Raw genomic sequence first — 70278 nt, forward strand, 5'->3', positions numbered from 1 at the left:
TTGAAGTGTAATAAGTATCAATGCAAGAAAATGACGGGCCTTTATACACTTGTTGGTTGGTGTTAGGCCTTGGATATAATTTAGCCTTAAGGGTTTTTTTTTTTTTTTTTAAATATTATAAATTAGCGTAGTTTATATTGTTTTAATTTTTATGTCAACTGGATGAGTAGAATTTTAAACTTTTTGTAATAACCCTAAACCCTATCATATCATTGTTTAATGTCAACATTCCCTATTGCACCAGAGATGTTTTTCTTGTCGAGTTAGCTTAATGTGAATGCCTCTAATTTACATATGGACATGATATAATTGTCAAGTATTTAAAAGTCAAGCATTTGGTTGGAACATATTTCATTTAATATTTTTTAGGATTATAAGGGAGTGGGAATAGATGAAATATCGGATAGAGTTCAATAATGGGTAGCTTTTTTACCATCGATTTCGACTGCGAAGGCAAAATGTAAATTTATATTCATTTAGAAACGTAAAGGTGTAAATTGAACAAAATAACAATCAAATTTATATGCTAACATGATTAGGTACGTTTTCACATTGAATTAGGTTTCAACATTAGAAGTTCTTTTCTCAAGTCTCAACATTCAGCAAAATGAAGAAAACAAAAGGCCAAAAGCAAAAAGCCACCTCTTCCACTGTAATCACCCTTCCTTTTCTTCAAGGCTCACTGCCAACATAAAAGCTATGGCAATAATACAGTTTCCCCCCTTCCTTTTTGTTCGTGCCTCGACAAATGGGTCTGCAACCAATGAGTGTGTAAAAGCATAAAAGGTTTTGTTGGTAACATGAATTGTATGTGTTTTCAAAAACTCGGATTTACGAAATTTGAAAGAGAACAAAATGTTAAAACATAAATTAGTAAAAGAAAAACATATATGAAAGAAAACAGGTAATCATGGAGTTGGGGATTCTATTGTGTAAATCATGAACACATTGTACGCAGTGAGGCAGTGAAAAAGGACTACCTTGGTTCTTAGATGTTTAAGCTAAAAATAAATTTGTAAGCTTATAAGCAAGCAAGACATCGATATTTCAAAATCCCATGACTTTCGGCAAGTACTACTAAATCTTAAGTCCATATAACAACTCAAAACATTTTGTATTGCACTAAAGAGAAAAAGCTAGCAATCATACCTCAGCTAACCGAGCAACAATGACTTCAATTGACACAAAGGTCCGAATCTAATCAATGTTAACAAAAAATTACACTTGCCAAAATCAATCCAATACCTGTTGCACAATCACAAAATGTGTTAAAACCCGAAAATGGGCGAAAAAGCAAAGAAGAAGCATTGAAGAGATTAAGGCATTTAAATAATTGGATGAAGTGGACAAAGATCAGTAAAAAGTTGGGGAGAGAAGTTATAATCTCTACAGTGGTTGCTTGGTAATAAATAATGACACTACAAATTGACATAGTAAAATTATAAAACCATCAGAAAATTGGAATTAAGCCAATAAGTTTTTATTTTTTTATTTTTATAATCTTAGATGGTAAAATGAAAATGCACCAAACCAATATATACCTTTCTGATCCCCTCGGTCACTGAAACCATCTTATCACTTCTTCATTTGCCAATACAGTACCAAAAGCGGGCACCAATTAACTGGCACTTCAGCCTGAATGTAACAAAGTAGAGTATCAGATCTGTGCACTGGCGGAAATGATAGAAACTACCACCGCCAATATCTTATGCATACCTGATACGCCAATCCCCTCTTTAATCGCTGAAGGAAGATCCATTGGGTCCATCTATAATATTCATGATCCCAATCGTATGAGAATCGTAATGACTTAAGCAAGCAAAATACAAAATGTCAATATATAAGGAACAAAGAATACAATTTAAAAACTGAAAATGGACAAAAAAGCAAAGAAGAAGCATTCAAGAGATTAAGGCATTTAAATAAGTAGGACGAAGTGGACATAGATCAGTAAAAAGTTGGGGAGGGAAGTGATAATCTCTGCAATAAGGCAGTAAAAAATGAGTCCAACTAATTCAATCTATTCCCTTTTGTCTACTGGCTATTGTGCCACACAATCCCATTGTTGAAATTTTCCAATTTCATATTTCCAGTAAATGTGTAAATCCCATTTAAATAATTACACTTGAAAGACAATTCAATGAGAAAAAAAAAATAGGAAAGTAACTCTTCAATGGAAAAGGAGAAGGTGCAGAGAATTACCGTTTCGTTCCGTTTACGGTTTCAAAGAGTAAGGGAGGTCTTCTTCGCAACAACTTTATTTACATCACTATAAATCGCATAAACCCTACAAACTTCCATTACATGTCAAAAAAAAATTCCGTGAAAATTGAAAGGAAAACTGATGATTCAAATGGAAGAAAGACAAAAGCCCAATCACATACTCAAAAGGAACACGACATATAGCTGTAAACGTACCCTTGTCAACCTTCTCTTTGAGCTTTAGGAACTGGAATTGCATTTACTATAAAGCCGAACTGAAATGAAAACCAAATGAGGGGAATCACTTAAACTCACAAATAGATTACAACAACCTTAATTCACTCGACTTACACATTCAAACTATCGAAACTAATTCCCGGAAACGGAACTAAGTACATTATCGATTTCTGGCATTTCTACTACAAAATTACCAAAACATAAACAAATTGAGCTTTATATAATAACTTATCATAAAGGGTGAACATACTGCAACCTGATCAAACAGAATGATCGGTACAACTCGGGATTGAAGAATCTTTGATTACTTTGAAAACTTGGTGAAGTTACTCCTCCAGAACCCCATGAAGAAAAATGACAGGCTGCAGGATAAGATTCAAAACGTATTAAATAAAAAACCAATAAAGATGTCCTCTACCCAACTTTTCTGAATGAGATTCCTAAAACATGCAGAATATTTAAATTCCTTTATTTTACGTAGGCGATCTATATTTATAATTAAACTCAATTTGGCTCAAAGCTCCTCAATTTCTTTCTTTTGACGCTTGAGAATAGCAAAATCTGTTAGAATCTGCCAGGAATGACATACTTTGAAATAATAACAGTTAAAACATATGATAGAAATAAGAGAACAATTTCTTTGTCCAACATATACAAACTTGGGAGAATATGAAGAATTAATCCAAAAAAGATTGCAAACGAAGCCAAGAGAGAAATTTAAAGTACATCAGAGAAAGCAAATAAGCTTGCTTGCAATCAATTAAAATTGCATGGCATGTATAATTTGACATATGTTCAATGTCAGATCAAGACAAACAAACCTGTTCAAAGAACAGGGGCGAATTATTAAGGTACCTTAATGGGTCAGCAACCAATCAGTCTGTACAACCATAGAAAGCCATGAAATTTTTTGTTAGTAACATGAATTGATGTTTTAAAAACTGTAATCGGATTTACGAAAAATGGAAGACAACAAAAAAAAGAACATGTGAATGACTAAAAACAGTAATCAAAATTATTCATTACTTGAGCAAAATTAATCAGAATTTCAAAACACCAATTTTGTTTTATATCTTCTTGTTGCTTCTGGTGACATGGGAACGAAAGGAGGATGGTGGTATGTTGTTGCCGCAGTGAATCAGGGAGTCAAAGCTCTTTGCCCGGAATTTTCTTCATCCTCTGCCCCTCCCCTCCATCAAGGTTAGTAGGTCAGAAGTGGATTTGAAATGTGGAATCAATCCAAGAACCTAAACTGCAGCTGAAATCATATCCTTTAAAAACAAAGAGATTGAACATTTCCTAAAAACCCAATTGGATGAACAAATAACTTTTATCGAATTTACAAAAGTTGAAGAGAACGAAAACTGAAAACATGAATCACTAACCCGATGAAAGTTTTCAATTTTTGCACATATAATTGTTCCGAAAGCTCAAATCTTTTACTAATTTCTATCACTGAGTTTGTCGATCCTTTTTCGTTTGGAATAAACTGAAACCACACAGCGAACTCCTGAAAACTAAAATTAGCCTCCTTCCGATTACTCATCTCTAAATACTAGTGGTATGCAGGTGGTTAGTGTTGAACCTTCCTACCAAACTCAGATCGTGGAAATCTTTGGGGGAGAAAACTGGCCACTACTGCTTAGCAGTTTGAGAGGCTCCGAGACTACATGCTTGTTTTTCTTCTTTTTTTCAATTTTCTGTTTTCTTTTCCAATACTTTTTAGATTTTGTTTTCTGCCCAATTATGGTGTTTTTACGAATTTGTCCTCATTTTCAAAACTTTTGTGGTTTTTAAGTGAAGAAAGCAAAGGGTAATATTGGATTTATTGAATGTTTCACCAAACTGGGGCTCTCACTTTTTATATATATATATATATATATATATATAAGATTTACTGCTTTTTCTAGTTTGCCGTATATAATTTAGAAATAGTATAATTAGTTGAATTATGCCCACACTAGTTTTGATAAAATATAATTACTTTACAATAATTCTACAAAGACCATGTCACTGATATATATTATATTGAAGTGGGCATTTTTAATGAACCATTGAATAGATAAAAGTTAAGGAAAACTAATGAAAATAATTTGAAAACTTTAAATTTTAACAATAAGAACAAAATAAACAGTAAAGTGAATAGTACTAGAATTGACTTTTTAATGTAAAAATATGATTTTTCATTAAAGTAAACAGTACCGAAATTTTTTTGTTAAAGTTCCCTGCACGTTAATCTATTTAAAAGTACCGCACTCAGAGCACGCTTCAGTCAGTGGGATGTTATGGTGCTTACAGCAGAATCATACTTTTCAAACCATGAGGGTTAAGTTTGGGAACTGGAGCCGCAAGGGAAAGAAACATGGCAGCAGATGGCTTACCGTATTAAGTTGATGTCATAGCAGATGACTGGTCCGACGTCAAGATATCAGTACCGTACCTCCAGCGAAGATACTTCCTTTCTGGAATAAAATTGTTGACATAAATTTCAATTGGTCAATTCATTACATTTACATCCATTCTAATATTACAACGTCTGCTGATCCCTTTTGAAGAATCAAGGTGAATAACCCATTCTAATGAAAACATTACATCCATTCCAATTGATCAAATCATCAATGAAATCCCCCCTTGTTCTATATAATGGCGTTGGATTAAAAATTTCTGCTAGCAATCACATTCTATGCTAACGGTAGGATTACAGAACTGTTTCTTTTCTGCCTTTAGCTCAAAATGACTCCTGTTATTCGTCAGTCTGAACTGTTTCTTTGCTTCCATTAGCTCGAAATGACTCCTTTGTTATTCCATAGTAGACTGGTTCTTCGCCTACAAAGGTAATGAAATTCCAGCCAAAAGCAGACCCACCGACAATACATGTCCCTTGAGTCTGACCATCTTCAGCCTGCTGCTTCTCGCTGGATACACCAGTTGGAAACTTATTTTCTGATGGTTTTACAAAAGCCTTTGTATCTTGGGGCTTTTCACCTGGCACATTCTTACTTCTTGCTGCCGAAACTGTTTCTGCCGTCATCTGTTTGCATAGTTCCATCAGAAGTTTAACGTCTGAAATTTGCAACATACACACGACCATTAGCACATCTCATGATCAATCCATTAAAAGCAACATCTCATGCGATTGGCTCCATCACAAAAACGCCTTGAACTCTAAAGTTTCTAAAGGAATCTAAAAACTGGAGCAAAGGCATATATGATGCTCAAGAAACTCAGGACAAAACCACGCGTCAACATTAGAAGATGAGTGAAACATATAAAAGGCCAACTGAATGCTACTAACAATATTCTAGGATTGGGTGGCCAACAATAAAACTATCACAAACTGAGTTTCAACGGTGAAACTCAATATAATCAAATCATTCACACGAAAGATTACTAAGCCAAGTTAGCACATGTATGAAAGTCAGACGTCATAACCACCGCAATAACAAACCACTTATGTTAAGATTACCAAATCAGGTCAGCTTTATCATACAAATCAAGGGATAACTGTATGTCACTGTGTGAAAAAAAAATGAAAACAAATCTTGATGAGCTTACATTCTTGAATTTCTTCGGATGACTTGCAAGTTCGAAAGTCAGGGGTTCGGAGAACCTACAAGATGACAAAAAAGCAAAACGTTATGCCCTCCACACTTCATATAATGTAGCGCACAAAAGAAGCCAGCGGCAGAGTAACTAAGAGACGAGGGTAGTCAGGGGCCCATCCTGCAAATTTTTTTCCTTTCAAGTATAGGGATATAGCAGCTACTTAGCGAAGTATTAGTTCAAGCAGAACATAGAACGCAAGAAAATATTGGTAAGCCTCAATGAATCTCAGAAACGTGTGAATTGTATCTAATACATGTATTAGTTACATCAGGGGAGTCCTAAGCTATGTAGTATGTACTGTCTATCATCTTCTATTTCTTGATTACTTCAAGTTCATCTTTGGGTGAAGGAGAATTAATCTGGGTGAATTTTTAGATTTGTTTTACCAATAATTCAACTTGAAACTCTTTTTTGTTTCCATGTATTTATTCTTTTGCTTTCTTGGTTTGAACGTCTAGTCCACCATTTTCCCCATTTCTTCCCTAATTTTTCTTGGTTTGAACTTCTAGTCCCCAATTGTAATCTACTTCTATCTTAGACTATTTATCAATCTATGATGTATAATTTCTCTCCATCTATGAGTTGGAGAGAGAAAAAATGTAAATATCATCAATTTATGCAGTACTTTGCTGTAATTTAGATGTCAAAATGTAAAGTTTCATATTTGTGAAAGACCACCCCCCATCCGCATCCATGTTAGACTAACAACCTAATGCACTTTAAAGCAGTCATAATCTTCTAAATTCTAGGCATCGAATACAGATTACATAACAATATAACATGCTTAACACATTACACTTTGCCTGCAGCCTAAGAGAATCGAGCAATATCGGTAATGTTAGCAAATAAACACTAACTTTGACAGTTTCACTTGATACAAATTAGAAACACCTCAATTCACTTAGAACCATATATCACTTGCCTTCATTTTCACTATATCCTAACAATGGTTACTAATAGTTCGAGTATTAAAAGTTCTGCAACGAAAAATATGAAACACCACAATCATTGCTAATTCATTATTTAAACAACCTTTTTCACTACGGAGCCACTAAGGGCACCTAAAATGTAAGTACAAGGCAGAAGAATACAAAGATTGCACATTTATTTAATCTTTTTAGAGAAAAATGAAATCTTTAGAAATGTTAAAGACGTGCAAATTGTGAATCCAAGCAAACCCGAATACACAATTCAACAAAAAGAAAACCCAGATCACAAAAACATTAAAAAATTACAAGAAATTCAAATCAAGATGAAAAATTTGGGAGATGGGTTTTTAACTGTACCTCGAGAAAATGAGGACGGACCTCTTTGAGGACGGCGCGAACCTTGTAGAGGGTAGATGAATTTGAGAAATGGGCATCATTTTCGAGAGGTCTCTTCTTCGTCTTGGAAGGAAGAGAAGACGGCGGAGGTTGTTGAGGGAGGAATTCGGCGGAGCTCGGAAGGGTTGGGAGGATTTCGGTGGCTGTGGACTCGGCTGGCTTTGGTTCTTCCATTGGTTCTTGGTGGTGTTTGTCTGGGAAGTTGAGCGGACTGTTTTTTTTTATTGCAGGAAGTGAGGTGCTTGAGGTGTGTTTGGCTGACAGTGTAAGCTTAAATGCTTAAAACAGAACTACATAGAAAAAGTTAGCCATTATATCCAAAACGATCACTCTGATTCACATAATTTTTTATTTTTGTTTCTTAAATTTAACATTAATAGAATTTTTTCTTCAGATTTTTCAAGGTCAATCATTTTGATCATTCTGTGAGAATTTTCCGTTTGATTGAGGGTATTTTTATCAAATCAACCATTCCTCTTGAACTGGTGGTTTCTTCAATTTAACAGATGTTTTTCACAAAATGACCAAAATAATTGACGATAGACAATCTCAGAAACCGCTTTCATTGAATTTAAGTTTCAGGGACAAAAGTGGAGAGTCATGTCAATCTTAAAGATCATTTTAGCTAAAAATCTAAAAAAAAAACTTACCTGGCACAAATATATCACTGTTGTGAAGCTGCTAGACCTGCGTGGCTTCAGTGAAAGTTAAAGTGTTTATAATACAAAAATATGTAATTTTTTGTCTACATAAGGTTTTGTACTAAGACTAACTCCAATGGCTACGTTAAAACTCAATGTTCAAGTTTTAACTTTGCCCAAAGCTTCTCTAATCATTGGGCTAAAACACATTTTGGGTTAAAACTTATTTTTGGGCCAAACTTAATCCAGAAAATGAGCCAAGGTAGTGGTTGGGATCGAGTTATTGACGTTTACTTGATAAAGACCAATGACCATTTTTTTACTAAAGAGCCCACGTGATTGGACCATTGGTTAAATTCAATTTTGTTTTAAATAAATCAAATTTATAAATCAAATTTATAAATACATTAAATTCAATGGTTGAGATCTAATATGAGCAAATTTAACGGTAAAAAGAAGATCTAACAATGCAAAATTAAATCCAAACGGCTAAAACAATTAAAAAAAAATTAATCAAAAATTTCCCAAAAGCTCACCTATGTATTTGTTCAAATACCCACACAAAATTCACTTTCGTCAAACATTTTTCCCCCTTTTTTTCTTTCTACTCTCCTATGTATCTGTGTTTAAAAATGAGGTAGGTTGTGTGGTTTTCTATTTTCTTTCATGTGGTGTATATGTGTAGAATGAGGTAGGTTTAATGATTTCTCATTATTTAAATATTTTTAGATTAAAATATCCATAAAAATAAATTAGAATAATCTACAAAAAATTATTTTTTTAAATTACAGAAAAAGAAATTAGGCTAAAATCATTCATTAATAATTTCGGACTAAAACTTTAAGCCAAAACTATTGGAGGAAAAAAGTTGTTTCTGTGTTAAAACCAAAATTTTATGGGCCAAAAATTTAGATTTTAACGCATACCATTGGAGTTAATCAAATTGGCACACGATATACCGGTGTCATATACCAATGCATGTTTATAATATAAAGATATGACACCCACTTGTAACTCTTGAAATTATGCCATTGTTTCTGTTAAAAAAATACACACACACACATACATGTGTGTAAATTTATGTCTATATTAGTGTCATGTAAGTGCTCTCTCTACTTTCATGAATAATTGTGATAACTACAAACCAAATGGTACATTTTGATATTTTACTCGAAGGGTTGATTACAAATTTTGTCCTTCAACTCTTTGAGAGTTTTACTTTTTAGTTGGTCCTTAAACCTATACATATATATATATAGTATAGTATAGTGAAGACAATTAGTGACGTCAATCACAAAAACCAATAAAAAAAATCGCCAACAACATACTTAAGGAAAGAGAACAACCTCAGCCATGTTTAGTGCCAGAGCAACTTGAGGACTAGAATGGGCACGAGTCCTTCTTGGATTTTGTTTTTTTAAATTGGTTCACACTTATACCACTAGATAGAGAACACCAATTAGTAACTTGACCTTTCAATAATTACCACCCACCCTCCAAAAATCTCAAACCATCCTTGGTGTCTCACGCAAGGACCAGCCACTCCACCAATTTTGTTCTAATATGTTGGACCTGTATCTTCTCTCATTGTTCTGTATTTTCTTCTATTTTCGATTCATCTATTATTTTTAGACTCGTGAAACCAAAATTAGAATAGAAATAAATTTTTTTAGACTCGTAAAAACAAAATCAAAATTTCTTCTCTCACTTCTAACACGTTTACACACACACACAAAACGGACAATATTTTCTCTGCCTATCCTTGTATTTTCTATGTGCGTTTAATTCTTTTATATGATGTCACTTAGTACTACGGTCTAATGATATTCTTCTTCACTTGTAAGTGAGAGATCTTAGGTTCGATTCTTGCAAAAGGCAAATTTGAATCATATTATTGCTAACCCATTGTGAGGTTAAGCTCACCCCTCCTCCTTAGTGTAGATAATATCGTTTGTTCAAAAAAAAAATATCCTTTATATGATGTTGACTCCTATGGTGCCCCTCTTAAAATAAATTACTAACTCCGTTACTGGCCATGTTATGGCAACTCAGGGCCGCACGCTGAGGGGGTGCAAGTGGTGCTACCGCACATGGCCCCCAAATCGGAAGGGCCCCCGATTTTTCAATTTTGCATGCATTTACTTATATATAGTAATATATGTAAAATATTACAAACTTGAGTCTTAGTGCAAGTTGAATTATTGCTTCTTTACATCGGCTTAGGGGATAGGTTCAAAACTCATCTCCATCATTTTTTTCAGTTTATATTTTTATTAAATGCATAAGCTTCCATAAAATAATATAAAAATTCCACATAATAACATGCAAATTCGAACTCTAACCCTCTAAATAGTTAAGGAAAAACAATACGCCACATTTCCACTGGTTGATTTGTTAAATTTGTTTGTGCTATTAGAATTTATAGAAGCTCAATTGAAAACTAAAATTATTATTTTGAACAAAAAAATTTAAATTCTTAATACTTTTTAAGGCCTCCAATTCTAAGATCCCTAAAATCTCAGTACCGGCTATGTTGCAACTTGTAGAATGATATTTCGGTCAAATAGAAGGATTACGCCCTTCCATTCCATTTCCCCCATTATCTAGTGCCCTATCTTACTGTTCCTACAAAAAAGCTCAATAACAATTTATGATTTTGCAATCCCTTTTTAGAAGAGGTTACCACTGACTTATACAACCATCATGTACATAACTTTTAAAACACACTTTACAACTTTCATCGTAGTGGTGCTCTCCTCATTGTTGTCCTCATTAGACACATTTTTAAATTTTGAAGACTACTTGGGATGAAAAACATTGAGGACCAAAATTACGCAACCCTAAAAGAGGAATTTTCTTTAACTCCACGACTAATATCTTTAAGCACAAAATTTAGCACTGGTTTGAGGTGCCACATAATATAATTCTTTATCTCGTTATAGAGGAATGGTAAAACTATGTAGATTTTTGTGTGGGGATAAGTTTTTCTCCGAGTTGAAATCTCTAGCAAATTTTTTATCAAGAGTCTCATCTAAAAAAACCCTACTATGTTAAAAAATAAAAAATAAAATTAGCAAAATGAATAGTCAAAGGAAATTAAGACAAAAGTAAAAATAAAAATAAAAGAGGTAAATAGTGTGCGGTATCAAATGTTACCTCATGTTTAGTTTCGTCCCTAAACTCTCATATTAGTTTTCCCCGTCCTCCAACTTTACTTTGCATTGGGTGAGTGGTCTTTTTGTCTAATATGTCTTCTTTTCCTACAAATTTAAGAGTATAATGGTCTTTTCATACCAAAAAAAAAGTATAATTTATTTAAATGCTTAATTGTAGGCGTAGCAATGATTTCTGAACTTTATCCTAGTTTAATTTTAGTCCCTGTATTCACATATTAGTTTCTTTTAGTCCTCGAACTTAACAATTGTTAGACTACTGGCCCTTGAATGCCGTCTTTTTCCCGTTAAATCTAAAAATATATTAGAAAATTTTAAGTTGAAGTCCGTAATATATCCTCAAATTTAATGGAAAAATATTCGGCGTTGGTGGAAAAAAACTAATGCTGACAACACATTGTTAAAGGCAATGCTAGCCATCAACACATTGTTGTGAAAAGGGTAGGAAGAAAGTGAAAATTTAATCTTTGGGTTCCAACTTAATTTCTCGGATGTGCGATTTTAGTTCACAAATTTTGGGGAGCTTTTGATTTCGGGTTGATGGATTTGCTGTTGCTGATAGGATCACTCTTCGAGTCTTCGGATATGGATGGGAGATTGTTTAGATCACTGGGAGGGGATCCGACCTCCAAATCGAACAGATAGACCCATTTAACCCTCCCAACTTAAATAATAACTCACAGTTCCTAGTTGGAGAATGAATATGGGTTGTTTAATTGGACTAATTGGGTATATTTTGTTTTCGCTTTGCATCGTTTCCATTAACAAAATGATATTGTGAGTGAGATTTCGGGTTATGGTTTGAAGTAACAGCCAGAATACTTGATAAAGATCGTGAGTAACCTGTAGGCTTTCGGGGTTGCCAAAACTGTTTAATGTTTATACGCATACAAACTTGATCATGTTTTGCACATCATGGAAGGCATTTGCAGAGAGAACTTTTACCCAACTTTAGTAACGTACCATGCCGTCTAGACTGTTACGAACTACTCAGATATAGTTGTCATTGGCTGTATAATGTTTTGAGGTCTAATTGCTCCAGTTTGTGATGGCAGATTAAGGGCTGGTTTGGTATTGATGTGCTTTGAAAAAAAAGCTGTTGTGAGAATAAGCGGCTGTGAAATAAATCAGCAGAGTGTTTGGTAAACTTTTTTGTAAAAGTGCTTTTGGAAAGAAAAAAAGCAGTCTGATAGTGGATCTTTTCATTAAAGGAGCACTATAGCTTTGTGTGCTTTGAAAAAAAACCAGTTTTCCAAAGCTGTAAATAGCTGCTTCAACTTTTTCCTTTGATTTCAGCTTATTCTCACAGCAGCTTTCAAAATAAGCTTTTTTTTTTTAGTTTACCAAACACCTAAAACCCGCACAGATTTTTTTCGTGGGTGCATTTTTTTTAAGCACATCACTCCCAAACCACCCCTAAAAAAGCTATAGAGTCTGCACAAAGTTCTATGAAAGACTTCATGTTCGGATCAAAGAGTCAACCTCTGGAAAGCAAAATTGAGAAGCTGGGAGCTACTGGTGCAAAGGAACATACTTAGTGTATAATATGCAGTTAACCATGTATAGAAAGATCGTCGGTCTGAGAATTTTACCGTTTTGTTAAGTTTGTATGGGGTTATTTTTGGAAGGGGCAAGTTTTACTCAAACTCCAGCCTGAACGCAGTGGGAAGGGGCAACCTATAGGCTTAATTAAGATGATCGGTATTATGTATGACATATATGAATACAGGTAAAGGCTTTGCATGCCTTGATGGGTTCACATTATATTGAACTTTAATGATTTATTTATTTATTTTTGAGTTGCATATTTTGAGGCATCAATTTGAGTTCAAAGAAATTAACAAACACTTTATTCTAAGAAAACACTTAAATTTCATTGTGATAATTAAATAAACAAATGGCTTCGGATTGAATTGAATTTTTTTGCAAGGATGATCTATAAATCAAGACTTACAAAATAAACGGTTTAGATTATTAAAGTTTGATGTGGAGTGAATCACACAACTAAACATTTTCATTAAAGGAAAACTAATGAAAAGGGTTTGAAAACTTTTAGTTTTAACAATAAGGAAAAAATAAAGGGTAAAATGAATAGTGCCGTGATTGACTTTTTAGTGTAAAAATATGATTTTTCGTTAAAGTGAACAGTACCGCGAGTTTTTCATTAAAGTTCTCTTTCATTAAAGGGTCTGTATGTATATATTGCTCCCTCTATAGAAGCTGAGTGAGCACCTTTCAGAGTCACTCAAAATTTGGAAAGGGATGGATCCCTTCCACCAAAGTCACCAAACAACAAATTCGGGCTCTTAAAATTTGATCCAACGACTAAAGTTATTATAATTTTTAAAGGAATTCCCAATTTTTAGCCGTTAGATCAAATTTCAAACGTTCGGATTTGTTGATTGGTAGGCTTTGGTGGAAAGGATCTGGAGAGGATCTCTTGTCTCAAAATTTAGCCTAGTGATCCAGCATGGGACCCATCCTCCCATATAGACGGTTCAGATGGGCCTGTCACTCTTGTTGGGTCCCACCAGCATCCCCACTTCAGCTGTAAAAGCATCAAATTTTCAGTCTAAAATATGAACATGTGTAAAAACCTCCTTCACACATAACGGTTATTTAACCAACTCATTCACTCCTCCCTCTCCAACTAACACTCCCCCACTCTGTGAAACCCTAACATGCCCCTTCCTTCTTCCCTCTCCCTCCAAACCCTAGCTCCTCCAAATGCTGACGCAATCCCCAAACCCCATCAAACCCTCCCCCAAAATCTCACTCTCTTCCAACTTCTCCCCCTCCAACACTTTCTCACCATTACAATTTCCAAACTTTCCCTCCAAACCAAAAACCCTAAACTTCAAGCTCCTCTGCTCCCAATCCCCAACTCCAAAGCCGTCAGCACCACCGTCTTCCTCTCCAGTCGAAACCTTTATCAATGTATTACGGATCATACCCGACTGGGCAGACCGCACTCAAGAGCGTGGAATGAGACAGCGCAGAACACTTTATGACCATGAGAAATGGATGCAGCACAGAAGCTCCTACCGCCACCTCCGCCACTTGCTTTCCAGCCTTTCGTCCAGAGTCATCCTGTCTTTGATACCCCCGGTGATTGTTTTTACTTTGGTGGCTGTGGTGATTGCTAGCTATAATACAGCAGTTGATTTGGATTTGCTTCCGGGGTTTTTCCCGTTGTTGAGGTCCTCATCTTTGCCGTACCAGCTCACAGCGCCGGCATTGGCGCTGTTGCTGGTGTTCAGGACAGAGGCTTCGTATTCGAGATTTGAAGAAGGGCGGAAGGCTTGGACTGAGGTGATTGCAGGGGCTAATGATTTTGCGAGGCAGATCATTTCTAGTGTTGAGAATTCGGGTGATGCACAGCTCAAGAAGGCACTTTTGCAGTATATTATGGCCTTCCCTGTTGCACTGAAGGTTTGTGGCATTCGGGTTTGAAATGTGGTTTTGTTAGAAGTTTTGCATGCCTTGTTTGTATTTTGTTGTATTGCATTATTAGTAATCTCATCCTTTGTGTTTGAAGAAATAGATTTTAAGGGAATCATGTAACTAAGGTAAATTTAGAAGGTTTTCATAGGGAACCAGTGTACTAACTTTGAAGGTGTTTTCCAATTAGTACATTGATCAATGTTTTAGAACTTCGGAACCATTACATTATTTGAAGGCCCAATGTGAATGTGTAATTGGTAAAGAAATGCTCAGTAAACATGAGTTATAGCCTTACCTTTGTTTCATTTATTTTTCCAAGCTGAAGAAAACACGATACTGTTTCTTTTTTTTTGGCCCCTTGAAACTGTAATTTGATCAGATTGTTATTGGTAATGGAATCATTTGATATATGTTAACTTTTAAGTGCAGTGTCATGTCATTTATGGCTCAGACATTGGACGAGACCTCGAAGATTTGCTTGAAGTAGATGATCTGCTAGTTGTTTTGAACTCAAAACATCGACCCAGCTGTATTATTCAGTTCATCTCCCGTAGCCTTCAATTGCTAAAGTTGGAGGAATCGAAGAGAATTATGTTGGTAATCCCTTCCCTTCCTTGATTAATAAGAGTCTCAGATTACTACTTTGCTTGATATGTTTTTTTTCCTCTCATGATCTCCTCCTGGTGCATAAGTTCAATCAAATTTACTTGACATAGTTTCTTAAATAAATTTACCGTAAACAGTTGGCAGCTGTAAATCAGTATTATTTTCGTTCTTAAACAATCTGCAACTTTCCGTTAGAAATAGTTTTGTGGAACTACATTCATGGCTTATCGATGAAGAAACTTAATCAGTATCTTACCTTATCATTAAGCAGCAATCAAAGATCTCTTGTTTCCATGAAGGAATTGGCGTATGTGAACAGCTAATCGGTACACCCATCCCTCTGTCATATACACGCTTGACCTCAAGGTTTCTAGTCCTCTGGAATCTCACTCTCCCTATCATACTATGGGATGATTGCCACTGGATTGTGGTTCCTGCTACTTTCATCAGTGCCGCTTCTTTGTTCTGCATTGAAGAAGTATGTTCCTTTCTCTGCCTGCTTTCCAACATTTATGCTATTTTCCCATTTTATTGCTGCATATGTCGTATTTGTTTCTTTAATACGGTTAAGAAAGTCATTCTTGGTATGAATAGAATGGAAGCACAATGGTGTTCGACATTGGTTTTGATGAAACTTTTAAGTTAAATCTAGTTTAGTAAGTATGAAATTAGGAAAGACGCAGAAGGATTCTGATTTTTAACTTGAAAGTTTCTGTTGGCCTTAGTCTTTTAATCTTGTATTAGACCATAGAAAGATACATCCTGGGTCGCACTTTCAGTAATAAACTATTAATCAGAACTTCATCCGTATATGTTTCATTCTAGAACATTGGCTTTTACATGGGAGCCAACTTTGAAGCAAATTGTGGAATTCTAATGTAATATTTAGTCCTGTAGTCTTTCATACTCCCGAAAATTAATGAACTGGATTCTCGAAAGTGGCAGACCTCTGCTTGACTACTTATACTACCCCAAATTTGGATTTCATTTTCCAACTAAATGGAATACTGATGCCACTTGTGTTCATTTTCCAAATTCTGCAGGTGGGTGTTCTTATTGAGGAACCATTTCCGATGCTAGCCCTTGATGATCTTTGCAACTCAGTTCGGAGCAATGTACAGGAGGCCCTTGCAAATGAAAGAGCTATCCATGCACGGCTTGCTGCAAAAGGAAAGATCCAGTCAGAGCCGCAGTTCCAAAATGGCCAGCCTAGACCTTGACCCTTGGATGAGAAAGTCAGCTACAATTATCTTCACAAACATTATACAGGCACCCAAACATAACTCCACGAGTCTACAGACCGACAAACTTTCCTGCACTTTCCGTCATCTGTACGATGCATTACAATTGAGCCTCGGAGTTGAGATTTGTAAATATAGAAATTATGAGAACCAGGGAACCTTATTAGTTATGTCATGTTTGTTTCAACAGAAGATTATGTTTCACATGTATATGTCCTCTTGTCATACTTTGGCTCTTCTGGTTTTTTGAAAGAAAGAAATAAGTTCTTAAACCATGTTGCAAGTTTGAACGGATCACATGAAGAAATTTTCAATTTATATCGATATTCCCTCCGTCACCTGTCAGTTGAAAATATAGGAAAGCCTAAAAAAGGGAAGGGGAGAAAAGAACAATTGGAATATAGGATGTCCAAATAAAAATGAATAACTGGAATGTCTGAGCCCGGGTTCGAACCGGGGACCTCTAGTGTGTGAGACTAGCGTGATAACCGACTACACCACCCAGACGGTTTGTTCGCTTGTTTAACAATATTTTATAACGCTTTCACTACTATTTGTAAGAGTTCCGGAAGGTAAAGAACCTGGTTCCGATAAATAAAACAGTACTGCTATACTCACCACTTATTTGTATCATCATTTATATCATCTTTCTAATAGAGATAGGATCGACCAACGCAATTTCTATTTCTATTAAAGAGATGGTACAAATAGATGGTAAAAGTAGTAATAAATTGGTAGCTGTTAATCTTGTGAACAAGTTTATACAGAAAATGCCACATGCATATACACATACCCACAAAAGAAGAGTAAACTTTCTCGACATATTTGACTTCCATAAATTCCATTTATGAGATGACACAAGCACCACTTCAGTTTCCCATTTTCATCTTGTCCTGAAAGGCAGCTTGAATTTCCTCCAGCTGCAAAATAATCTCTTGGAACGTTGGCCGGCAATCTGGATTCTGGTGCCAGCATGCTTTAAGAAGCCTACATTACGCAAAGCAGAGAACATTTAATTTGTAATCATGCAACTAAAACGCTTAACTATTTTATTTTACAGTTGATTATCCTCACAGAGAGCAGAAGCAATGTTTTTTTTAAAACATAATAACGTCAAACTAACCTCGAAAACACTATGTTTAGCTTCTAAACTCTTGCATTAGTGGACTGAGTTTAGTTTTAGATGCAAGTTTAGAAACAAATTCGAGAGCGATGAGTTCTTTAAGCGAACAATTTGTACATGCAGACAACATATTTTAACTGCAATTTCTTAGCACCAGAAACTATTAGAAGTTCTTTGTTTTTTTTTAGTAGTGCTTGTGATATATGTAGCTGTAAGGTGTTATCGTTGTTAAAGAATCTGATACGGTGAGATATTTAAAGTAGTCCAAGAACACTCACGTCCTGATTGGTTCGGGGTGCAGATAAGAGTAGAGAGGTGGTCAAGAATCCTCGTATGCACACTTGTCTGCAATTTTTTCCGGATCCTCTGCCTGATTAGGTGGTCCTCCGAGAAACATCTATATATATGCAAAAGCCATTGTTATGTATGACATTCTGTAGGGGCAACTTCGATATTCCAGGAATAACTTTCTTGTTTATAATGAAGATTACTTGAGCCTTAAGTTTCTAAAGCTCACATCATGGACTATTAGAGCGAACGAAAAGATATCAATACTCATTCCATATGATTGTCGACGATAAACCTCAGGTGCCATATAACGATGTAGCAAATATCACAAGATCAAATCAGGGAAAGCATCGAAATATTTAGGGATATATACTTGATTTTGAGTGAATTGATGTCTTACATGAACTTGTTTGTCCAGTCATCTTATAACCCGATACATCATTTTCCTGTGCAATTTTGCTTAAGCCAAATTCTGTTACCTTGAGTCACCCAGCCCCATCTTGTAAAACATTTCTACAGAACAAAGAAGAAACATTAGCAGAACAAAATCCGTAGCACTTTGCTAAGCAGAAAGTCGTGTATTTTGACCCACAAAGCGAGTTCCTTCATAAAGATATTCCTGCATTTAGAAATTTAGTTCAACTTCCTTGAATTGAAAATAAAGATACAGAGTTCAATTTACAACTCTCTGCAGCTTTATATCGAATTTATACATGTTATAATCTTATGGCTAGAGGTCGCACTTGGTGCGATGGCAAGTGCCTTCGCCCATGAGCGGTAGGTCTCGGGTTCGAGACTTGGGAGCAGCCTCTCCATAAATGGGGGTAAGGCTAGCCGACATTCACCTCTTCCAGACCCTGCGTAAAGTGGGAGCCTTGTGCACTGGGTACGACCTTTATAATCTTATGGCTGACATTTTTACTTTAACTGATATGATCCATTTATTCTGGCATCTACAAGATGATGACAAACCATCGGATCAAAGATATGCAGATAGAGAAACTCACTTCACTTTCGGATTGGAAGTAATGGAGGAACGGATTGTTTTAGCAGCAACTTCTGTACCGCGCCACCTAACTAAATAAATCTCAACATATGATCCCTGCAGGGCTATGTAATTCAAGTAAATGCAGTATCCCGAGCGGGATATAAAACCAAGAATGTGTAGGTCCAGAGGTTAGATATTTCACATATATATCCCTATTGGACAAAGTTAGAATAGAAAATGCGCTGAGGTCAATTCGTGTTGATTATTTGCCAAAAGAAGATGAATTAACGAAATTTACCTCTCCGATAAGTGCTGCTTCGTCCATGTTCACCTCAGTGTGATTAACTTCATAGCATGGAAGCTGGGAATCAAGCCCTACCTTCAACATATAAAAAAATTCCATTTTCCAATAAGTTCATACATTCAAACAATATGTCAGAACACCTGAAAAGAAATGCAGATTGCAGGCTACATAGAAAACAAAGATGTTGGTCATCTGTCAAGACAACACAAGCGTTTTAGGAAAGTTAAGTACCGGATCTATGCCACCCTTAGCCTCCAATATCTTGCAAATTGCCTCTTGACTGAGGCCACGAGCGTCTGACAGTGGCTGCAAAATATCATTTATATCAGCAAATGCCTCAAACCATTTGTATTAATTGGAAGACAGTAAGATTATGATGTAAGGAAAAAAACCATCACAAAGATATTCGGAACATCCTCAAAGTAAAATATAATTTTTCTTTGATTATATTATGTGTTCCTTTATTTTGATCATATTTCTAACTAAACAAATTGTGACAATCAATATATTTATGTATGTTTATAATTTATGTAACCCTATGTCATAGAAAATGCTTTAGTACTTCTTATGAGCCAAATTGACAAATTCGCGCATCAATGGAAAAAACACGGTTGAACTTACAGTGCGGCCCGAACGATCTGTGGAGTTCACGTCAGCACCTTTCTGAAGAGTGAAGAAGCAGAATAACAATCTCAGTGTGGCCTTCACAGGATGCCAAGTGAAGAGCTGTTCTCTTATTATAGTCAGCTATATTCGGCTCCACGCCTTTCTCTAGCTCGCGCATCACTCCTGCTTTGTCACCCTTGCCCGAACAATATAGCAGCCGGTATGGACCTTCAAATCCAACAATCTTTTGAGACTTCTGCATGATGCAGCAGCAAGTAATGTTTTCAACATTTTTCTTACAATTGTTAGGAAATTAAAATCGATGCACCAAAAAAAAAAAGTCACAAGTTCCTATCAGAAAGATGTGAATTTTTAGTTGGATTTTAGATTTTAATCCGACCCTCTATTTGTTTCCTAGGAATATGAAGGAGATTAAAACTAAATACTAAAAACGAAATTTTTTAAGACAATAAATTGGAAAAAAAAAAACTGCTGTCAGACAAGTGATTTGAAAAGATGAGAATCAGGATGACCTTAGATGATGACAAGCAATCTTCCATGAGATGAAACAAGAAAAACTCTGAAAGCAATCAGAAAAAAGAAAAAAAAAATAGAGAAGTGTGATTTTTAATTTTTGTTTTAAGGGAATTAAGAGTTGGATTAGGGATAATGCAGCTGATTAATTAGTACGTTCGAAATATATGGGAACACTTATGATGTTTCGGAGTCGACAAGGTCTGTCAGTTGTCTGTTTCTGGGGTTTTAGAACGAGTAGGCCGGAGAGCAACCTCGTACTCTTCGTTCAGTAAAGTTGGGATTTGTCGACTTCTTATTTGGTTACTGAGAAAGTTGAATAGGAAAATACTGTACTTTTCTTGGTTGATTTTGCAATTGTATTAATTTACACATTTTATCCACTTGAACGTCTAATTCTCTACTAAATTAATAAGTTTTTAGTCAATTTGGTACAAATGTAGACTACATGTCAAACCAAGTCGTTTTTTTTTCTTTTGAAAAAATGATATTATCTATCCTAAGACCATCTCCAACATTGGGCTAAAAGCCAAATTACCCCCCAAACACTATCCAACCCATATTAAAATTTTAGGTTAAATGTCAAATGCTATTTCTGGGCCAAATACCCCCAGCTTTTCCCCGGGCTAAATGCCAAATGTTTATCGGAATTTAAATTTTTTTAGATTAAAATGTTCATAAAATTAATTTACAATAATCTACATTTGAAAAAAAAAAAATTGATTTAAGAAAAAAATTAGCCTAAGTTCATTATTTAATAATTCCGAGCTAAAATTTTAGGGCAGAAGGGTTGGAGCAGAAAATATGTTTATGGGCTAAAAGCTAAATTTTCCGGGTTAAAAAATTTGGCTTTTAGCTCAAGGGTTGGAGATGTTCTAAGGGGGAGGGATGAGCTTAGTTTTACAATGGGCTAGCAATAATGTAGTTCAAACTTACCTTTAGCTAGATCGAACCTAAGACATTTTACTTACAAGTGAAGAATAATACTCCACTAGATCATAATACTAAATGACTTTGAATACATCAATAATGAATTAAATAATTCGAAAGATAAAAAAATAAATTAATACCATTTTAAAATCTCAAAAAGCAGTGTGAAAAATTAAAATTTCATGGCTCAATTTAAAAAACACCTGAAACATATAATAAATTGTGTAATAAGTGAGAGATTTTAAGTTCGAATCGTGTATAGACGAATTTGATACCAAATTAAATTATTCATTGTATGGCTTAGCCGAACTCCCTCATCCCCTCAATGTAAAATATGTCATTGTACCTAAAAAAAACTGTAATGTATAATTAGCCCAAAAGAGCTAGTCAGTACTATAGTCTGGTAGTATTTCTCTTCACTTGAAAGTGAGATGTCTTATATTCAAATCTTATAGATGACAAATTCGATACCAAATTAGATTACCTATTTTATAATTTAGTCGAACTTCTTTGTCGAACTTCTTTGTCTGTAAAAATATCGATCTACTAAAAAAAATATTAGCCCAAATGAATTTCAAATTCCGAAAAACCCTGACATTGAGATTAAAACATAATTACCCTCCAAAGCGAAACCCCAACCTGATTCGCGCACAGAGTCTCACTCTCCTCACTCGCTCGCTCGCTCGCTCACCACCACCTAGATTTGAGGCATGGCGCTGAACGAAAGCGGACCCGATCCGGAAGATGAGGAGCTGGAGCGCCAAGTGGATGAAATGGCGAAGAAGGTTCTCGAGTACAGAGCAACTTTACCAGTTCAGCTCAAGAACACCGTCGCCTCCATTCTCGCCGTCCAGCCGCCCGTATTTTTGGATGGGTCGGGACCAGGGACGTCCGGAGCTCCAAATTTTGGTACGGTCCTCTTAACCTGTTGGGTTTTGTAAAATTTATAGGGTTATAGTATAATGAATATCGTGGTTATCAGATTGATAATGTTTGAAACTCTGTAAGGTCTGTTCGGTAGCTGAGAAAATTATAGGTTTGGATAGAAAATGAAAAGTTGGGGTCTTTTTATAGGAAAGGTGGAATTCTAATTTTGTTTAGGTGGCTGCAAAGAGATTTGGATGGATTTTTTATGTTTCTGGACAATAATGATATGGATGGGAAAAGTTTGCATTGACAATGACATAGTGTTTAGCAACCCATCTTTGTAGGTAGTGATCATACAGTTCATAGTAGTATATCGGCGCTCACACGCCGAACATGGCTGATAATGCGATGATGTCTGCTTATTTTTCCATCTCACTAAGGGAGACTCGATAGTGGAAAAGCTTAAGTGAGAGAAAATTCCTCACCCTTCCATGGTGATCACTGAAGAGTGGAGTAAATTAGTGAAACAATGGTATGTTGCTATGTTGCATTGCATAGTGATGTACAAATGTTATTGGAGACAACATTGGTGGTGGTCACAGTGGCCATCTTAGTGTCGGTGTCAATGGAAACGCGAAGGTGGAGATGATGTCTCTGGTTATGTAGTTGATACATAGCAAAAGCGATTATGAGTCACAGTGAACTTTGTATGATCATGATGGAGACAATGACGAGTCAAAGATTACAGTGGTTGCAAGGTGATATGAAATAAATAGGTTTTTTCAACTAGGTTTGCACCTATTGGTGCTGCAAGATTAAACTTTAAAACAAATACGTCTAATTCCTGGTGCCAGTGAATCACATGAAGGTGGCTAGGTGTGGCTGAAATGCCTTGTGAGTCTTCTCGGCCACCAGTTGGTCCCCTTTTCATTCAAAAAAAAAAAAAAAAGGTCTAAAAATTTGTTATATTGTTTTTGGCCTGTAAGATTGGTGCTTTATTTGTACCTGGTGTAGAATTTCTTGTATCTGTCATAAGACTTGAAAAAGGTAGCATGTGTTTTCCGTTTTTTACCGATAAACTTCCTGTTGCAATGGAAGCACTTCTTAACGTGTGTATGTTTTGCAGCTGCAGAACAAGTTGCTTCGAATAAGTGGGCATCACTGGCCGATGGAGATCAGACTTTTGAGAGGATGCAATTGCATAAAGATAAAATTCCCAGCAACGTTGCTGCCTTGCCTATTGTTTTGAAGAGAGCAGAAGAGTGTTCTTCAAAGATTGACAAATTAGATCCTCAAAACAGAATCATACGTTCTGCGTTTCAAAAGAAAAGGACTAGTTGACCAAGATTGCGAACCTTTGATCGCTTCTGTATCTGCTTTTAATCGATGTAGAATGGCACAGATGTTTTAAAATTGATCAAATTTGATTTGTAAAATGAAACAGTACAAGTTTTCGTTGCGCTGTAACCACTGAAGAAAGTGTGCCTTGAATTTGAAGTATACCTATGTTGCCAATTTCCCAGAAAGCTCCTCTTTCAGATATCTTCACCTTATCAACTACAATAATAACAGCACAATATAAGCTTTTTCACAAAACGCAGCGTATTGGTCCTTTTTGGCGATTTAAAAGTTTAAAAATATAAGCTGACGCCCACCGTGGGGCTCGAACCCACGACCACAAGGTTAAGAGCCTTGCGCTCTACCAACTGAGCTAGACGGGCCGTTTTACTGCTCCACTCTTGGACGCATATTTTACGGAGTTCCAATGTTGTCCTTCCTAAGGGATCGAAGTTGCTGAACCGTATCGTCGACTTAAAAATTCACAGCTTCAAATTTTAAGAAAGGTAATCAAGAAATCCTTATAAATAATTTAATTAAATTCTTTTTTATGAGTCGTCCAAATACATCCAAGCATGTACAGTACAGAGTATTATACGATGGTAGTTTTCAGTTACAAGAATTTCAAATCGATAAACATTTACAGCCGATTACATCAATGTTCGAATTCAATTTAGGTATTGAAGAACTAACCATTACCCCTTCCATATTCCCTGCATTTTCAACATCAAACATGACTGTGCTAAGCCCCTTTCCCACAACATAAAATTTCTTCCCAATAGCTACGAGTTGACAGGGCGGTCTAGTAAGCAACGATGACAGCCTCCCGACAGGGATCCACTCCCTAGTTTCCTTCTCCCACATCATCAGCCTCGTTCCTGAACTCTGATCCAACACATAGAGGGTTCCGTCTATGACAACTGCTGGACCTCGCCAGCCTGAAACCATTTCCGAATCTGCATGCTGCCATGTCCCACTTGACGGTTCATAAACAACAGCGTGCACATGAGAAGTTACAGCAGAAGTGCCACAACGAATGTAAATCTTCCCGGCCATGACCACAGAATCCTCAATTTCAGGAACGATGTTTGGGTCTGAGTGAAATTTCCAACTATCAGTGCAAGGGTCATATATGTCCCAAGAATGCGGATAGCTTGAAATTGAACCCAACCCGCCAATGGAATATATTTTGTCATCCAATATTTCACAAGCAAAGTAGCACCTGCATGCACAAATCAAATAAACCAAAAGCTCTTTAAGATTACCAAAACAAACAAAAAGACGCATAATTATTTGCAAGAGCTTTTACTACCATCCAGACAGCATTCAACAATGAGCAATCAACATGCTCAGAAAGTTCATGAGCATAAAATAATCGCTACTCCTTAGTATTGCATAAAATACAATGCCCCCTCAGCAGGTGAAATATATTTGAATTTTGAACCTGGGAGAAATCAAATTCCAGCTTTACCCGTGCAAATAACTATGCAAAAAGTATAAGTGAGAAGTATTACCTAGCAGTGGACAAGGGAGAAGCTTCACTCCAAGCATTCAGGGAAGCATCATAACAGTAGACCTCATCAGTAGCATCTTCGCACCAACCGCAACCACCCAACAAGTAAACTTTATTTCCTATAACTTCAAAACCCATTCCCTTTCTCTTCATGATACGAGGCGGAAGCCCATGAACAAGCTTCCAAGACCGTCTCGATGAGTTTGGATCCAACACATAAAAGCATAGGCGGTCCAACTTGTCTCGGCACAAAGCATAGATCCAAGTCTCATCAAGTTTATGCTTTCTACGGTAAGAATGCCACTCTTCACTACACACCAAGTCTCTCCATCTTTTTGAGACACACTTTAGGAGGGTATGGTACTTCCGAGGCACCCTTGCTAGGCAGAAAAGAGCAATATCATCTGGAAGTCCACATAAAAGTGGCTCTTGGGTCAGTTCCGTTTGACTGATCACATCTGATCCATCACCTTGCAGTTCCATTCTAATGTATGGCTGAGTGGATGCCCTGCAAAATTATATAAGAACCATAAGAATTTTAGATAAGTAAGCCTGATATAACCCAACAACAATGTTGCACGCTGAAAATTGAATTCACTGTAGCAATCGCGCCCCTGGTAGCCATGTCAACCAAAGACTAGAACTAGCAATGCTAAACTTCCTTCCACTAACAAAACTTGGCATTGTCAATAGGTTGTTCCATAATCGACTGATATTTGGAGAATCAATTTGAGAAATACCCTTATGATATGCAGTTCAAACACTGCCACAAACATTTTCTCCTCTCTCTTGATGAATTATTCTTTCTCTAAGCTTGCTTTTATTCTTTTATCACCTTATGGAATCATTGAATTTATCTATTTCTCCAATCGAGTAGATTTAGCATATAGATTGCATTCCATTGCCATATTTTCGCCTCATACAAAATTCTTAATAACAATGCCCTTCACGAACTTGAAGTTAAAGTTTCTCGTTTTTCATTTGTCGCAGCATTACTCTTCAAATCCACACAAACTTAAAACACTCTGTGATCGTTATACAATTAAAAACCAACAATTCAACAAAAAATGCAGCAGCATCAAGACCGAAAATCCAATTCTAACTCAGAAATTCTGTGCAACATCTCTCTTTCAATCTTGTTGTTCTTCATACTAGTATCTTGGTTCCATGGTAATAGTTAAAATCCAGTACAATTCAACATCAAATTCATTCCAAGTGTTAGAAAATATATAATTCCAATTCCATTTCGATTTTATTTGCAGAAATTTCAACTTTTTCACACGAACAAGTGAATCAAGTACCAAAATTAATGAGCTAAAACCCTGATGCGAAAAATCACATGGAAAATGCTGACCGAATCGAGAAACAAACCAACGAAAGAAATTTGAAAAGGCAGAAATAAAAAGATTTGGGGGAAAACTAACCTGCGAGTCTGAGAAATGGAGAATTGCTCGGTTATTGGAACCACGATCTTCGCCTCCAATCAATTCCTGAGGAAGCTTGGCAATGGCTGAAACTGATTGCGTGAAGCTGTATTCCTACGAAAGATTGGGAAAACCTTTCTGATTAAGCTTTGTCTTCGTTTGGGCTAGTTTAATATGCTGTTCTTTGAAGAAAAAAAAAAGAAAAAAAAAGAAAAAAAAAAAAAGAAGCTTTTATGCATTAGAATAAGTAACTGTAAAATAAAACAGAAAAATATTTAGTAAATTATAGTTACAAAAGTGCTTTTAGTAGAAAAAATTATATTATAATGTTTAGTAAACTTTTATGTAAAACAATTTTAACTATGTAAAAAGACAAAATACTGAATATGCCTATTAATTTAATTGTTTGGCAAATAAAAATCAATTATTAAATTACTTTGTTTAACAAAAATATTTAATCTTAATTTCAACCTATATCAAATACTAATTATTACGACAAATTACTTTAAAAAAATTGAAATATTTCAAACTATTTAGCTAGGATTCATTCATGCATTTGAAATACCATCAACCAACTGAAACGGACTTTAGCAAAATAACAAACCAAAAGTTGTCAATATAAAAGTGGTCTAATAAGATACATCCATCAAACTTGTGGCTATGTTATTTCTTAATGCTTTGTCTCATGGCTCCTTCCGCTTGATAATTATGATATTCTTCATCATCATCATCACTATCGCTCAGAGAAGTCATCGGGGTCATTGAAATGACAATTACATTCAGAATGCCTCCGTATGTAGCATATTACGTTGAAATTCTTCATCTCACATTAGTAGCAAGAGCATCAGAAGATTGAAGTTAAACAAATCCGTTCCCAGGACAACCTAAGCTCTTCACAAAGTCACTGTCAAAGTCTACCTTCCAGAATCTTGTTCAAGGAATCGATATGCATAAATTGTTTGATTTGGCATGGGTGTAGTTTTCATTTGGAAGTTTGTCAAACTCAGGGGAGTATCAAGAAGTATACTCACTTGACTTTAACGTACTCTTTTTCCTCTATGATTAGGAGCATTTTTTCCTATTGGGTTTTTGTTACCTGACTAGGATTTAATAAGGCACCTATCATTGGCTGGTCCTATCCTTGTGTAGTCAATTTTTGTCCCGAATATTATTATTATTTTTTTGCTAAAATTGAACCTATTTCAAGTTTTCTCATAAAGAAGATTATCGTGGCGTTGCAATCTGTTTTTTCCTCGATTTGAATATATTAACATTTTAAAGTTTTCTTAACATGACATAATACCGCTTTATTAAACTGAGATGTTATGTGGCGGTCAGGGCGTTTCGATTCTATGTAAATTGCTCAGGTATTAGCAGACACAATTAGAAATTATCTCCGTAATCAATGGAAAAGGTGTGCATCAACTTTAGCCACGTTAATTAGCGTGTCTTCTCTTTGTATAGCTATCAAGTATAAATATCACAGAACATAAATATAATGTTTCATTACAACTTTAGGCTATTATTCTCTGCACGACGACGAAGGAAGACGGCAATGTCAGCAACGCCGGAAACTGCTACATCTCTTGAAATGTGTTGTCAACTTATTACACAATTTAGTGCAGAAATCTGGAACCGAAGTCAAAACTGGTTCACAACTTAGATGTGGCAGCCGGAGTTGGTCTAATTCGCCTATTTAGGGACTCTTGAGTCAATGATGCAATAAGCTGCCATCAAAACATACATTAACTTTAGTTCATCACACAATGCTTAGATATAGATGCAAACCAACAGCAACGAGAGACGAGCAGTACGTAAAAGTCTGTACCTCTCCCTTTATGTTAAACATTTGGCCCGAAACAAATTCACGCGTGTCGTAGGCAATTGGAGTCACTATCTGTTTTAAAAACATATGCGTCAGTATTTTAAGTTTTTAACGAAACTGAGAATGAGGCATATTGAGACATACCACATACAGTAACCACTCATCAGCTCTAACCGGACGGTGAAACCAAATCCTGAGAGAATATTTGAAAAAATTATATGTTTAACAAAACAATTTGATCATTCCCAACTGAACGACCAAGTGTTTAGAGAAAAAAACAGTGACTTACGCATGGTCCAAACTAACTCTTAAGCGGTGGGGATTCAGACTTACACCCAAAAATATCAAATCCGAAGCATATGCTACAACACATCTGGAAATCAATCATACAAAAATAATCAATATATATATATGTATGTATATAAGAATCCTATAGTAACCCATGATAAAAGTTCCATGATACTTTACTTTGATTTAATTTCATCGTCAATGCAAATACCAAGTGTGATAGATACTCACAATCATAAATAACCAGAGAACTGAATGTCAGCTTACAGATAAAATGGGTGCATACCTATGCAAAGCCTGATCGTCTGAAAGTTTTCCAATCGCTCTAAACCAGAACTTCACACTGAAATGTCACTGAATTCTTCTTAGATAAGAGTTCAGTACCAAACTGATAAATCAATTTCAATAATAAAAATTTGAAATATCCTGGTTTGCATGAAGAGGGAAGCAAACTGGGGGAAAAAAAGGAGGAGAGAGAGAAAGAGATTATGAATCACAGTACAGCAAGCCAACCTTGGTGCAGATTTAGTCTGATTGGGAGAGCTGTTAGGCTCACAAGATCGTATCTCTATAGGCCAAGGCACAAATTTCTTTGCGGCTGCCTTGAATCGATAAGTCCTGATTCAAGCAGTCACAAATATCATATATACAATTTTTTTCATCAGCTATCAACAAGCTGAGATCTGCTGAAAACAAAGTTTCGATAGAAGTTGTAAAAAAGAGATCTCTAACAAAAGTATAAACCTTGAATTACACTTTTATAAACCTTAAGAAAGTTGTTTAGTTTCTGCAACAGGAAACCTAGTAAAATAATATAAGCAGTTATCTTTTCCAAAAAAAAATTATTATCAAAAGTTTTCATGATACATAATCAGAAAGATCTCCTGTTCAAAACCAATATCTTTGGAACAAAACTAAATCCAGTAGACACTATATTTCTAGCAAGCCAATAAGAGAACAACATCCACTCAAGAAACTTCAATAAAGTATTATTCAAGCCCAGACAGAATGAGATCTATCCAACTTAGGGACCGGTCCAAATCAAGATATTTTTTGTGCATGGTTTCCACCCAAGCACAGAAGTTGTGTTTCATAGAGAGTCCATCCATGAACCATCCCCAATAAGTTGTCGAACAAATGAGAAGGGGCCTTTCCTGTATCTGGCTGGATATTCTTTTCTGGAGGCTACGGCCCTAAACTACATAGCTGTGTGACTGTGTCCACTATACTAAAGTACAGTTTGTATAGAAATCCCAACTGAACTCCCCAACACCAAGAATAATAGAGATCTACAAGCCATATATCTTACCTTAGAAGACGTGGATCAAGCAGACGTTTTTCACGTAGTTCTTCCATCGACAGAAGCTGTTATGGATCAACAGTTCAGTATTTGCAACCAACCTACAAAATTGTTAACAAATAAGAAAGAAAATGTTACTTTATCCGGAGCAGGCACAGATGGCATTGTTGCTTGCTGGTGGACAAACCCTTCTTCTTCTTTCTGTAAAACAAATACAACCAATCTTACCATCAGTAGGTAACACTGCACAAGTAGCTGCCACTTTAGCATACGTTGAAGGAAAGAAAATAAATAATACTTCTTCGGGCACAAGTTTTATTAGCTTAAAGGTCGTACCCAGTGCACAAGGCTCCCGCTTTACGCAGGGTCTGGGAGAGGTAAATGTCGGCTAGCCTTACCCCCATTTATGGAGAGGCTGCTCCCAAGTCTCGAACCCGAGACCTACCGCTCATGGGCGAAGGCACTTGCCATCGCACCAAGTGCGACCTCTACAAGTTTTATTAGCTTATCTATACAAATTTGAAAGACAGATCCAATCTCTGTTAATCATATTAAGACATGGATCATAAGATTTTAGCAATCTGATTAACAAATATTGATCAATACTAAAGTGCACAGGTATTTATGACAAGCAAAGATGATAACCAAGAGACCGTTATCAGATCATTTGTAAAGTGTCTAAATAAATGGTTACTTTAAATGATGCCAGTAACGTGAATATGTTAATCCCCTTTTGTATCGCGTCCACTCTTCGAGTAGCAAAGCTCTTCCCATCACGTACTCTATGAACTTGATAAATAATTGGTGCTGCAAAAGCAATTCTCGCACATAAGCATAATATATATACGTACACTCATATTGCCTCTTATCTTAAGATTTTTATCCTTAGATATTAGGATCATACATAAATTACTTACTGTTACAATCCCCAGCAAGCAGAAAATGGGCATGCACACTATGGAGAAGTTTAAGACAATCAACAGTTTTCGTTGCCGCAGCCAATGCCTGAATTTTATAAGCTATATTAGAAGCCAAAACATATTACAGATAAAACAAAAACAAATTTTATTTGAATCCCAAGCCATGATCAAATTTTATTTGTGTCTGAGTGAACCCAAAACCATATCGATGACAGAACAAAGAGCCTGAGTTGCAGATATAGTTACAGAGCAGAAACGTATTACAGATAAAACAAAAACAAATTTTTTATTATTTAATAGATAAAACAAACTAGGTGTCCCACTGCATGTAAACATTTGAACAGATATAAAGAATCCTTGTAATATTTAAATAATCAAGTTGACATCTCAATAAACAATGGGTGTTTAATTGAATATTAATATTCAAACAAATAAAAACATTGCAAACGATTGTTACAAAGATGCAGGCAATCAAGGTCAGACAAGTGTGGAGACAATCTTCGTGCACTTAACAAGGATGACATGTACTTTTTTGTCCTTTAATTTTCAGGCAGAATTGGGAAGCTTATTGTATAAAGCATGCAAGTTCTAGTTCCACAGTCCATCACAATATTTCATATCTTTCACTACATCGACTGTGCATTCATACATTCAGTAGAAAAATATTAAACGGAAAGAGAAAAAGATTCTTAATCATGCCTGTCCAACTAACTGTCCTCCAAAAACCTGTCCGAAACTTGGTGCATCTGGCAAAGTAATCCCTTGAAATATGTTTACCTTCAGAGGGGGAAAGGAATAGAATCTTATCAACCAAAACAATTCTTTATGTGTGGCCATATTACAAGTATTACTCAGAATATTTCTAAAATACAGTATAATATAGAATTACATCATCTCTCTCCACAGAATGCCAATCATCAGCAAACAAGAAAATAAAACCATCATATGTTTCTATGCAGAAAGAATAAAAATCCAGAATCACTTTACATCTGGCATATTAAGAGACAAGCCACAAGTTAAAAGTACGCAGATTAAGTTTTTACTATATTGAGTGTGTGTCCGACTGAATACTTTTTAGAGATCAAAGTTTTCACTTTGACTTGTGAAATATACAAGATTCCCAAGATTTCAGAAAGTAGATACTCTTTAATAATCATACACATCTGCACATTAGACCTTAGCATCTGATGCAATTTTTCGGTCAACTAATTTGATTCTTATACATGCAAAATTAGTAAACAAAATCAACAATCACTAGAGTCAGATAGCACACAACAATTGGCACTATAAGCATCATCTCATAACTATTTACCTTTGAATGCAATGCTAGCAAACAAAACACAACCACTCACTACATCAAATCTCTTCAACATCATTATAACCAAATAAAACAAAGGACAAAGAACGTATTCTCTTGAAGATTTGGTAGATAAATACTTCACTTGGATCCAAATGTAATATATTCTCAACAAGAGAGCATGTCTCTTGAGCTTCATCAGCGTTCCAGATTGATTTTGGCTGCAGCAGAGAAAAATTCCCATGGGGTAGCACCAAGCAAGTCAGCTGCCAAAAGTAAGAACACATCAGAAACCACTGTTAGAATACATTAGACAGCATTTTAAAGGAAAATCTTGTGAGCTTGAGCAACCAGATAGATGTAGTTGTCACACAGAAACAATAAAAGAAGATTGTGAAGTTGCCCCTATCTATACAGCCCAATCGAATATTAAAACCCAGGCTCGCGACCCAAATCTCTAAGCAGCCAAGAAGAAAAATAAAAGCTAAGATATTATATGTACATTTCAACTACCTTAGATAAAGCAATCACATCGGCCTGATGCTCAATTGATGCAAAACCTGCAAAATTAACTTCACATTATACTTCCTTGATAATGGACGGTGACACTTATAATTCCAGCAACATTATTACGAATCACGGGCCAATGCCTCACACGTCTGTCATCCAAAAATCTTAAGTACAAAGATTCATCATTTATATCCTAAACCAAACTACGACTTTATCCAAAGAAATCGAAGACAACTACCTGTGTCTGGTTTCATGTCAACACCACAACTTATATCGCATCCAGTTAAACTACTGCAACAACATACTGAACATGGAAATCGATATACCATTTGACAATATCAAATCAAGCAATCTCTAAAGATCAGAAACGGATCCTAGAAAGTAGAAACCCTATCTCATATCATATGCATACAAACGATTGAAAAATTCTCAGTGAATCATCACAAAGCGGTATAGAAAAGTAATCCAACTTTTTAATTTCAAAACAGGAAAGATAAAACATGGGTTCTGAATTCTCAGTTCTCACCATAACCAAAATAATCATATCGTTTCAATTTGAACTCAGGTCGATTTCCTTCATCAGCATTAACAGAACCAATAACTTCAGCCTGTGTAAGCAACCTACTGAATCAGACTCCAGCTCACCAACTTCCAGTTCAACTAACCAATAAGCTATCAAAATCAAACTAACCTCTCCTTCCCATATGAAGTAAACCACGTCCCCTGTTTCGCCTTCGCGAACAACATACTCTCCACTCTCTACACACAAAAAAGAACACACTAAAAATCCTCACCACAATTACAAAAACTATACATACACAGTATTATATACGTATCTGCACATAAAGTATAAACATTTACTGAAAGAATTGAGCTTAAAATAAGCCGAAAAAACAATTAGATTATAGAAATTGACCGTAGTGTTTAACAATGACGAGCTGGGCGATTCTCTTGAGAGAGGAGCTGGGGAGCCTCTGAAGCAGAGGAACGCGGCCCAGGAACTCAATTACTGCAAAATACACGCACAGAGAGAAGCATGCTCAGCGATTTAGTAGACAAAATCGAAATTAGGGTTTGACCGCGACAAACCTGATTCCGAGTCCATGGTGTGAAATCGGCGAAGTTGAAGTGGTTTGCCGATCGTTTCGCCGGAAAAAATGGACAGAGAAGGATATGATTGGCCAGAGAAAGCGGGTTGCTATATATTACAAACGGTAATAGAGGCAACTTAGTATAAGTCATTATTTTAATTATTTTGGCCAAACGGGAAGAACGTGTTTATTACCTTTTTAGTCATATGTGTAATAGAGGCAACTTAACATAAGTCTTAATTTTTTAAGAGTGCTACTATTGTCATCCCTCTGTCTTAATTTTACACCCGTTTTTTATTAAAAAATTTAATTACCAATTTCTCTTCACGTAAAATGTCAAATAAGGATTAAGGGAAAACAAGATTAGATCATTCACTGCCACCACCCACACCAGTGGCGAAGCCACGTGAGGGCGAGGAGTGGCGGCCGCCACTCCCCTCGCCGGAAAAATAAGGTTGGAGCGTTGGCCAGCCCTTCCACTCCTGTTGCTGCTGCTCTTCTTCTCATCCGTTCCATGACTTCCATTCAGTCTCTCTCTCTGTGCTCTTTTTCAATCTCCAATCAGAGCAAAAGGTGCAGCAGCGCTGCCCTTTCCTTGCTGGAAATCAAGCCCAAAAATTACGGTCCGCCCCTCTGGTGTCGTCGAAAAACTTGCAAACTGAATCCATGTCTGTTGCAGCGATGCGGAACAGCTACATTCTGTTATAAAAAAACCAAAAAGAAAACTTTTTAAACGTTATCGTTTGGCTTTAAAGATGCAATCTTTTTAACTTATTTGACCTTTACCAAAAGCAAAAGCTTTTACCTTTATGGGATAAGGAGTATCTCCGCAAGTGGTTGAAACAACAAAAATTACAGTGCTCTATTGAGCTAAACGAAACGATAGCATTAGTAAGTTAAATGTTAGATTAGTCATCGACGGGGTTCGAACCCACACCGTCATACAAGGGCATAACACCTTTCCATCACTATAGTAAATGACCACTTGCACAATTTATTATTATTTAGGCATTATTGTGCTAAATTTTTCTTTTTATTCCTCTCTCTATTTTTTGTTTCTTTTAATGTGGACTTTTTTATTAATCAGTTATTATCATGAAATTCATGAATTTATGATTTTTTCTTTTAATGTGGACTTTTTTATTAATCAGTTCTTATCATGAAATTCATGAATTTATGATCGTAAGCCATATAAGGTTTGGAAGCTATTTAAAAGAACTATATATAGGACTAATACATATAGAATTTGGTTTGTATAACAAACTGTACAAGGAATTCAACTTAAATGACCAAGTATAACAAGTGCTTTTCCCGATAAACTAGAACTAAAAAACAATAGGCATCGCAGCTTTATTCTGATCATTCTTGAAATGTGCAGTAGAGAGTCAATGGTTATCAAATATGACAACATTTTATCATTTTGCTCTTCTCAAAAATCACAATTCAACCTATATTTATTCAAGACACCATCATCAGGGGTAATTTGGTCATTTGATAGATATTGATTATATCATACATTAATATTGTCCACTATTTGGTTGTCTAAATTTTTTAAGACCTTTTACCCTTTGAAGTCATGCCCCTCCTCCGAAAATTCCTGGCTTCGCCACTGACCCACACTACCCAGCAACTCGTAATCTCAATTCCCAAACATCTTGTCGTCACTTTATTCCTTCTAAATTTTAATTTATGTTTATTGGATCCTAAATTATTGAATCACAAATTGATCTTTGTATTCGTCGAGCTCGTCGTAATACAAATCTCAAACACACTGAATGCATCAAGCCATATATGGATGTCATCGGAGTTTCTTTCTCTATCGATTTCACTTCTTATTCTTTCGGCTTTGATTCTATGATTGGTTGAGCAACTGACTCTTCGCCTCCATGGTCAGCCATGGGTAGGGATGGGCAAATACCCATCAGTTATGGGTAACCACGATTACCCGCCTATTTCATGGTTACGGTTATAAGTAACCATTTAGATAAATAAACGATTATGGGTATAACCGTTTACCCGCGAAATTTAAATGGGCGGTTATGAGTATTAACCACGGTTATAAATGGATAACCGTTTACCCGTTTATTTTATATATGTAAAATTAACACAAACCATGTTCCCTATCGGACAAAACTTAGATCAATACTTTTAACTATAGTGCATGGTTTCTGTAGCTAATATAAGATAGTTTTCCTTAACGACTTTAAATTTTATGGTCTATTATATATATTATGTTAATACTTTACATTCCGAGTTAAATAACCCTAAAATATTGTCTTTTAACAATTTTTGTAACCCAAGAATACTTAACAAATTTTATATTACATTCATTGATAACAGTTAAAAATATTGTTTGTAAAGTATTATTTCAATTATTAGAATGGTATAAAGACTTAAAAAATTAAAATGCGGAAATGTATTATGAATGTATATAACGGTGTTTAATTGTCAGAAAAAAAAATTATGACAAATTTTTCTTTTTTAATTTTCAAGTTGTTAAAAAAACAAATAGACGGATGAAAAAAGTGTAAATGGTAAAAAAGAAAGGATAAACGGATTAAAAAATAATAAATGGGTAAACGGGTACTAAACGGTTATGGTTAAATGGGTACGCGGTTATGGGTATTGTTAACCATTTATAAACGGTTATGGGTATGGGTATAACTATGTAGGCAATTACACAACGGGTAAACGGTTATACAGGTATGAGAATCAACGGTTATGGATAAATAACCACGGTTATCCGCCCGTCATAATCGTTACCCATCCCATGGGGATGGTCGGGATGGTGGTAAAAAGTATAGAAGGGTGGTCACTGTTTTTCTTCCCTCTATTTCAATTATATAAATATAATCATTTTCCTTATATTAAAATATTATTGAAATAAGTAAAAAATAGATGGGAGAACAAGTTAGAGAAGCAATATGGATATCGGTTTCTGTGCTTCACATCGGTCAGTAATGGCTATGGGAAGGGGTAGGATATGCTGGTGAACGGTGTCAAAGGTGGAGATTGGAGGAGTACTATGGGGATAATGGTGGATGGGAAGATAGTAGGTTATTTTTTTTATAGTGGGCGGGATTATAATATGGGTGTAAAAATAAGACAATAGAGTGAGCCTAGTAACATTCTTTTTTAATTATTATTAGGAATAGTCAACTTGTGAAATCCCGATTTTGGATTTCATTATTTAATGGGTAAATTACATTTGACCCCCTTAAGTTTGGGGTTAATTTTAATTCCTTACAATATCTTTAAAACATTTCAATTTCATACATTTACTTATCATTTTATATCAATTTCATACATCCGTTAAAAAATCTGTTAATTAAACCGTTAAGTGATGGTGTCACAGCCCGTCCCGGAATTTTTAATTCCGAGGACGTGAAGTTACGAAAATGTCCCTAAACGGGACTAAAGTACGTAATTTGGACACTTGTTTTTACTTAAGGTTCTTAAACTTTGGTGAATTAGAATATTAATTGGTTTTAGAAACCTAAACCAAGACTCTATGTTAAAAGTTTGAAATTGAGATTGAGTTGGACACGGGGATCCCACATCCCTCAAAACCTTCCCCAATTCCCGTACCTTGTCACTCTCTCTCTCCTCCCTCACGAAACTCTCAGTTCTCTCTCCCTCTCCTTCGAACTCACACGGACAAACTCCAAAACCACCCTAAATCTATACCAACGACGAATCTAAGACCACCATTGGAACCCTGAAGACTTCACGATCACGATGGTATCCATTTCAGGTAAGTTTTGCTTCGGAAAACCCTAGTTTTTAAGGTCCCGTGTTTATGTACTGTTCATGATCTTTTAAATGGTTACGATTTAGGCTAAAACAAGATCACATCGAGCTTAGTGAGGTCCCAAGGAAGCTCGGAGTGCTTCGTTGGAAGTTTTTGGACGTAAGAACACGGAGATCGACAAGTTCAAAGTTTGGCCGGAGCTTTCGAGGCTTTTTCCGGCGAATATCCGGCGAGTTAGGAGTCGAGGTAGGTATCAATCTCTTCGTCTCGTCAAATACTACAACTTTCCTTTTTGTTTCACTCAATTTCGTTGAGTATTGAAGAAGTTATACTCATTTGAAAAATACCCAGTTTCCGGCGACCTCCGAGGTTTTCGAGGCCGTTTCCGGCCAAACCACGGCGAACTAGGTGTTGTGCAAGGTACCATTCTCTTGGTCTCTTCAAGGGATACAACTTTCGTTTTTGAATCACTTGATTTCGTTGAGAAATGACAAAGTTATGGCAATTTGAAAAACGGCCGCCGGAAAAACCAGTCCGGCGACCCAAGGAAGAAGAAGGTGCGCGTGGGGGCGCGTAGGTCCGTGCCTTCCTTGGCGCGTGGGGGCGCGTGCTACAGTAAAAAATTATTTTAAAAATATGTCGACGTCCGTGACGTCGAGTAGATCAATGTGGTATATTCGTATACCCAATTTGAGCACCGTATGAGAAAGTTATTAAGGATTGTTGGTTAGGTGTTCGAATAACGTTTTATAGTTTTGGTGAAAATGTGAATTGATGATCCGACCGTTGGATCGTTACCAAACTTTGATACGTTGTAATACGTAATATTTGAGGATTATAGGAACTTACAGATTGAGAATCCGATTTGCGGATCTTCCGAAATTGGAGTTGTAAGTCCATAATATAGAATGTTAACCGTCACCTAGTTTTGTTAATTGACAGAGATCCGACCGTTGGATGGTAATGAAATTTTAGGATGTTACCCTAGAGATATATTGTGGACCTCTGGAAGTTATGGATTTAAAATCTGAGTGGCAGATCTTCCGGATCGATCTACGTAGTGACGTATTTTATATAAGTTATATTCTATCGATATGAATTCTGAGGTTGGATTTGATTACTGTTCTAGGCGGCGATCGTCATGACGCCTTGGCGTATTGTGCTAGGGAGTTGTAGGGCGAACTCCAGGTGAGTGGGCAGTTTTGTTTTCCGTATACATATATACTTGCCGTTTTCCCAGAAATTGAAAATGCATGAAATTATGCTTTAAATGGAAATGTATAAAAGTATATGAGATATATTAGTTGAAATGCCATGCATAGAAGTATGCGAAAAGTATATAGAGTTATATGAAAAATGTGAATCGAATTGCCATGCATGAAATGATATGAATTGATATATGATGCATATGTATGAATTGGTGCGGCGGACGCACAGGTGAGTATTTAAATACTGTTATGATGATGTTGATATATATATTGAGCTCAAATCCTGCACCATAGTTTAGTGCTTATAGTATTCACCGCATCGCACGCTCGCCTTGGATCCAAGTAGATGCTGGTCGCACAGTCCACGCGGAGTGGGTGCGACGGGCCAATCGAAGAGTGTTAGTGAGATTTCGACTGGTGGGTGACCTTAGATTATGTGCACATATGATTGATGAGAAAAGCACTAGAGCGTAACTTGTGTGCAGAAGGCCGGACAGGTCACAGAGGTGACTCCGGTAGAGTGAGAGTGATAGAATTTGAGCTCTAGGTTCAACCGTACAGGGCTATTAGAGGGCCTCCGGTTGATTACTTTCTTGCACCTGATATGATTATTGTTGATGCATCCATACTTAACTGTTGAATTAGACATGGCATGGCATGATTGATAAAGAAAAAAATGTTGAGTTAATGAATTAAAGTATTGAGAATATATATGTATATTTATATTTTACATTTCTGGGAAAGTATACAGGTTTTACGGAGAGGGGTTACAACGTTTTGAGAAATGTTTGGATTTGGAAAAGAATTGTTTTACTGACCCACTCAATTTTGGTTTTGCGCCCCTCCAGGTTCAGGAATCACAAAGGTGTGGTGACTACGAGGAATTTGACGGTGTTCTGACAGATTGGACAAAATTAGGACTCACCTTCGGGTGTATCAACTTATAAATTGTATCTTAAAGCTTCCGTACTGTGCAAATGGTTACGTCACTCTCACGTGACGGCCAGCATGCCCTCCTTCGGGACGGGGTGTGTCAGATGGCGTGGCAAATATAGGATCCACATTTGTGCTGACGTGGCTGCCAAATTTGTGCCACGTGGCAAGAAAAATATTTTTTATGCATTTAAAATATAATAATATTTACCCTTAAAAAAAAAAGAATCCAATCGAACCCAGAAACCCCCCCAATCTTCTCCATCTCATCCCTCTTCACCTCCCATTCATTCTCTCTCCCCATACCCACTCCTCCCTCTTCACCCCTCCCCCCCCCCCGACCCATTCCCTACTCTCCTTTAAACCCCTATGCAACACTCTCACCATAAACCCCCAAACCCTAATCCCCCAAAATCCATCTCATCCCCGATCATCCCTAACTCACCTCCCAACTCGCACCCTCACCACCTTATTCGCCCATTTCGTTCTTGAACGTATTGAAAAGCTCGGCAGCCATGGAGAAGCTTGGCGGCGGATAAAAATCGAAGAGTCGCATTTCAACAAAGACAGCGGTATCGAAAGATTGGCTGAGTTTGAGCTGAGCTCCATGTTCTTGACTAAGATGGGTCATAATTTCATCGAGGAGAGCAACGAGAAGCAAACTGAAGGTGGGTCCGGGGGTGAAGAGGGAAGAGTGGGTCTGGAGAGAGAGAATGGATGGGAGGTGAAGAAGGAGGAGATGGAGAAGAGGGTTGGGGGGGTTCGATTGTTTTTTTTTAAATTTTTTTAATTTTAAGGGTAAATATTATTATATTTTAAATGCATAAAAAAATATTTTTCTTGCCATGTCAGCACAGATGTGGATCCCATATTTGCCACGTTATCACTTAACGGTTTACTTAACAGATTTTCTAACGGATGTATAAAATTGAAATAAAATGATAAGTAAATGTATCAAATTGAAATGTTTTAAAGATGTTGTAAGAAATTGAAATTGACCCCAAACCTGAGGGAGTAAAATGTAATTTACCCTTATTTAAATTTCGTATTTATGGGAATTAAATTTTATTTCATCAATTTTAGAACTATATTTAGTTACAAAGTTCGATTTTTCATGCATAGTCATTTTAAACTTGTAAACCTTTCGAGGATAACCTTGGTATTTTTTTATGGATCTTGATTTCACGAGTGCATAGGCGAAGACCGTTTGCGAAACGGAACTCTAATGAAAGAATTACAAGCGATGTAAGTTGGGGACGAAATAGTAATTTGGACTTGTTATAAATAGAAAGTCCAAGGAAGTGGGGGAAGCAACCAATCCCATGTAGTAATTTGAGATGCCGATTCCGCAAACCTCAAATGCTCCGATCTTGGCCACCACTTCCAGTCGACTCCCCACCCCACCCAAAGTTTACACTATTTGACCATTACACGAGGCAGATCGATGATACGAAGTTGGAGAACCGATGAATGGCAACCTCGCTGATTATTGAACTACTATAAGATATAAAAGATATGGGTGATTTCTAGTAAGAAAAGTATGAACTAGAACCATGTTAGAACAATTTCGTAGAACTTGTACGTGACACGCCCTAACCCAGATATCCAAATGACACCTGGATGGCGCGTGCTGACCGACACCCCAGGGGTGACAAAAGCCATGAATGTGTGAATCTGCAATGATATGAGGGAATAAGCAATCCAAAAATTATGCAAGAAACAACATTCACAAAGAATATGCAACATAAAAAGGCAATAGTAACAGTAATCCAATTTAAACATGGAAGAAACAGAGTTTCCAACATTCACAAATCTGAACCAAGATGTACGAATATGTCCAGATCATACCACTAAACGAAAGTGCTAAAGAAAGGTAAGGCATCAAGTAACAAATGATCATAAAAGGAAGCCATACTCAAGTGGAGGGATGTACAGTCACTAGTAGGTAAATGTCTTGATGCTCGGGTCGTGCTCCTCGTCACTATGTGCTGACGTGGCGCAAAAACAGAAAATGTGAGTGGACCATAAGTTTATAATAATACCAATCATACGAAACCCATTTCATTTATGAACATACTAACCCCCTATTTTGAAAACATACATATAATACAACATATAGGTTTTTCCCAAAAACTCTAGCATGCCAAAATATTTGTAGCAATAAAATCATCTTTAAAAGTGGTAGCGAAACCCTAAGGAAAAACCTAAGAATCTCATAACTCAAATCAATGGTATACTCAGCTAGAGGTATCATAGTGGTCCGAAGGCATAACCATCACCAAAGGTGAAGTACGACATTGGGTTACGCCAGTGAAGAAACCATGGTCCATCACCGGAATGTGAAGTTGTACGACTCCGAGTTACACCGGAGAATAGGATAAAACATATATATGTATATGCAGTGGGTCCATCACTCGAAGGTGAAGATGTACGACTCTGGATTACGCCAGAGAATAAATGGTGGGTCCATTACCCGAAGGTGAAGCTGTACGACTCTGAGTTACGCCGGAGATGAAACATATACAAATAACATATCACACTGACACTAGCCCCAGGCTAGTGAAGCTGGGGGTATGTTATCAATATCATCAACTGTGTCCTATGGCCATAGACGTCTACATACCCGGTTGTGTGTATGTGTTGTATGATAACCCACTAGTTAAGCACTAAAAACATACCTCAAAACTCTTATCAAATCCGGAGCTCAAAAGCTTAAAGCCTCATCTCATAAATCCATGATAAATCATATTCATAAATTTGTAAAATGAATTACAATCGTAGATCCATAGAGGTAGACCTGTAAACAGGTTGGATTTATTAGGTTTGTGTCAGGTTTAATCCGACCCGTTAAGTTAACGGGTCACTCGAACCCAACCCGTTAAGCTAACGGGTCACCCGTTAACAATTATCATTTTTATTATTATTATTATTATTATTATTATTATTATTATTATTATTATTATTATTATTATGCATAGAGTTTATTTTTTGTTGTTAAGACTTTACTGAAATTACTAAAACATCCTCAACTAACAGGTGCTAACCGATCTAACGGGTTGACCCAAAGTGACCCGTTATTTAACGAGTTGTTAACAGGTTCACCCGTTAGCGACCCGACCCGACCCTTTAAACATCCACTCAAATACTAATATTAACGGGTTAGGTCGGGTCCAAAATTCTAGGTCTACATAGAGGCTCATAAACAAAAATCCAATATTTCATAACCTTTAGAAAAATGTAATTTCAATAAATCATGGATATTTCATAAAAGCAATTTAAATAAATCAAAGATTCCCCGTAAAGCATAAATATATAAATCCGTAAAAACATAACATAAAACATATTCAATGCATGCAAGCCTGATATTTTATAAAAACATGCAAGTTTAGAAGGGGTTCACTCATAAGTATTCCACTATCGGAGAGCCGCTCGAACTAGGGAGGACTGGATCACTTCCAACCGATGCACCTAAACACAAATTAAGATCATTTAATAAAACTATACTAAAACGATGGAATTTAGGAAAACAGATAGCGGATTTGGATCTGGCACATCAAAAAACCTAATGAAGGATCTCAGGTTCTCCCACATGCCACCGTAAGCGCCGTCACAAGGTGATAACCCGAAAGGCCACGCACCGAGTTGGGTCGCCAGAAAAGTCGTTGGTGTCGTTGTGGTCGCCGCCGTGGATGGTGGAGGAACATAGTACCTCCAGCGGAAGCGCGTGTGCTCCACACGCCGGCCATGACGCGCAGGCCACGTGCCGGCCCAAGAAGCTGGATTTGGGTCCAGGTTTAGGCCTGGGTTTTTGTTGTTGGGTTGGGTCGAGTTACTGGGCTAATGGATTTAGGCTTGGTTATTGGGTTGGACTCGGATTACATAGGCCCAAGGTTTGGGCTGAGTTTTGAATCAGGTCGTAAAGTCACAGGTTGGGTCGACCCGGTTGGCTCACGAGTGAAAGGAAAGGTCGAAATCTAGAGTTTTAGCCGGGAAATTTCTCCAGCTCCATTTTGGGGTTAAAACCTAACCAAAACTCACCATTCAAAAACCAAAATAAAGCTAAGAAAGTGAGGATTCGAGCACCCAGATGGGGTTGAGTTAAAGTCGAGATCGGCCGGAAAATGGCCTGCAACACATTGTTTTTCACCGAAAAAACTAAGGAAGGTTCTCCCGAGTGGTTTCTGCGTCCAAACACTATTAAATTATCTCAAAAACTACATAAACACATTTATAAACACGATCTAAGAAGATTTAGAGTTGTTATCGAGCTTATCTCATAAAAAAATGGCGATACCTAGCCGAATTAGCTTTTTGCACAGTGAACGACTGTGTAACGAGGGAGAGATGGAGAAAACAAGGGATTTCTCTGCATTCAAGGTTTGTAGGACTTGTAGGGGATGGAGTGATAATGGTGTGGTTGTTTCGGTTGTTGTCTGTGTATATGTGGTTGTGTGTGTGCTCGCCGGAAAGGAAAGAATAGAGTAGCGACGAGAAAGAGAAAAATGGAGAGTTCTAGAGAGAGAGAGATGTCACAAGAGTGGGGAGAAAAAGGGTACCATAATTTTTTTTTTGGGGGGGGGGGGACGCCACGTGTCAGCCTTGTAGAGGCCCAAAGTGGAGAAATATCTACATGGGTGAAATTACCAAAATGACCTCGTCGTTAAAAAATTGTAGAAGCTTCGTTTTAGCTTCGAATTCGATTCTGATCATGCCTACACGTTCATATCGACGAGAGCTACAAAAATAAAATAAACAAAAAAATTATAACATGTCAACGGACAAAAGTCAACGAAAGTCAACATTTCCATCATTAGGGGTATTTTCGTAATCTTAACCAATTAAAACGTAAATTTTGAAACAGGTCGTTACAGTACGTATAGGTGATTAGATATTCGTTTGTCTTGTGGAATTGATAATGTGTATGCTAACAATTATAATTAATGACGATTGTTGTATGATGTGTGATGATGATGAGATTGCACTATGTTATAGTTGCTTCCGACTAGTTAATTCGCATTGGGGGACCATACTCATTCTAGAGGTGACGCCATCTGGTTAATTTTCATTGGGGATTCATTGCCTACCTGGTTTCATTATTCTCATAAGTGGTTCTGCCTGATTAATCAATCCGTATTAGGGAGCGACATTATTGGAGGCATGTCCATGGTTCCACCTGGCTAATCTGTATTGGGGGACCATGCACACCCTAGGGGTGACTCCGCCTGATTAATCCGCATTGTGGGTCACTGCCTACTCGGTTTACTTCCATAAGTGGTCATGCCTGGTCAATCTACATTAGGGGAACATATTGTTGGATGATGGTCCTACCTAGTTATTCCACATTAAGGGACCATAGGCATTCAAGGGGATGACTCCGCCTGGTTAATCCGCATTGGGGGTCAATGCTTACTTGATCACATTGGATCTATTAGGTGATCTTGCCTAGTTAATCTGCATGGAAGAGCACACTATCGGATGGATGCCTATGGTTTTGCTGGTTAATCCGCTTTGGGGGGCCATAAGCATTCTAGAGTTGAGTTCCGTTGAGTGGTCAGGAACACTATCTTCGTTGAACCTTATATTTTTGTTCATGAACGTTGTTACTCAAGGTTACTCTTATGGTTGTAACTTAAGGTTATAATACTGGATTCTAGATATATGGATTGCATGTAGAGAAATATGGCAACCTTATGGAGGTTGGTTTTATTAAACTTAGTGATGTGATATTTGATCTTTGATTGATTAACGTAGTTAGATGTTAATATTGTGCATCTTTGATTCACTGAATCTATTATTTGATGTAATTGTGGAATTGTTAGTGGAAAGCAATATGATATCTGTGAAAGTTAAAATGACAATTTGAGCGGCTATATGATTTTGTTAAATAGACTAGAACCTAGTTAATTACTCAACGAGTTCCAGGAATTGAATGATTTTGAAACTCTATTTTTTCCGTTTGGAAGTGCCTTGTGGAATGTCAGTATTTATCAATGGGTGAACTACGAATTGCTTGATCCCATTCTAGGATACGTAGGCAGTCCAACAAAGAGATTAGATGCAACCATGAAATAAAAGATAAGTTATTGTGTTGTTGAGCCATTTATTAGTATTTTTGGTCATGTCTTGGAGGCGAGACATGAAAGATGAACATGCATGTGTGACGTCATGTGTCGATCTTGGACGTATCTCAAGATCAGGGCGTAACACAACTAACTAAAATACGTCAAATGGCTTATTGATACTAAAATGCCAAATGTATCCTTAAATTATTATTATTTTCTTTCATTAACACTATGTTTGGACGAAGAAATTTAAGATTACTAAGAAATTTTAAAATGATGGAAATTGAAACGACGATATTTTATTTCTAGAATTTGCGACTTTTCTTATTTGGTAAACCTAAAAGAATAATGGAATTGAATACGGAATTTGTTATTTTTAAACTCTTATTCATAGAAATTTGGAAATGACACCTATTTACATGGAATTTAAACTTGGGAATTGGAGGTCCCAAATTCCAAGTTTTTTTTCCACGTAGAAATTCTAAATTTCTATGTTTATGAATCCAAACAAGAAAATTGGTGCATATCAATTTATAAATTCTGATTTTTATTCAAATTTCAAATTTATTTCTCTCATCCAAATATAGTGTAAGGGAAAACCAAAAGTCCTCGAAAGGAGGGTCTCAATTAAGGGCACAAATTAGGGTTAGAGTTCTTTGACGGTGCAGCCCAGATTTAAATGCATAATCACAATACGACGAAGAAGCTGATATCTTTTAACACGGTGAAGATCTTCTACGAGTGGACAACGAGTGAGAACGATGAGAGAAATACCAAAATAGTATGACTTGGAGGGAATTAGGGCGGAGGTTTGGAGCTAAACTTCATTTATCAAAGAATGAAAAAGTGGAGTTACCATCAAGACGAAGGAAGTGAAGGCACTGGTTGGATTTCACGATATCGTGATTGCAAAGGTGCTAACATTCAAAGTGGAAAACATGGATGCTTTCATAAACAGATTCACGTCTCTTTGGAGAGGAAAAGAAGGGGTCTCCATTAGAGTCATAGGAAACATACATTTGCTAGCAAGGTTTATGGGGGCAACGAGACATGTTTAGGTTTCTAGATGCTGACTAACCATGGAAGTTCAACGAGGATCTAGTAATGATCGATGACAGAACACAGAATGGAAGCAATTGATGGGAGCCTTTTTCACTAGGAACTCTATGGGACAAATTCATAGAGTCCCATCTCTGAGATTAACGGAATCAGTTACGCAATCCATTGGAAGGTTAATGGTGACTGTACTAAAGGTTGATCGAACTAAACAAGGATTGTATTGGGAGATTCATAAGAGTAAGAGTCAGGTTTGTGTTGATTATTGACTCAAACATGTAGTCAAAGTCCAAATCTTTGGACTACTTTTGTGGTCAAAATTGTTGGATGGCATGCTACATGTGGGAAACCAAAATTGGATGCACTTATGCCTAATTCTTTTTTACTTGATGTTAGGCCTTTGGCCATTGATGTCTTTGAGAAGCTTTTCTTTGGCTATAAAAGGGGAGCAAGGTGCATCCCATAAGCATGGAGAAGTAGAGAAGAACAAGGAAGAGGAGAAAGAGCAAGAAGCCATTTGGCATAGAGAAGAATTTTCTCAAATTGTCTTGCTTTGTATTTTTGGTTTTCTCTTCCTATTGTAAGTGTGAGAGCTTGGGTTATTTGGGTCTTTGGGAAATTGAGTGATAAACACTATTGTATGTTCTCATTGATTATAGTGGAATACTCCGTCGTCTCCAAACTGGATGTAGGCATTGCCGAACCAGTATAAATCTTGGTGTTCTTGTTGGTGTTGGTTTTGTTTCTGTTTTGTTTTACTATTCACTTACAGTTGAATGCCGCTTTCGCACAACAAGTGGTACCAGAGCCCAGTTCCGTGAATAGTGTTGGCGCTACAGTTCCGTGAACAGTGAACTGCTACAGTTCGTGAACAGTGAACTGCTACAGTATCTGTGAACAGTATTGTACCTGTGAACAGTGCCATATTTGTGAATAGTGCCGAGTAGATGGCTGGAGATAAAGATGAATCTGTAAAGAGGGGCTCAACATCGTCTTCGTCTACATCCAACAGACATCCAACTACTACTACAAGGTTAGAGGTTGATAAATTCAATGGCTCTAATAATTTTGGTATGTGGCAATGTGAAGTTATGGATGTGTTGTATCAACAAGAGTTGGATATGGTTCTGGAAAATAAACCATAAGATATTGATGACAAGCAGTGGACGCGAATTAATCTTCATGCTTGTGCTGCTATTCGATCGTTCCTTGATAAGGAGTTGAAATACCCGTATATGAAGGAAACTTCTGCTAAGGAGTTATGGACGAAATTGGAGGAGAAGTATATGACCAAGAGCGCAGAAAATCGTCTCTTCTTGAAGAAGCGACTCTTCCGATTTCAGTATCGTCCAGGTATCTCTATGCACGAACGCCTCAATGATTATAATAAAATACTTGCTGATTTAGCAAACCTTGATGTGAAAATTCCTGACGAGGACAAGGCACTATGTTTGTTAAATTCATTGCCTGATGATTATGATCATTTGACAACTATTCTGTTGTATGGAAAATCCGAGGTGAAACTTGATGAGGTGTCTGCGGCATTGGTGAATCATGAGTGTCGTAAGAAGGAACTGAAGACTCACAATTCACAAATCGAGGCATTTGTTGCAAGGGGTCGAACAGAGGAAAGAAAATCTGGGAAGCGGGGAAAATCTCGTTCAAAGTCACGAGGGAAGTTTCCTGCTAAAGATGAATGTGTTTTTTGTCGCCAAAAGGGTCATTGGAAGAAAAACTGCCCCAAATTGAAGAACAAAGAGAAGGAGAAAGCGGGTTCTGAAGCAAATATTGCAAAATCTGGAGATGATGATTTCGAGTTTGCTTTGGCTAGTTCATATGCTGATGGTCACTCAAATGAGTGGATTTTGGATTCAGGTTGCACCTATCATATGTGTCCCATTCGGGAATGGTTTTATAATCTCGAGGAGCTGGATGGTAGAGTTGTTTTGATGGGTAATAATAATGCCTGCAAAACACAAGGGATAGGCAAAATCTGTTTGAAGATGCATGATGGAACAGTCAGAGAATTAAGTGATGTTCGGTATGTACCGGATATGAAGAAAAATCTTATCTCATTGGGTGCATTGGAATCCAAGGGTCTCAAGATCACCATGGAGGGTGGAGTTCTTAAAGCTGTGTACGGGGCACTGGTGGTGATGAAAGGTACAAGACGAAATAACTTGTATTTATTGCAGGGGAGTACAGTTATTGGTGGAGCAGCTGTCACCGAAGCTGCTGACGCAGATAGCACAGACACCACGAGGTTATGGCATATGCGTCTTGGGCATGCTGGTGAAAAAGCGTTGCAAGGATTGGTGAAGCAAGGCTTATTGAAAGGTGCAAAGGCATGCAAATTGGAATTCTGTGAGCATTGTGTGTTGGGTAAGCAAACTAGAGTAAAATTTGGCATTGCTATTCACCACACTAAAGGCATTCTTGATTATGTTCACACTGATGTTTGGGGACCTTCCAAGAATGCATCTTGGGGAGGTAGCCATTATTTTGTCTCCTTTGTTGATGACTTCTCTAGAAGAATATGGGTGTACACCATGAAGCGTAAAGATGAAGTCTTGAAGATATTCCTGAAGTGGAAAAAGATGATTGAAACGCAAAGCGGTCGAAAGATCAAGACTCTCAGATCAGACAATGGGGGTGAATATAAGTCTGATCCTTTCTTGAAAGTTTGTCAAGATGAGGGTATTGTGAGGCACTTCACGGTTAGGGAGACACCGCAACAGAATGGGGTGGCGGAGCGCATGAACCGTACTTTGCTTGAGAAAGTTCGGTGTATGTTGTCTAATGCTGGATTAGGCAAGGCATTTTGGGCTGAGGCACTCACTTATGCAAGCCATCTCATTAATCGATTGCCAGCTGCTGCGAATGAGGGCAAAACGCCCATGGAGGTATGGTCTGGTAAACCTTGTACTGATTACAAGTTTTTACACATATTTGGTTGTTCTGCTTACTATTATGTCAGAGAAAGCAAGTTGGATCCAAGAGCAAAGAAAGCTCTATTTATGGGCTTTAGCACTGGCGTGAAGGGATACCGACTCTGGTGTCCAGATGAGAAGAAATTTGTTGTAAGCAGAGATGTGACTTTTGATGAGGCTGCTATGGTTAATCAGAACAAGCATGAAGGTGAAACTGAAGCGACCGAGACCATGAGTAGCTCAAAGCAGGTGGAGTTACTGAAGACTCCAGTTGTTCCAGTAAGGTCTGATGTTTCAAACACTAGTCCTACAGTTAATTATGATGATGAGGACGAGGATGATGAAGAGGAGGCACCTACCCAAGAGCCTCCACAGCAACAAGACTATATTGCAACCAGAAGATCGAAAAGGGAAATCCGAAAGCCTGCTCGATTTACTGATATTGTGGCATATGCACTTCCCGTTATTGAAGATGATATTCCATCCGCCTACAAAGAAGCTGTCATGAGTTCAGACTGCGAGTTGTGGAAGAAATCTATGGATGAGGAGATGAAATCTCTTCATAAAAATGAGACTTGGAAGCTGGTTCAGTTACCAAAGGGGAAGAAAGCAATTGGTTGTAAATGGGTGTATGCCAAAAAGATGGAATCTTTGGGAAAAGACAATGTAAGATTCAAAGCCAGATTGGTAGCTAAAGGCTACGCTCAGAAGGAAGGCATTGACTACAATGAGGTATTTTCTCCTGTAGTAAAACATTCTTCTATTCGTATTTTGTTGGCTTTGGTTGTGCAGTTTGACCTTGAGTTGGCCCAACTTGATGTCAAGACTGCGTTCTTACATGGTGATTTGGAGGAAGAGATTTATATGTCTCAACCAAAAGGTTTTAAGGTTGCTGGGAAGGGTATTGTCAGTAGATATATGCATAATCCAGGAAAAGGGCATTGGCAAGCTGTGAAATGGATTCTACGGTATATTTTGGGTACTGTGGATGTTGGTTTATTGTTCCAGCAGGATAAAGTTACTGGTAAATGTGTTGTTGGATATGTGGATTCTGATTACGCAGGTGATTTGGACAAGCATAGGTCCACTACTGGTTTTGTATTCTCTATTGCTGGAGGTCCAGTAAGTTGGAGGTCGATTCTGCAATCTACAGTTGCTTTGTCGACTACTGAGGCAGAATACATGGCTGTGACAGAAGCTATAAAGGAAGCCATCTGGCTTCAAGGGTTGCTTGATGACTTAGGGGTTCAACAAGACCATGTGGATGTTCATTGCGACAGTCAGAGTGCTATTCATTTAGCAAAGAATCAAGTTCATCATGCACGTACGAAACACATTGACGTGAGGTTCCATTTTGTTCATGAGATTATTGATGAGGGAGATATTCTTCTTCAGAAGATTGGGACCGCTAACAATCCTGCAGATATGTTAACAAAGCCAGTTTCGTTGCACAAGTTTAAGCACTGCTTAGACTTGATTGGCATTTGTAAAATTTGTTGATTGCCCCATGGGGGATTGGGAGACGACTATTTGGAGTTCTACTTAGAGGGTTTGAGTCAAGGTGGAGATTGTTGATTATTGACTCAAACATGTAGTCAAAGTCCAAATCTTTTGGCTACTTTTGTGGTCAAAATTGTTGGATGGCATGCTACATGTGGGAAACCAAAATTGGATGCACTTATGCCTAATTCTTTTTGACGTGATGTTAGGCCTTTGGCCATTGATGTCTTTGAGAAGCTTTTCTTTGGCTATAAAAGGGGAGCAAGGTGCATCCCATAAGCATGGAGAAGTAGAGAAGAACAAGGAAGAGGAGAAAGAGCAAGAAGCCATTTGGCATAGAGAAGAATTTTCTCAAATTGTCTTGCTTTGTATAACTCCGCCTATGTCTTACATGGCCGGTCCCAAGCCCGGATAAAGGAGGAGGGGGAGGGCGTCAAGTAGTCGACAGCCGGCACTCCATGATCACGTCGAATCCTTATGAAAATGAATCCAGAACAAAATCGCGCTAAAGCTAGGGCGTCACCCGTAAGTGGCGCACTGTGTGGCCCGAGCACAGTGATAAGTGAGCAAGGGTCGCTGTATCTCCATCGGCACCCGGATGCAGTGTTAAATGAGCAAGGGGGCCATAGAAACTTCTTTTCGAACGACTCCAGTCAAAGTTGTTTGGGAGCATATGCTCCTATCAACTTTACCCGGGACACACAAAAGAAGTACTTTGATCCTATTAGACGGGGGAGGGTGAAGAAGCTAGGACAGAAGGGTAGAGTTCAAGAGAGCAAAATGCGTTTAGGAACGTGGAATATAGGAACCTTAACGGGAAAATCTATGGAAGTAGTGGAAGTTATGGTGAGGAGAAGGATAAATATTATGTGCCTACAAGAAACTAAGTGGGTTGGTAGTAAGGCAAAGGATCTAGAAAACTCAGGGTTTAAACTTTGGTATTCAGGCACAAATAGAACGAGAAACGGTGTTGGCATCATCGTGGACAAGACCTTGGTACAAGATGTTGTAGATGTCAAGAGGGTAGGAGATAGAATCATGGCAATCAAGATTGTAATAGGACAAGAACTTATCAATGTGATTAGTGCGTACGCACCTCAAGTAGGGTTGGATACGAGTTCGAAGGAGAAATTTTGGGAAGATCTTGGAGACTTGGTGCAAGGAATTGCTCAGACGGAGAAGTTATTTATAGGAGGAGATTTAAATGGACACGTGGGCAGGGAGACAGGCAACTATGGAGGTTTTCATGGTGGCCATGGTTTTGGGGAGAGAAACGAGGATGGGGAAGCTATCTTGGATTTTGCAATGGCATATGATCTCTTCTTAGCCAACACCTTCTTTAAGAAGAGAGAAGAACATGTGATCACCTACAAGAGTGGGTCGTCAAAAACACAAATAGATTTTCTTCTAATGAGGAAAGGGGATCGTATAACTTGTAAGGATTGCAAAGTTATACCAGGAGAGAGCGTGGCTAATCAACATCGCTTGTTGGTGATGGATGTACATATCAAAAGAGTAAGACAAAAGAACAAGACTTGGAAGTGCCCAAGGACTAGATGGTGGAATCTAAAAGAAGAAAAACAAGCCATTTTCAAAGAGAAGGTAATCACCCAATGTGTGTAGGATAGAGAGGGGGAAGCTAGCCAAATGTGGGATTCCATGGCTAGTTGTATCCGAAAAGTAGCAAAAGAGGTATTAGGAGAGTCCAAGGGCTTTGCCCCACACCAAAAGGAATCTTGGTGGTGGAATGAGGAGGTACAAACAAAGGTGAAGGCTAAGAAGGAATGTTGTAAAGCCTTATACAAGGAGAGGACCGATGAAAATGGTGAAAGGTATAGAAAAGCGAAGCAAGAGGCGAAGAAAGCTGTCAGAGAAGCTAAGTTAGCGGCTTACGACGATATGTATAAACAACTAGATACCAAAGAAGGAGAGTTGGATATCTATAAACTATCTAGAGCAAGGGAAAAGAAGACAATGGACCTAAACCAAGTGAGGTGCATCAAGGATGAGGATGGAAAGGTTCTTGCTACAGAGAACGCGGTTAAAGACAGATGGAGAGGTTATTTTCATAATCTCTTCAATGAAGGACATGAAATGAGTGCTTCTTTAGGGGAGTTGAGTAACTCAGAAGAGTGTAGAAACTACTCTTTTTATCGTCGAATCCGGAAGGAAGAAGTGGTTGTAGCTTTGAAGAAGATGAAGCATAAAAAAGCAATAGGCCCAGACGATATACCAATCGAAGTGTGGAAAGTTTTGGGAGAGACAGGTATAACATGGCTCACTGACCTTTTCAATAGGATTTTGAAAACGAAGAAGATGCCAAATGAGTGGCGAACGAGCACTTTGGTGCCTATCTACAAGAATAAGGACGACGTACAAAATTGCATGAACTATAGGGGTATTAAGCTAATGAGTCATACAATGAAGCTCTGGGAGAGAGTAATTGAGCATAGATTGAGGCAAGAGACACGGGTTTCGGACAACCAATTCGGGTTCATGCCAGGGCGCTCAACCATGGAGGCAATCTATCTCTTACGAAGATTGATGGAAAGATATAGAGATGGGAAAAAGGATTTACACATGGTCTTTATAGATTTGGAAAAAGCGTATGATAGGGTCCCAAGAGACATTCTTTGGAGGATTTTAGAGAAGAAAGGAGTACGAGTAGCATATATCCAAGCTATAAAGGATATGTATGAAGGAGCAAAGACTGCCGTAAGAACTCATGAAGGACAAACCGAAAGCTTTCCCATAACTGTAGGATTACATCAAGGCTCATCCTTAAGTCCTTACCTTTTTGCGTTGGTAATGGATGAGTTAACAGGACATATTCAAGATGATATTCCTTGGTGTATGTTGTTCGCAGACGATATAGTGTTGATAGATGAAACTCAGGAAGGGGTAAATGCAAAGCTTAACCTTTGGAGAGAAGTGTTGGAATCTAAAGGTCTTTGCCTAAGCCGATCAAAGACAGAATATATGGAGTGCAAGTTCAGTGCAAATGGAGGCCAAAACGAGTTAGGGGTGAGGATCGGAGATCAAGAAATACCAAAGAGCGACCGTTTTCGTTACCTAGGATCTATCTTGCAAAAGAACGGAGAATTAGATGGAGATCTCAACCATAGAATACAAGCTGGATGGATGAAGTGGAAGAGTGCATCCGGCGTGTTATGTGACCGCCGTATGCCACTGAAGCTCAAGGGAAAATTTTATAGGACGACAATAAGGCCGGCGATGCTGTATGGCACAGAATGTTGGGCGGTGAAACATCAACACGTACACAAAATGGGTGTAGCGGAGATGAGGATGCTTCGTTGGATGTGTGGGCACACGAGAAAGGAAAAGATTAGGAATGAGGATATCCGGGGTAAAGTAGGAGTAGCCGAAATTGAAGGAAAGATGAGAGAAAATCGGTTACGGTGGTTTGGACATGTGCAAAGAAGGCCTACTGACGCTCCGATTAGAAGATGCGACTATGGGACAGAGGTTCAGGGCCGAAGGGGTAGATGAAGACCTAGTAAAACTTTGGAAGAGACTCTAAAAAAAGACTTAGAGTACTTGGATCTAACGAAGGACATGACACAGGATCGAGCACAATGGCGTTCTAAGATTCATATAGCCAATCCCACTCAGTGACTTGGATTTTCCAAGTCTCCAACCGAGAAGTTTTCCTCACTCGGAAAATTAAGGGAACACTACCCCAACCTACATGCTCCACTCAGAAAGCTTCAACATACAAGCTTCAACAAAAGAAAATTCAAAGAACTTAGCGAAGAAGGCTTTGGTGTATTTAACACAATACGTTGAAATGAAGGAAAGCTTATTTATTGATATCCCCGATAAGCTACAAATATGTACATATACATGAGTCAAAATAAACACACAAGAGGGAGCCTTCACAAAGGTTGCTTAGGAGAAGTCTCAGCAGTCGGTAGAGCCCCAGAAAGAGAAGGCACCGGAGGGGGATCATTTGGAGCCTCAGTACTGGACAGAACCCTAGAAGGAGGAGGCATCAGAGGTTGATCATTTGGAGCTTCATTACGCGGTACAGCCCCAGAAGACGAAGGCAATAAATGCCTTTGGAACAAACCCACAAATCTCTGATGATCAAGTAAAACCTGACCATCAGTTTCCTTCATCTGGTCAAGCTTCCTCTTCATGTTTGTAGCATAGTCATGTGCGAGCCGGTGCAACTGTTTATTCTCATGCTTGAGCCCTCTAATCTCCTGTTTGAGGCCTATCACTTCAGTCGCCAATGATTCAACTTGGCGGGTTCGAGCAAATAGGCGTTGGGCCATATTAGACACAGAACCTGCACACTGAACACTGAGAGCCAGCGAATCCTTAACAGCTAACTCATCAGACCGTTTGGAAAGTAGTCTGTTATCTTTGGGAGTGAGAAGGTTCCTGGCCACCACCGCAGCGGTCATATCATTCTTTATCACGGAATCCCCAACGGTAAGAGGACCAGTAGGGGAGACGAAGGATGGGCGCCATATGTTGTCTGGAGAAGGCGGGGCTGCCTCTTCAACAAGGTTCAAGTCAAAACGACGGTCGGAGGGGCCAGACATTTTCAAAGGTGTTGAAGAGAGAAGAGGTCTGACAAATCAAGATCTTAGAAGTGCAAGAATGAAGCTTCTACTGGTGGAGATTCAAGTGTGCTTTGGAACTTAATGCCAGCCCCTATAAAAATCTGCACTCGACGGAGCTTCAGAAATCGAAGAGGCGCCTGCTCAGAAATCGAAGAGGCGTTTGCTTTCTCAAAAGCTGGGCTGCTTAGAGATCACGAGGGTTGATCTCAGAAATCGAAGAGGCGTTTGCTTTCTCAAAAGTTGGGCTGCTCAAAGACCTCGAAGGCTGATCTCAGAAATCGAAGAGGCGCTCGCTTTCTCAAAAGCTGGGCTCCCTAGAGACCACGAGGGCCGATCTCAGAAATCGAAGAGGCACCTACTTTTCCAGCCTTGTCAGCACCTGTCACACGCACACTCAGCTTTGCGGAAATTATGGGCATTATGTCGAAGACTTCTGGGGAAGTAGAAAACACATGAATCTTACTGTTCAATCACCCACTTCCCACACGCAACAATAGCTCATGGGTACCACAGATAACTTTGCCAAAGTTCTCTGCCAAAGTTGAGCACGTGAAGCTTGCAGCTCCCACTACATCGCTCTGACCAAGAATGGTAAAAGAATAGCAAAGAAACAGCACTAACAAAGTTTAGACCCATAAATTTTGAAGGTCTAGCTACCATATTATTACCCACAAGGGTAAAGGAATAGTACCACTGCTGGATAATTGGAAAGTCCCTGTGTGTCAACCTCTGTGCTTCGTGGCAAGGTAGACTAGCAAACATGCCCAACCTTTACTCACATTCGAGAAAACACTCCCAATAAGATTGCTTGCTCCAAAATCGAAGAGGCACCGTCCTCCGAATCTCGAGAGCCAGACTCCCAACATGACTACTTTCTTAAAAATCGAAGAGAGGGTAAAGGAACAGTACCATTGCTGGATAATTGGAAAGTCCCTGTGTGTCAACCTCTGTGCTTCGTGGCAAGGTAGACTAGCAAACATGCCCAACCTTTACTCACATTCGAGAAAATACTCCCAACAAGATTGCTTGCTCCAAAATCGAAGAGGCACCGCCCTCCGAATCTCGAGAGCCAGACTCCCAACATGATTACTTTCTCAAAAATCGAAGAGACACTGCTCCCCGAATCTTCGAGAGCCAGACCCCCAGCATGATTGCTTTCTCAAAAATCGATGAGGCATCGTTCTCCGAATCAATCGAAGAGGCGCTCGCTTTCTCAAAAGCTGGGCTGCTTAGAGACCACGAGGGCCGATCTCAGAAATCGAAGAGGCACCTACTTTTCTAGCCTTGTCAGCACCTGTCACACGCACACTCAGCTTTGCAGAAATTATGGGCATTCTGTCGAAGACTTCTGGTGAAGTAGAAAGCACATGAATCTTACTGTTCAATCACCCACTTCCCACACGCAACAATAGCTCATGGGTACCACAGATAACTTTGCCAAAGTTGAGCACGTGAAGCTTGCAACTCCCACTACATCGCTCTGACCAAGAAAGGTAAAAGAATAGCAAAGAAACAGCACTAACAAAGTTTAGACACATAAATTTTGAAGGTCTAGCTACCATATTATTACCCACAAGGGTAAAGGAACAGTACCACTGCTGGATAATTGGAAAGTCCCTGTTTGTCAACCTATGTGCTTCGTGGCAAGGTAGACTAGCAAACATGCCCAACCTTTACTCACATTCGAGAAAACACTCCCAACAAGATTGCTTGCTCCAAAATCGAAGAGACACCGTCCTCCGAATCTCGAGAGCCAGACTCCCAACATGACTACTTTCTCAAAATCGAAGAGAGGGTAAATGAACAGTACCATTGCTGGATAATTGGAAAGTCCCTGTGTGTCAACCTTTGTGCTTCGTGGCAAGGTAGACTAGCAAACATGCCCAACCTTTACTCACATTCGAGACAACACTCCCAACAGATTGCTTGCTCCAAAATCGAAGAGGCACCGTCCTCCGAATCTCGAGAGCCAAACTCCCAACATGATTACTTTCTCAAAATCGAAGAGACACTGCTCTCCGAATCTCGAGAGCCAGACCCCCAGCATGATTGCTTTCTCAAAAATCGAAGAGGCATCGTTCTCCGAATCTCGAGAGCCAGATACCACAGACCACTTTTTCAAAGTGCTCTGACAGAGTTAAAACATGTGAAACTGGCAGCTCCCACTACCGTGCTATGACCAAGCAGGGTAAAGGAATAGCATTACTACTTCTTAGGGAGACTCCTATATATGTCGACCTCCATCCCCAACAGACAGGCAGACCTGCAAAAATGCTCAACCCTTCATCATATCTGAGAGGGCACTCCCAACGAAGCCTTTCGAAATATTCAGCTTTCCTTCCCCCCGATAATACCTCTGCAAACAAGCTATACTAGAGCAAGAATATCTCATATCATCAGGGTTAAAAGCAAGAGTATCCCATATCATGCTTTTTCCCTGTCTTTTCCTTTGGCCTTGTTTTTACCTGCAAGACAAGGAGAAAGAGAGCAATCAGTCAGCACTTGGAATCAAGCTTCCAGCCAGGAACTGACTGCCTGGAACCCCTTACCTGATTACTTACCTAGCATTGCTCTCGAGTACTCATCTTCAACATCTTATATTTCCAGGGAAGATTCCGCATCTGCTTGAGGAACAGATAGGGCAAGTGCGAAGGATACAAGGAAGCATGTGGAGACAAGCGTAACAGCACACGTGCCGATACATCCATTACTCTGTCAAAAGCAAAAGTATCCCATATCAGCAGGGTGGAACATACTCTAGATTTGATGGACTTGTTTTGACCCTCAAATTCTTCAGTCGGCCTTATACTCTGGAGGAAACCAGAAAACCATCCAGCTCAGTTCAAGAATAAGCCTGTGGAAAGTTACTTCTTCAAAAGCAAAAGTATCTCATATCATCTCTTCTCATTTTTCTTCTCTTTATCCTTCATGCTGCTGCAAGATGGGGAGAAGGTGAACAATCAGTCGGAGCTCTGATTGCTTACCTTGTCTGTCACCTCTTTCAGCAGACCCCCTAGCTCGGCGACTTGGGGGACTCCTACTACATGGTTTGTATCGCGCTTGACCAAGCCTGAAACTACAAGTAAGCTTCAAGTGAAATTGATACATTACCTTGTGCATCTCCACCAGTTAAAGATACCACCCCTAGATGGAGGAAGAGTACTTCCAGAGAAGATGCCACATCTACCTATGAGACAGATAAGGCAAGTCAAGACGACACCACACTCCGATACTTAGAAGTTTCGTGATTACGAGATCATTCTCCCACAATATTTCCTAATGTCATTTGTACTAAATCATTCACTTGTACTCACTAAAGGAGAGCTTGAACCTATGTACTTGTGTAAACCCTTCACAATTAATGAGAACTCTTCTATTCCGTGGACGTAGCCAATCTGGGTGAACCACGTACATCTTGTGTTTGCTTTCCTATCTCTATCCATTTATATACTTATCCACGCTAATGACCGGAGCAATCTAGCGAAGATCACAAAAAGCGACCGTTTTCGCTACCTAGGATCTATCTTGCAAGAGAACGGAGAATTAGATGGAGATCTCAACCATAGAATACGAGCTGGATGGATGAAGTGTAAGAATGCATCCGGCGTGTTGTGTGACCGTCGTAGGCCACTGAAGCTCAAGGGAAAATTTTATAGGACGGCAATAAGGCCAGCGATGTTGTATGACACAGAATGTTGGGCGGTGAAGCATCAACACGTACACAAAATGGGTGTAGCGGAGATGAGGATGCTTCGTAGGATGTGTGGGCACACGAGAAAGGATAAGATTGGGAATGAAGATATCCGAGGTAAAGTAGGAGTAGCCGAAATTGTAGGAAAGATGAGAGAAAATCGGCTCCGGTGATTTGGACATGTGCAAAGAAGGCCGAATGACGCTCCGGTTCGAAGATGTGACTACGGGACAGAGGTTCAGGGCCGAAGGGGTAGAGGAAGACCTAGGAAAACTTTGGAAGAGACTCTAAGAAAAGACTTAGAGTACTTGGATCTAACGGAGGACATGACATAAAACCGAGCGCAATGGCGTTCTAGGATTCATATAGCCGACCCCACTTAGTGGGAAAAGGCTTTGTTGTTGTTGTTGTTGTTGTTGTCTTGCTTTGTATTTTTGGTTTTCTCTTCCTATTGTAAGTGTGAGAGCTTGGGTTATTTGGATCTTTGGGAAATTGAGTGATAAACACTATTGTATGTTCTCATTGATTATAGTGGAATACTCCGTCTTCTCCAAACTGGATGTAGGCATTGCCGAACCAGTATAAATCTTGGTGTTCTTGTTGGTGTTGGTTTTGTTTCTGTTTTGTTTTACTATTCACTTACAGTTGAATGCCGCTTCCGCACAACAATTTGAAGTCCGAGAGTCGTTGATGTGTGTTACAAAGGTTTGGGTGAATTTCAAATATGAACACTTGCCCAAATATTGCCTAATTTGTGGGCTATTAAAGCACCCTACTAGGGTTTGTAAGGAGAAGTGTTTAGATAGTGCAGGGAATGACGAGAATATGGAAAGAGTGGATGAGCTTTATGCCTTCAAAAACCTGGGAGCAGAGACTGATCCAAGAGGGAACGCAATCCTTTCCTTTAACCGTAAAAATAGCTCGATGGCAAGGAGCAAAGATTGGAAGAGAGTCGTAGACAACAACGCAAAGGCTGGAGTGATAGAAGGGAAGGCAGTTAAATCGAGACATGGTCCAAGAAATCAAGCGGAGCATGGGGAAGCGAGCAGGATCTAAAAAGAAATTGCTTCTACCTAGAAGCAGGAAACACCGAGGGAGTAGAGTTTGGAGGACTTTGGAACTTCACCTAACTACACACCAGAAACCATTGGTGGAGACACTAGCAGAAAGAATACGAAGGCCAAAAGAACAAGAAGAGATAGAAAGAAAAGCAAGGGAACAGTCCTACGACGCAGGGTTGATCGATCCGGGTGGAGTAGTGGCACCGGGGATTGAGAATGTTAATCTTAAATGTCTAGATGAGAAGACGGAAGCAAGGAAATGAGTAAAAAGGTCACGTGAAAACGGCTGGAATTGACTTAAAACATCGCCCTAGAGGAATCGAAAGCAAACAATCAGGTATGTGAGCAACATTTTGAAGGAGACGGAATAGCTAACACGCTCACATAGGATTCTAACCCATTTAATCTTGGGCCTGTCATTGAAGCTATCTCTCGAAAATAAAGGAACAAAAAAGAGAGGGCGGCATGCCATGGAACCAGAGAGTTAGGAACTGGATGACACAAACAGAAACGTTAGGCTCGGAAGTTTCACTTTCTTCAATGAGGCGGATGAGAACAGCCTTGAGGGGTCTCCACGGTCGCTATGAGACTACTAGCATGGAATTATGCAGGTATTTGGGATGACCTAACAGTTGACAATCTACTGGAGTAAAATAGGCTCCACACCTTCGACATAGTGATACTACTAGAGACTAAGAATTAGGGGTGGAAAAAATTCCCGAAAATCCCGAACCAAACCAAAAAAATCCCAATCCCAAACCAAAAATTTCCCAAACCGAAATTTCGGTACGGGATTTGGGATTGGCTTCTCAATATTTCGGGAATCCCATACCGAACCGAAAATATATAATATTAATTATTATATTTATATTTATACATATATATTATATATATTATTCTTTTATAATTGATGCTAGTAGTTTCTAATTCATGCTCCACAACCTGGAATGCCCTACACCTTGCATATTTTTCATATTCTGTTTGATATTCATTTGGATTTTATTATTGCTGCTACCATGGCTGATGATTTCAGAAGGCTTGATTCTTTTGTCTCTCAACAGATTGCAAAAAGGGTTTAATTAATTTGAATTTTTGACTCTGATAAAAACAGTCAGACATGCTAGTTTTAGATTAAATGGTAGTGTGAATGAAATGACATTCCTATTTCATAAATGTGTTCTTGAATTATATATTTGAACAACAATTCAAAATTTCATATTTAAATTTGGGATTCCCGATTTGTCTCGAAATATCGAAAATATTTCGGGATTCCCCAAAATTTGGGATTCTCGAAAATTTGGTTTGGGATTAGTCTTCAAATTCTCGTCCCGAAAATTTTCGGTTTGAAATTCGGGATACTAGTTTCGGTATGGGATATCGTAGAATCGTGGTCATTGTTATGCTTTTCTTAAAATGAAGTTGGGTAGGGACTTTATGTATGTTGTGGGGCTAAAAGGGATAGGGGAGGTGTTTGTATGTTTTGGAATGATGATAACCAAGTTTTGCTGGTTAAGTATGCAGAGTTTCTAGTAGAGGTATGCATCCAAGACAATCAGAGCAACTGCTTGCGGTGGTTATTTGCCGTTTATGCAAAGCACATAGAAGCAAGTGGTCATTTACCACAGTGGTGGAAATGTGTTGAGCCCTTGTATAGCTATCAAGCATAAATCATCTCTCCCAATTATATAGATCAATTTAGCATACATTATTATTATATCATTCGGAAAACAAACAAAAAACAAAAAACAAAAGAAAATTGTAGTGTAATTTTCACCAAAAAATAAAAGGAATATCGTGCAGAGGTTTTTGACTGAAACAGTACCAGTTAAAATGTAAACAAAAACGCAGAGTAGTCAAACATTTTGGTCACAACAAGAACAAGAACGTCACAGAAAATAAAGATGATGTTTCATTACAACTTTAGGCTATTATTCTCTGCACGACGGCAAAGGAAGACGACAACGTCAACAACGCCGGATACTGCTACATCTCTTGAAATGTGTTACTAACTTATTACACAATTTAATGCAGAAATCTGGAACCGAAGTCAAAACTGGTTCACAACTTAGATGTGGCAGCCGAAGTTAGTCTAATTCGCCTATTTAGGGACTCTTGCGTCGATGATGCAATAAGCTGCCATGAAAACATACATTAACTTTAACTTTAGTTCATCACACAACGCTTAGATAGGTGCAAACCAAGGACGTAGCTAGTGTAGGCCTTGGGGGCAGATGCCCCCACTCATTAAAAAAAAAAAGTTGCGTTCTAATTCTCAATAACCAGCCCTAAACTAGTCTACCGTTTTGAAAATGCCTTACCTAATGACAATTTAATTAACAATTAATTTAATTGTGCCTCCCGTTTTTCTAACCTTAGGTCGTTAATACTTAATACACACAAAACTCATCCCACCATGTATGGAAAAGCAATTTCAGTCCTCAACTTCATCAAATTCTTCCTCCCCTTTCATTCAACCAAAACTCAATTGAATTTAGAATGTTATAGACAGTTGGAGTTCAAGTAATCAATTATCAAAATTCAACACAAGAATTTTACTCCATAAGGTATTTTATACAACTCTACTTCATTAATTTGTTTTTGGCATTTCAATTTAGAATTTAGCTTTCTAATTTAGAGATCAATGGATGAATGATAAAATGATTATTTTTATATAAAGAGATATTTAATGGTATTGGTAATGATATTGTTGTGCAACGCTTTCAAAACATGAAAACGATTAAAGAAATATTGTAATATGTTGTATGAAAAACTTTATGGATTAATATATTAGCGTTTTGTTCAATACATTCTTGAGATTTTTAATTGTGACTTTATTGTTCGATGATGCCCCCGCTCATACAAATCTCTGACTTCGTCCTGGTGCAAACCAACGTTGAAGAGAGACGGGCAGTATGCAATAAGCTGCCATCAAAAAACATACGCATCAGTATTTCAAGTTTTAAACGATAAACTGAGAACGAGGCATATTGAGACATACCACCACATTCAGTAACCAGTCATCAGCTCTAATCGGACGTTGAAGCCACATCCTGGGAGAATATTTGAAAAAATATATATATGTTTAATAAAAAAAATTTTGATCATTCTCAACTCAACGACGAAGATTTTAAAGATAAAAACAAAAAGGGGGGGCTTACGCATGGTCCAAACTAACTCCTCTTCTGCGGTCGGGATTCAGACCTACACCCAAAAATATCAAATCTGAAGCATATGCTACAACACATCTGGACCTCGATCAACTCAATGCATAAGTTAAATCTCTTAAATGATGTTAAGGATCTCGATCAAAATATTTAAACAAACAAGATTTTAATCTAACAATTTGGTTGATTAGAGACTGAAACCAAAATAACCCTTTAAATAAATAAGAGTTCGGATATCTCGAGTCAAAATAACCCACCAGCTTGGGTTCCATTTCTCCGTCTACCGAGTTCACCTTTCAAACACAAATAATTTCACGTTCAGTTCAAAATGTGCTATTGACTTATTACACTGCTACATCTCAATACAATTGAAATGTGTTATTTACTTATTACACAATTTAGTGTAACGTCTTGACAATTAATGCTATATAGTTTCCATTATTCTATATAGTTGTAAAACCCAGTGCACAAATCTGGAACCAAACTCAAATTGGTTCACCGGACATGATCGCCGAACGCTGCTTTTAGATGTGCTACAGTATTCTGCATGCACCAACCAGCTCACAACTTAGATGTGGCAGCCGGAGTTGGTCTGATTGGCCTGTTTAGGGACTCTTGGGTCAATGATACAATAAGCTGCCATCAAAACATACATTAACTTTAGTTCATCGCACGATGCTCACATAGATGCAAACCAACAGCAAAGAGAGACGGGCAGTACGTAAAAGTCTATACCTCTCCCTCTCTGTTAAACATTTGGCCTGAAACAAATCCACGTGTGTCGTAGGCAATCGGACTCACTATCTGTTGAAAAAACATATGCGTTAGCATTTTAAGTTTTCAACGAAACTACACATAAGAATGAGGCATATTGACACATACCACATACAGTAACCAGTCATCAGCTCTAACATGACGGTGAAACCACATCCTGGGAGAATATTTGAAAAAAAAATGTATGTTTAATAAATTTTTTATCATTCTCAACTCAATGACCAAGTGTTTTAAAGAAAAAGAGTGACTTACGCATGGTCCAAACTAACTTGACTCAACTTAACTCCAATTCTGCGGTGGGGATTCAGACTTACAGCAGCAAATATCAAATCTGAAGCATATGCTACAACACATCTGGAAATCAATCATACAAAAATAATCAATGTATATATACAAGAATAAAGAACAACAGATGTAGTGCACTACGTTTAACAATAAAATATCTAAAGAATCAATCATACAGGAAACAGTCACCATCTCCGCAAAACAATATTCACTAAAATAAATATCCTATAGTAACCCACGATGAGAGTTCCATGAAATTTTACTCTGATTTAATTTCATTGTATATGCAATTACTAAGTGTGATAGATCTCACAAGCATAAATAACCAGGGAACTCAACGTCAGCTTAAAGATAAAATGGATGCATACCTATGCAAAGCCTGATCGTCAGAAAGTTTTCCTTTTGCTCTAAACCAGAACCTCAAACTGAAATGTCATTGAATTCTACTTAGATAAGAGTTCAGTACCAAAACTGATAAATCAATATTCACAACAACAACAAAGTCTTATCCCACTAAGTGGGATAAATCATTATTCAATAATAAAAATTTAAAATATCCTGGTTCACATGAAGTGTGAAGCAAACCGAGGAAAGAAAAAGGAGAGAGAGCAAGAGATCACAGTACAGCAAGCAAACCTCGGTGCAGATTTAGTCTGATTGGTTGAGCTGCTAGGCTCACAAAATCGTATCTCTATAGGCCAAGGCACAAATTTCTTTGCAGCTGCCTTGATTCGATAAGTCCTGATTCAAGCAGTCAAAAATATCATATATATAACTTTTTTCATCAGCTATCAATAAACTGAGATTTTCTGAAGAAAAAAAAAAGTTTCTATAGACGTTATAAAAAAGATCTCTAACAGACCCTGCATAAAGCGGGAGCCTTGTGCACTGGGTACGACCTTTTTTAGACGTTATAAAAAAGATCTCTAACAAAAGTATAAACTCTACACTTTTATAAACCTTAAGATAGTTGTTTGCTAAGGTCTTTGACACAAAAAACATAATAAAATAAAATAAACAGTTAACTTTTCCAAATTATTTATTAACAAAAGTTTTCATGATCCATAATCAGAATGATCTCCTGTTCAAAACCAATTCATCAGAACTAAATAAATCCAGCTGACACTATATTTTTAGCAAGGCAATAAGAAAACAACATCCACTCAAGAAACTTCAATCCAGTATCATTCAAGCCCAGATGGATTGAGAGTCTATCCAACTTAGGGACCGGTCCAAATCAAGATATTTTTTGTGCATGGTTTCCACCCAAGCACAGAAGTTTTGTTTCATGGAGAGTCTAGACTCCATGAACCATCCCCTCTAATTTGTGGAACAAATGAGAAGGGGCTTTTACTGTATCTGGCTGATATTCTTTTCTGAAAGCTACTCTAATTTATGGAACAAATGAGAAGGGGCCTTTACTTTATCTGGCTGGATATTCTTTTCTGAAGGCTACAGCCTTAAAATACATAGCTGTGTGACTATGTCCACTACACTAATAGTACAGTTTGTATAGAAATCCCAACTCAACTCCCCAACACTAAGAAAGGGGAAGAAAAATGAAAAAAACAAACAAATGGGTAAATTACAAGCTGATTTTTTACAGGCATGATGCACATAATAAAGGTCTAGAAGCCATATATATCTTACCTTGGAAGACGTGGATCAAGAAGACGTTTTTCACGTAGTTCTTCCATTGACAGAAGCTGTTATGGATCAAGAGTTCAGTATTTGCAACCACCCTACTGTTTACAAATAAAAAATAAAATTTTACTTTATCTGGAGCAGGCACAGATAGCATTGTTGCTTGCTGGTGGACAGACCCTTCTTCTTCTTTCTGGAAAACAAATACAACCAATCTTACCATCAATAGGTAACATTGCATCAGCAGCTGCCATTAGCATACATTGAAGGAAAGGAAATAAATAATACTTCTTAGGGCAAAGACTTATTAGTTTATCTGTACAAATTTGAAGGGCATATCTAATCTCTGTTTACCATAGACATGGTTCATAAGCTTAATCTGATTAACAAATATTGATCAATATTGGACCTGTACCCACTTTGATATGCAATTTAGTGTACAAAGGTATTAATGACAAGCAAAGATAATGAAAAGACTGTTATCAGATCATTTGTAAAGTGTCTAAATAAATGGTTACTTTAAATGATGCCAATAACGTGAAAATGTTAATCCCCTTTTGTATTGCATCCACTCTTCGAGTAGCAAAGCTCTTCCCATCACGTACTCTGTGGACTTGATATATAATTGGTGCTGCAAAGCAATTCTCGCACATAAGCAGAAATATATTGATAATATATATACTCATATTGCCTCTTATCTTAAGATTTTTATTGTTAGATATTAGGCTCATATATAAATTAAAAGGCATTGTTGTTGTTGTTGTTGTTGTTGTTGTAGGCTCATACATAAATTACTTACTGTTACAATCCCCAACAAGCAGAAAATGTGCATGCAGACTATGGACAAGTTTAAGACAATCAACAGTTTTCGTTGCCGCAGCCAATGCCTGCATTTAATAAAGTATATTAGAAACATGTACACTACTTTAAATGAATCCCGTGTCCGAATGAACTCAAACTCTACCAATCACAGAACAATCAAATTGAGTTGCAGATATAGTTAAGAAGCAGAAACACATTACAGATAAAACAAAAAGAAACTTCTCAGTCTTTAACAGATAAAACAAACTTGATGTCCCACTGAACATAAACATTTGAGCAAATATAGAGCACCCTTGTAATATTTAAATAATCAAGTTGACATCTCAATAAACAATGGGTGTTTAATAAAATATTAATTAATTGAATATTAATTTTCACACAAATATAAAACACTGAAAACGATTGTTACAAAGATACAGGCAATCAAGGTCAGAAAAGTGTGGAGACAATCTTCGTGCACTTAACAAGGTTGATATGTCCTTTTTTGTCCTTTAATTTTCAGGCAGAATTAGGAAGCTTATTGTATCAAGCATGCAAGTTCTAGTTCCACAGTCCACCACGATATTTCATTTCTTTCACTACATCGACTGTCCATTCATTGAGAAACATTCAGTAGAAAAATAGTAGACAGAAAGAGAAAAAGATACTCAATCATGCCTGTATTAGACAGAAAGAGAAAAAAGATACTTAATCATGCCTGTCCAACTAACTGTCCTCCAAAAACCTGTCCGAATCTTGGTGCATCCGGCAAAGTAATCCCTCGAAATATGTTTACCTTCAAGGGGAAAAGAAATTCGAATCTTATCAACCAAAAGAATTCTTTGAATATGCCCACATTACAAGTATTACTCAAAATATTTCAAAATGCAGTACAATATGGAATTACATAATCTCTCTACACAGAATGCCAATCATTTTTTTTTTTTTTTTGAGAAGAAACTAAAAACATTTTATTAAAAAAGAAAAGTGGAATTACACAGAAGTGGATAAGAAATCCACCAATAACAAAACAAGAAAATCTCTTAAGAGGATCTGATTACAAGTAGCAAAACCTCAACCAAAATCACTTTACGGCTGCTAACATATCCCACAGTATGTGAGAAAGGGGGTAGTATCCAACTGAATATTTTTGAGAGATCAAAGTTTTCACTTTGACTAGTGAAAATCTATGAGATCCCACAATTTCAGAAAGTAGATAAAGGTAAAGGTCGTACCCAGTGCACAAGGCTCCCGCTTTAGGCAGGGTCTGGGAGAGGCTGCTCCCAAGTCTCGAACCCGAGACCTACCGCTCATGGGCGAAGGCACTTGCCATCGCACCAAGTGCGACCTCTAATTTTTTTGGTCAACTAATTTGATGCTTATACATGCAAAATTAGTAAAAAAAAAAATCAACAATCACTAGAATCAGATAGCACACAACAACTGGCACTATAAGCATCACATCATAACTACATACCTTTGAATGCAATGCTAGCAAAACACAAAACAGTCACTACATCAAATATCTTAAACATCATTATAACTCGAAAAACAAAAGATAGAAAAAGTATTCTCTTGAAGATTTGGTAGAAAAATACTTCAATTGGATCCAAATGCAGTATATTCTCAACAAGAGAGCATGTCTCTTGAACTTCATCAGCATTCCAGATTGATTTTGGCTGCAGCAGAGTACAGTTCTCATGGGGTAGCACCAAGCAAGTCAGCTGCCAAAAGTAAGAACACGTCAGAAACCACTGTTAGCATACATAAGACAGCGTTTTAAAGGAAAATCTTGTGAGCTTGAGCACCAGATGGATGTAGTTGTCACACAGAAACAATATAAGAGGATTGCGAAGTTCACCCTATGTGTACTGCCTAATCTACCATTAAAGCCCAGGCTCGCAACGCATAATCTCTAAGCAGCCAAAGAAGAAAAATGAAAAGCTAAGATATTATATGTACATTTTAACTACCTTAGATAAAGCAATCACATCGGCCTGATGTTCAATTGATGCAAAACCTGCAAAATTAACTTCACATTATACTTCCTTGATAATGGACAGTGACACAATTCCAGCTACATTATTACAAATCATGGGCCAATGCCTCACACATCTGTCACCCAAAAATCTTAAGTACAAGGATTCATCATTTATACCCTAAACCAAACAACGACTTTATCTAAAGAAATCGAGGACAACCACCTGGTTTCATGTCAACACCTCAACTTAAATTGCATCCAATTAAACTACTGCAACAACATACTGAACATGGAAACCATTTAACAATATCCAATCAAGCAATCTCTAAAGATCAGAAACAGATCCCAGAAAGCAGAAACCCTATCTCATATCATATGTATACAAACGATTAAAAAATTCTCAGTGAATCATCACAAAACGGTATAGAAAAGTAACACAACTTCTTAATTTCAAAACGGGATATATAAAAAATGCGTTCTGAATTCTCAGTTCTCACCATAACCAAAATAATCATATCGTTTCAATTTGAACTCGGGTTGATTTCCTTCATAGGCATTAACAGAACCAGTAACTTCAGCCTGTGTAAGCAACCTACTGAATCAGACTCCAGCTCACCACCTTCCAATACAACTAACCAATAAGCCATGACAATCAGACTAACCTCTCCTTCCCATATGAAGTAAACCCCGTCGCCTGCTTCACCTTCACGAACAACATACTCTCCACTCTCTACACACACAAAAAAAAAAAAACTCAAAATCCTCACCACCATCACAAAAACTATACATACACAGTTTTATATATGTATCCGCACATAAAGTATAAAAATTTACTGATAGAATTGAGCTTAAATTAAGCCGAAAAAGCAATTAGATTATAGAAATTGACCGTAGCGTTTGACAACGACGAGCTGGGCGATTTTCTTGAGAGAGGAGCTCGGGAGCCTCTGAAGCAGAGGAACGCAGCCCAGGAACTCAATTACTGCAAAATGCACACACAGAGAGAAGCATGCTCAGCGATTGAGTAGACATAATCGAAATTAGGGTTTCGAATTAGAGTTTTTCGCGACGAACCTGATTCCGAGTCCATGGTGTGAAATCGGCGAAGTTGAAGTGGTTTGGTGAACGTTTCGCCCGGAAAAATGGACAGACACGGAAATGATTGGCGGGGGAGAGCGGAAGAACGTGTTTATTATTTTTCTTTTGGTAAAATGGGGAATAAGT

The 70278-nt window shown here is 37.8% G+C and overlaps 5 protein-coding genes, 2 long non-coding RNA genes, 2 other non-coding genes and 2 pseudogenes across 29 annotated transcripts in view; 3 read left to right on the top strand and 8 right to left on the bottom strand.

Moving 5' to 3' along the window:
• Window positions 1-497: 497 nt before the first annotated feature.
• On the bottom strand, window positions 498-4133 carry LOC126631909 (uncharacterized). 18 transcript variants are annotated; one of them, XR_007626515.1, is made up of 10 exons: window positions 3825-4133; window positions 3466-3691; window positions 3295-3319; window positions 2696-2801; window positions 2419-2477; window positions 2203-2287; window positions 1717-1809; window positions 1542-1635; window positions 1150-1245; window positions 498-754 (listed from the first exon to the last, which is right to left on the bottom strand). It is a non-coding gene; the product is annotated as an uncharacterized LOC126631909 (long non-coding RNA). The 18 variants fall into 18 exon arrangements; XR_007626516.1 differs by having other exon boundaries at window positions 2203-2294; window positions 2690-2801; XR_007626498.1 differs by having other exon boundaries at window positions 3261-3319.
• A 765-nt stretch (window positions 4134-4898) lies between these two features.
• LOC126631811 (uncharacterized) lies at window positions 4899-7635 on the bottom strand. The gene is made up of 3 exons (XM_050301965.1): window positions 7332-7635; window positions 5995-6049; window positions 4899-5502 (listed from the first exon to the last, which is right to left on the bottom strand). The coding sequence occupies exons 1-3, from the start codon at window positions 7542-7544 to the stop codon at window positions 5183-5185; spliced, it is 588 nt and encodes a 195-aa protein (XP_050157922.1). The 5' UTR covers window positions 7545-7635; the 3' UTR covers window positions 4899-5182.
• A 6173-nt stretch (window positions 7636-13808) lies between these two features.
• On the top strand, window positions 13809-16747 carry LOC126631649 (UPF0187 protein At3g61320, chloroplastic-like; annotated as a pseudogene).
• Window positions 16748-16908: 161 nt separating this feature from the next.
• Window positions 16909-16982, bottom strand: TRNAV-CAC (transfer RNA valine (anticodon CAC)). Its single transcript has one exon. It is a non-coding gene; the product is annotated as a tRNA-Val (tRNA).
• Window positions 16983-18420: 1438 nt separating this feature from the next.
• Window positions 18421-20344, bottom strand: LOC126612483 (integrin-linked protein kinase 1-like; annotated as a pseudogene).
• Window positions 20345-21833: 1489 nt separating this feature from the next.
• Window positions 21834-23615, top strand: LOC126631870 (uncharacterized). 2 transcript variants are annotated; one of them, XM_050302074.1, is made up of 2 exons: window positions 21834-22157; window positions 23248-23615. In XM_050302074.1, exons 1-2 carry the CDS (start codon window positions 21959-21961, stop codon window positions 23454-23456), a joined length of 408 nt encoding a protein of 135 aa, XP_050158031.1. In that variant the 5' UTR covers window positions 21834-21958; the 3' UTR covers window positions 23457-23615. The 2 variants fall into 2 exon arrangements, with proteins under 2 accessions (XP_050158031.1, XP_050158021.1); XM_050302064.1 differs by having other exon boundaries at window positions 21847-22157; window positions 23242-23615.
• A 148-nt stretch (window positions 23616-23763) lies between these two features.
• On the bottom strand, window positions 23764-23836 carry TRNAK-CUU (transfer RNA lysine (anticodon CUU)). Its single transcript has one exon. It is a non-coding gene; the product is annotated as a tRNA-Lys (tRNA).
• A 138-nt stretch (window positions 23837-23974) lies between these two features.
• LOC126631727 (F-box/kelch-repeat protein SKIP4) lies at window positions 23975-26563 on the bottom strand. The gene is made up of 3 exons (XM_050301871.1): window positions 26391-26563; window positions 24968-25474; window positions 23975-24675 (listed from the first exon to the last, which is right to left on the bottom strand). The coding sequence occupies exons 2-3, from the start codon at window positions 25447-25449 to the stop codon at window positions 24078-24080; spliced, it is 1080 nt and encodes a 359-aa protein (XP_050157828.1). The 5' UTR covers window positions 25450-25474; window positions 26391-26563; the 3' UTR covers window positions 23975-24077.
• Window positions 26564-27816: 1253 nt separating this feature from the next.
• LOC126631706 (acyl-CoA hydrolase 2-like) lies at window positions 27817-33786 on the bottom strand. Of its 2 annotated transcripts, XR_007626439.1 has the most exons (18): window positions 33620-33786; window positions 33447-33539; window positions 33222-33289; window positions 33057-33138; window positions 32534-32580; window positions 32161-32286; window positions 31423-31500; window positions 30721-30808; window positions 30498-30610; window positions 29942-30004; window positions 29813-29868; window positions 29017-29121; window positions 28790-28846; window positions 28505-28588; window positions 28360-28408; window positions 28219-28287; window positions 27957-28117; window positions 27817-27909 (listed from the first exon to the last, which is right to left on the bottom strand). XR_007626439.1 is itself a non-coding variant. In XM_050301835.1 (17 exons), exons 1-17 carry the CDS (start codon window positions 33633-33635, stop codon window positions 28043-28045), a joined length of 1269 nt encoding a protein of 422 aa, XP_050157792.1. In that variant the 5' UTR covers window positions 33636-33786; the 3' UTR covers window positions 27817-28042. The 2 variants fall into 2 exon arrangements, 1 of the variants encoding a protein (XP_050157792.1); XM_050301835.1 differs by having other exon boundaries at window positions 27817-28117.
• Window positions 33787-37812: 4026 nt separating this feature from the next.
• Window positions 37813-39545, top strand: LOC126631992 (uncharacterized). Its single transcript, XR_007626533.1, has 2 exons — window positions 37813-38560; window positions 39429-39545. It is a non-coding gene; the product is annotated as an uncharacterized LOC126631992 (long non-coding RNA).
• A 23616-nt stretch (window positions 39546-63161) lies between these two features.
• LOC126631681 (acyl-CoA hydrolase 2-like) overlaps window positions 63162-70278 on the bottom strand; it is a 7129-nt gene continuing 12 nt past the window's right edge. The window contains exons 1-17 of one of the 2 annotated variants that reach the window (XM_050301810.1): window positions 70129-70278; window positions 69944-70036; window positions 69717-69784; window positions 69552-69633; window positions 69047-69093; window positions 68672-68797; window positions 67792-67869; window positions 67072-67159; window positions 66791-66903; window positions 66403-66465; window positions 66279-66334; window positions 65265-65369; window positions 64997-65053; window positions 64596-64697; window positions 64452-64500; window positions 64305-64373; window positions 63765-64205 (exon numbers count right to left, since the gene is read on the bottom strand). The exon at window positions 70129-70278 is cut by the window's right edge and continues 12 nt beyond it. In XM_050301810.1, the coding sequence (XP_050157767.1) occupies window positions 64131-64205; window positions 64305-64373; window positions 64452-64500; window positions 64596-64697; window positions 64997-65053; window positions 65265-65369; window positions 66279-66334; window positions 66403-66465; window positions 66791-66903; window positions 67072-67159; window positions 67792-67869; window positions 68672-68797; window positions 69047-69093; window positions 69552-69633; window positions 69717-69784; window positions 69944-70036; window positions 70129-70144 (1287 nt within the window). In that variant the 5' untranslated portion in view covers window positions 70145-70278 and the 3' untranslated portion in view covers window positions 63765-64130. Of the gene's footprint in view, window positions 63328-63403; window positions 63456-63563; window positions 63651-63764; window positions 64206-64304; window positions 64374-64451; window positions 64501-64595; window positions 64698-64996; window positions 65054-65264; window positions 65370-66278; window positions 66335-66402; window positions 66466-66790; window positions 66904-67071; window positions 67160-67791; window positions 67870-68671; window positions 68798-69046; window positions 69094-69551; window positions 69634-69716; window positions 69785-69943; window positions 70037-70128 lie in introns of those variants that run through there. The other variant, XM_050301819.1, reaches the window with a different exon arrangement.

Source organism: Malus sylvestris, chromosome 1, assembly GCF_916048215.2.
Source record: "Malus sylvestris chromosome 1, drMalSylv7.2, whole genome shotgun sequence".
Taxonomy (NCBI): Eukaryota; Viridiplantae; Streptophyta; class Magnoliopsida; order Rosales; family Rosaceae; genus Malus; species Malus sylvestris.

Coding starts and splice junctions, on each gene's coding strand:
- LOC126631727 (XM_050301871.1), bottom strand. CDS start 25,449: ATGGAACTGCAAGGTGATGGATCAGATGTGATCAGTCAAACGGAACTG. Junction 24,676..24,967: donor TCTCCCTTGTCCACTGCTAG/GTAATACTTCTC, acceptor TTGTGCATGCAG/GTGCTACTTTGCTTGTGAAA.
- LOC126631811 (XM_050301965.1), bottom strand. CDS start 7,544: ATGGAAGAACCAAAGCCAGCCGAGTCCACAGCCACCGAAATCCTCCCA. Junction 6,050..7,331: donor TCCGTCCTCATTTTCTCGAG/GTACAGTTAAAA, acceptor GTCATCTTGTAG/GTTCTCCGAACCCCTGACTT. Junction 5,503..5,994: donor ATCCGAAGAAATTCAAGAAT/GTAAGCTCATCA, acceptor TGCAAATTTCAG/ACGTTAAACTTCTGATGGAA.
- LOC126631706 (XM_050301835.1), bottom strand. Junction 33,139..33,221: donor ACTTCATATGGGAAGGAGAG/GTTAGTTTGATT, acceptor TTGCTTACACAG/GCTGAAGTTATTGGTTCTGT. Junction 30,809..31,422: donor GAGGACAGTTAGTTGGACAG/GCATGATTAAGA, acceptor TATAAAATTCAG/GCATTGGCTGCGGCAACGAA.
- LOC126631870 (XM_050302064.1), top strand. CDS start 21,959: ATGGCGCTGAACGAAAGCGGACCCGATCCGGAAGATGAGGAGCTGGAG. Junction 22,158..23,241: donor GTCCGGAGCTCCAAATTTTG/GTACGGTCCTCT, acceptor TATGTTTTGCAG/CTGCAGAACAAGTTGCTTCG.